Raw genomic sequence first — 69305 nt, 5'->3', positions numbered from 1 at the left:
TAGAGCTGGAGTTACAGGCAGAATGACTTCCAGGACAGGCAAGGCTACACAGAGAAACCTTGTCTCAAAAATACCAAAAAAGAAAACAATGTTCAAAAGTAACACAAATTTACAAATCTAATTCTTGCTTGCACCAGGTGCAGGAGTCTGACTCTCAGACTGGTCTGAGCTAATCTACTTGGCCCTGCTGGCTCAGCACAGCTGTGGTGTGGAGACCCTCTGTCAGAAAGCTCCAGGTGATGTCATCAGAAATGATTCCATTACCAGCATTGTTAGGGTAAAAGCCTGGCTCTGGCAATCCCCACAAGCAGACTCAGCTGTCACCTCCAATATGCCAATTAAAGAGACAGTCACAATTAAAAGCAGAGAAAGACTTATTCAGTGTGGCCACACCGGGAAGGGGAACAAAGGGATACAGTGACTCCATAATGCATCCCAGGGTCCTGACATGAGGTTTAAGTTTAAATAGAGGGCAAGAAGGGAAATTAAACCCATCACTGAACCATCACTGTCTCAGCTCTGGTCTGTCCTGTCAGGTGGTCTGAATTGTCAGACACATGTAAAATCTCTCCCAGGTTCCTTTGGCTAAACTAGGCCTTCAAGTCTTCCCTTAGCATGGGATTTCTGGGGAATTTTAATTCTTTGGCATCTATTTGGAGGTCTTTGAGGTCAATATAGTCTGATGGCCAAAGGGGACGTGTTTGTCTTTAGTACATCTCTGTCTTGCTAACATAGCTTAGTTCTGCTACCTGGAGATAACACCAGAAGTATCATTTTTTATGGATTCCCATGTGCTGAGCATCCCACACCCAATAGCAAAATCCCACAACTGCCCTCTAAGGTAGGGGCTGCTGCCACTTGTTCATAATGAACTATTTATAACTCCAGTGAGGAGAGGAACATCTCTCAGGTTGTAGGATGTTTAGAGATCACCAGAATTTATTTATTCAACCTTGCAGGCTTGGAGCTACACTGCCTGTTATCCCAGCACTCAGGAGGCAGAGATAGGAGGATTGCTACAGTTTGAAGGTGAACCAAGTCTACATAGCAAGATATTGGCAAGCTAAAGTTAGAGAGAATCTGTCTCAAAAAAAGAAGAAAGAAAAAATAAGGAAAGAAAAGACTAAATAAATAAATCAAAACAAAAGAAAGAAAACTCGTTTATCTTATAGCTGGAAATTTATCTGCATCACAGAGGGAGTGGACAGGATTCGGGGCTTCTATCCCTCCAGCAGCTTTTCTGTGTGGGGAGCCGCTGGAGATTTTTCATTCCATCATTTATCTTCTGTGGAAGGTTAAATTTCCTAAGTCCCAGTATTGGGAGCCTGCAGGGAACCCCCTTCACCACACACTCTCTCTCACACAAAAATGCCAAATAGTTTTCTACACTTCCCAGCAGTGAGTGGCAGTGGTCCCTGCCTGTATCCATTGACCAATGTGGTTCATGGTGACTGATGCTCATTTTTACCTTGTAACTTCTGCTTATCAAGACCAAAATTTGCTTTCTCTGTGGTAGGTCATCTGGAAGAGCAGCATTCACTCTTCACTGTGGATCCATCTTTCCAGCCCCGATTTAATGTAAACATTTTACGTCATTAAAACAAATTATGTTAGGAAAAAAATTAAGTGAGACAAACCCTAACCCCAAACCTAAATTTTTTAAAGATGTATTTATTTTTAATTGTCTGTGTATGAGAGCTGTCTTGGTCATTGTTCTTTTGCTATGACACCATGACCAAAGCAAGTCTTATAAAAATGAAGCATTTAATTGGAGGTTTGCTTGTAGCTTTAGAAGGTTAATCCATGATAATCATGGAGGGACAAAGACAGGCATGGCACTGAGCAATAGCTGAGAGCTTTACGTCCTGAGCTGCAGGCAGAGAGCTAGGCTAGACCTGGGCAGGCTTTTGAAATCTCAAAGCCCACCAGCACAGCACCTTAAACAGGTCATGCCTCCCAGTGCTTCTCAAATGATTCCACTCTTTGGTGAGCAAGCATTCAAATAAAGCAGCTTATGGAGGTCATTCTCATTCAAACCACATTTGTTTGCATATATATATATATATATATATATATATATATATATTGCTTGCAGTGCAGAAAGACAAGAAGGATTGGAGTTAGAGTTAAAAAGCTGTTGTTTTCTACCGTGTGGGTACATGAATTTAACTTGGGTCCTCCACAGGAGCAGCAAGCCCTCTTAACTGTCCTCTAATTGTACAGAGATGATTTGAAAATGTCCATAATGGAAATCCACACACATGAGCACAAGTGCGCGCGCGCACACACACACACACACAAACACACACACACACACACACAGAGTGTAGGCTCCCAGAGTCAATATTTGGAACTGAATTGAGCCAGAACCCAGACATCTCTTCAGAGATGCCGACACAATTTTGACTGACGTCGAAGCTTGATTTTTCACTTGGAATGGGTTAGACTAATCCTTGCCTTCCCCCTTCTCATACTAGAACCCAATGACAATTCCAGGACTGTGTGTATTCTCCCCTGAACTCTCCCAATGACCCCCCAAAACCTGCATTATTTCTAGCGTTTTTAAGTGGGTCTGGAAGCTGAATTTAAAAACTGCCCTGTTTTCTGGGTAACCCCCAAAAGAGAAAAAAAGATTTGTAAACAAGGAAACCAGAGATAGTTTTTGTATCTTTTTCTTGTTTGTTTTCGTAGTATTTGGGATCAAACTCGGGACCTCATGCCTACCAGGTAGGAATGATTCTACTACTGATCTACATTTTTTACCTGTAAATCAAGGAGTCTAGGAAATGATCCCCCAAAATCACAGGACCCAAGGTTTACTACTTCCGCTTTGATTTCCTCTGGCAGGCTGTGGGGGGGCGGGCTAATGGGCGGCCCCAGGCTCTCACCAGCGGTTGGGTTGGTGACAGGCGGTGGTGGGGTGTGGCCGGCAGACCTCACGCGGCTGCCCGGCGCGTGTCTGTGCCGAGGTCCGCCCTGTGTCCGCCCGACCTGAGCACGGATTCCAGCAGGCGTAGTCAACCCGGTCGGCTTCTCTGTCCAGTTCCCCAAGTTGTCCGCAAGGCGCGGCGATTACATAAGCCGCAGTGGCTTGCCTGCCGAAGGGACAATCTTGGGTTGGGGACACGTAGGCCAAAACTGGCAAACAACTCTTCCTGGCTTTCAGCACCGCCCCTGGACAGTCCAGATTCCCAGGCAGCTTACTCAGGGTCGCAGATGTGATCTTCAGCCTCCTGGCTGGCAGCAGGGACTCACTCGGCCAGTTTACCCTGAGTTCTGCTTCTTCCCCTCCCGACCCTAGGAATGGGGCGGTGAAACATTCACCGATTCTTCTCTGCTACTAACGAGCAAGGTCCTCGAAATCCCGCCCAATTATCCTGGGCCAGAAAACCCTCCCAGGATGGAGGCCTTGCTCCTCCTGGTGTGAGTGTGCAGCTCCCAAGCTCTTGAACTAAGCCCCTCACAGCGCAGGACCTGAAGAGACTTAAGGACTTGAAGACCGAGGCAGTCCCCCCCCCCCCCCCCCCTCTCTCTCTCTCTCTCTCTCTCTCTCTCTCTCTCTCTTTTCCCACCTTTCTTGGGCAGCGGAGGGTCTATGCTAGGGAAAATGTGAGGACACCTTATGGCAAATTTCCCAAGCAGGACATGGACAAAGACTTCCCTGTATGAGTTCCTTTTTTGTTTGTTTGTTTTTGTTGTTTAATATTTTTATTATATTTTTAAATTTGTATATATGTGTGCCACAGGGCACCTGTGTAGGTCAGAGGACAACTCGTGGTTGTTGGTTCTTTCCTTCCATCACATGGGTTCAGCAGATAGATAAAACTCAGGGAGTCAGGCTTGGTTGCCTTCACCCATTAAGCCATCTTGACTGCCCAGTTGTTTTTGAGGTAGAGCCTCTAACCCAGGCCAGCCTCCAGCCCCCTATATAGGTGAAGAAGACTTTGAAGTTCTGATCCTCCTGTCTTCATCTTTTAGGTGCTGGGATCACAGACCTGCAACCCATGTCCGGCTTGCGCAGTGCTGGGGAATCAAGGCTGGACCTTATGCACTAGGCAAAAATTGCTAACTGAGCTACATTTCAGGGCTTCAAAAGTTTCTGTTCGCCATGGTGGTGAGATAGAGCAGCTCACATCATGGCAGGCCGGGAGCTAAAGGGAAGGGAGGCTGTCAGGTTTGCTTGTTCGTAGCTACCTTTCATTCAATCCTGAACCCAGGCCACTGGAGAGAGCCACTCACATTTGGCATAGATCAACCCCACCTCAGTCAATTCTCTCTGGCAAATGTCCTCACAGACACACCCAAGGGTATCTCTAGATAATCTCCTAGGTCTCTCCAAATTCAACCGACCTGAGAATAAAGATGAGCCATGATACCCACCTGGGTAAGAAGGAGGCGCCTCCTTCAAAGCCTTTCAGAAGCCCAGTTTCTCTGAAGAGCGTCTCAGCCATTCTTCATGGTTCTGGCTAGAAACTGAAGTGGGAAATCAAGTACTTATAAAGGGTTCACCAAGCCCAAATCCTACTCCTCCACCTGGCTGGTTGTTTCCAGAGCTTAGCAGTTTAGTAAATGTTTCGGAGGCTCTGTTCTGTGACTCCTCACCACCTCTCAAGATTTAGATGTCACTACACTCTCACGTTCTGTATATGGCAAATATCCCTAAATTCATCAAAAGCACGGATGTGAAAGTCATCTTGAAACTGGCCATGGTGACACACCCCTGTGATACCAACATCCAAGGGGCTGAATGCTATAGAGCAAAACAATTGCCATCTTTTAAGAGACTATCAGGATGCTACTGTGGGCTATGGACATTCTCTCATAGAAAAAGGATGTGGAGGGTCCGCAGACCCTTACCTGAGATTTCCGCCACTCCTACCAGTCAGTTGTATATGATTCTGCCCTACTTACATGTGCCTTGGAGTCTCAGGAGTTGCTACAGCATGTAGGCTGAGAAAGGATGACCTAAAGGAGCTTCTTCTTTTTTTTTTTAATTAATTTATTTATTATGTATACACGTATATGCCCGCAGGCCAGAAGAGGGCACCAGATCTCATTACAGATGGTTGTGAACCACCATGTGCTTGCTGGGAATTGAACTCAGGACCTTTGGAAGAGCAGGCAATGCTCTTAACCACTGAGCCATCTCTCCAGCCCCCAAAAGGAGCTTCTTCTATGCAGCTATGGGGAAGTCATTATCCATGATAGGTGAAGGCTGCCTTGGGGTCCCGCATGCTTCTGCAGGTAGCTCCTCACCTGTGCTCTGTAAGCAAGTCCAATAAACACTTGGGTTCACCAAGGAGAACTACTTTTTTTTAATTAATTAATTTATTTATTAAAGATTTCTGCCTCCTTCCCGCCACCCCCTCCTATTTCCCTCCCCCTCCCCCGATCCAGTCCCCCTCCCTCATCAGCTCGAAGAGCAATCAGGGTTCCCTGACATGTGGGAAGTCCAAGGACCACCCACCTCCATCCAGGTCTAGTAAGGTGAGCATCCAAACTGCCTAGGCTCCCCCAAAGCCAGTACGTGCAGTAGGATCAAACACCCATTGCCATTGTTCTTGAGTTCTCAGTAGTCCTCATTGTCCGCTATGTTCAGCAAGACCGGTTTTATCCCATGCTTTTTCAGACCCAGGCCAGCTGGCCTTAGTGGGTTCCCGATAGAACATCCCCATTGTCTCAGTGTGTGGGTGCACCCCTCGCGGTCCTGAGTTCCTTGCTCGTGCTCTCTCTCCTTCTGCTCCTGATTTGGACCTTGAGATTTCAGTCCGGTGCTCCAATGTGGGTCTCTGTCTCTGTCTCCTTTCATCATCTGATGAAGGTTAATATTCAGGAGGATGCCTATATGTTTGTCTTTGGATTCACCTTCTTATTTAGCTTCTCTAGGATCGCGAATTATAGGCTCAATGTCCTTTATTTATAGCTAGAAACCAAATATGAGTGAGTACATCCCATGTTCCTCTTTTTGGGTCTGGCTTACCTCACTCAGGATAGTGTTTTCTATTTCCATCCATTTGTATGCAAAATTCAAGAAGTCCTTGTTTTTTACTGCTGAGTAGTACTCTAATATGTATATATTCCATACTTTCTTCATCCATTCTTCCATTGAAGGGCATCTAGGTTGTTTCCAAGTTCTGGCTATTACAAACAATGCTGCTATGAACATAGTTGAGCATATACATTTGTTGTATGATAGGGCCTCTCTTGGGTATATTCCCAAGAGTGGTATTGCTGGGTCCAGGGGTAGGTTGATCCTGAATTTCCTGAGAAACCGCCACACTGCTTTCCAGAGTGGTTGCACAAGTTTGCATTCCCACCAGCGATGGATGAGTGTACCCCTTTCTCCACAACCTCTCCAACAAAGGCTATCATTGGTGTTTTTGATTTTAGCCATTCTGACAGGTGTAAGATGGTATCTTAAAGTTGTCTTGATTTGCATTTCCCTGATCTCTAAGGAAGTTGAGCATGACCTTAAGTGTTTTTTGGCCATTTGAACTTCTTCTGTTGAGAATTCTCTGTTCAGCTCAGTGCCCCATTTTATAATTGGGTTGATTAGCCTTTTACGGTCTAATTTCTTGAGTTCTTTATATATTTTGGAGATCAGACCTTTGTCTGTTGCGGGGTTGGTGAAGATCTTCTCCCAGTCAGTGGGTTGTCTTTTTGTCTTAGTGACAGTGTCCTTTGCTTTACAGAAGCTTCTCAGTCTCAGGAGGTCCCATTTATTCAATGAGGCCCTTAATGTCTGTGCTGCTGGGATTATACGTAGGAAGTGGTCTCACCAAGGAGAACTTTGATGGAATTGTACTTTGGTTTGTCATTTTTAAAATCTTTTAAAAACGTTTTTTATGGTTTATTCAACTTTATCTTATGGTGCATTGGTGTGAAGATGTCAGATCCCCTGGAACTGTATCTTCAGACAGTTGTGAACTGCCATGTGGGTGCTGGGAATTGAACCCCGGGTCCTCTGGAAGAGCAGTCAGTGATCTTAACCACTGAGCCATCTCTCCAGCCCCTGGTTTTTCACTGTGACCTTACAAGGAGGGAGTGGATGTTGTTTTTGTCACCCCAATAAAGGAATTCTCACAATACTAAGGTAAGAAGATTGCCTGGAGTTTGAGGCCAGCCTGGGCTACAGAGCAAAACCCTGCCTCAAAATAAAACAAGCAAGCAGACAAAAAGTCATCCTAAAAAGATAAAATTCCATAAACTATATGATAGGATAGTTATAATGAATAGTCAGCCTTCATAGTACCCCTCCATTCTGACACCCCGAAATCCTCTATTGGCGTCGTGGAATTAGAGTAACAAACTAACAGAGACTGTGTGACTCAAAGCAACAGAACCATATTGTCGCCTGGTTCTGGAAACTGTGAGTATGAAGTCATAGTATCCACAAAACTCTGCCTCCTCTAAAGGGTCTAAAGAGGTTCCTTCCTTCTGCTGACATCCAGCACTTCGTGGTTGGAGGCTGTATCATTCCATCTCTGCTTCCATCTTCGCCTGATTTTCTCTCCTTTATCTTCATGTCCCCATTTACCATTTATATTACACCAACCATATTGAATAAGTTTCCACTCTAATTGATTACATCTAAACAAAACAAACCCAATTTCAAACGGCACCACATTCACAGGTATCCTTAAACTAGGTATTCAAGATATCGTGTTTTTCTGGCAGGTACACAACCCTATCTATAGCTCACTGCTGAGAAGACATAAAATGGAGTTTCAGGTCAAGAAAAAAAGAAGAGTTGAAAGGCCCCGAAAGAGAGAATTCTCTCTTACCCTGCAAGTGGAGAAAGAGGGTGATTATTGCTCATGCATGGTTAATGGAAGAACCAAGGCCAAGACCTGAGAGAAGCCAGACAAAAAGAAATTAAGATATCTTGGAGGCCAGGTGGTGGTGTAGCACACCTTTAATCCCAGCACTGGGGAGACTGAGGCAGGCAAATCTCTGAGTTCAAGGCCATTCTGGTCTACAGAGTGAGTTCCAAGACAGGGCTGCACAGAGAAACCCTGTCTCAACACACACACACACACACACACACACACACACACACACACACATTAGAAGGATAGAAAATGTATCTCCTAACTAAGATTAGGTTTGAGGAGCATCAAATCTAGGGACCAAAAGAAGTGGGGAGATAATATTACTTAACTTGGGGGTCACAGCATATGTCCCATCAAACCAGGTTTAGCCCCGCATCTTCAATAAGCCAATTAAAAGAACCAAATTAAGACTGGAAAGCAGAAAAAGGAGGTGGATTCACTGTGGCTATATTGGAAAGAGAGGCAGAAATCCAGTCACCTCCCTAAGCCCATCTATCTCCTGGGTTCTGACATTTCCCTACCAGAAAGTAAGAGATGTGTACCTAAGCAGCCCATTCAGAATGTGGTCCACTGCCCGCCGCCTTCTCAGTTCCAAGCCTCCCCTGCAAGGTTGTCTATCTTTCTCCAGGAGACAGCTTCCTCCTCAGGATGCCTCCAGGACTTTATATTTCTTTTTCTCCAGCAGGAGATTCTTGGGGTCTGTTCTTTCAATAGTTTGAAACCTCAGAGGAGCACACGTGCCCCTTTGCAGTATAAGCCAGATAAGTTAGTTACAATTGAAGAGGAACCAGTGGAAATTGAGCAGGCAGGTATCAGGAGGGCAAAGATGAGAAAACAAGACCTTCCTGCTCTTGATAAAGTCCGGTGGAAACTGATATGACCACCAAGAGAGAAGGGCTACAGCATTGGGCCTCACGAGGAACAAGGGTGCCCCAAATGCCCACAGACACTTTAAGACCACAAAGTCACTTTGTTCCCCTGCCTGGATCTGTTCTTGAGTCCGTGTTTCCTATCCATTTTGTCAGGGGGCTCCCTGTATGGGGAGACTCAGCTCTACCCTGCCACCTGTACCCCGAGGAGGTCTCCTTTTAAGGACCTCCATGAATGTGATGCTGGGATCTTGACTTACACCACAAAAAAAGAATTTGATGACGAGCCAGCATGAAGCAAGGTGGGGATTTATTAAGAAGAATAACGCTTTAAATTTAAGTGCAGGCATTAAGAGACACACCTAGCTGTCTGAACAATGGCTGTATGTGTGATTCTGTGGCTTTTGAAGTTACATCGCTCAAAGGATATAATTTTCAACCAGGTCCAAAGGTCAAACAAAGTTTTAAAATTAAGTTTTAAAAAAGATCTTGTTTACATGTTACTCTTTTACTAGTTTTTACAGTATTTATTTAGGTGTTTGACGGGGAGTTGGGTTGCATGCCACTGTGCATGTGCAGAGGTCAGAGGACAACTTTTAGGGACACTTCTCTCCTTCTACCATGTGGATTCTGGGGATCAGACTCAGGTCATCAGGTACCAAATGCTTATATTCCACTGAGCCATTTCAATAACCCCAGTTTTGTTCGTTTCTCTTAGACAATTCTGTAAATGAAATTATAAGCTGATTTAGGATGTACATTGTTAGGCCAAGGGGTATTGTTGTTGTTGTTATTATTATTATTATTATTTTGGGTTTTCAAGACAGGATTTCTCTGTTTAGCTTTGGAGACTGTCCTGGAACTCACTTCATAGTCCAGGCTGGCCTCAGACTCACAGAGATCTGCCTACCAAGTGCTGGACTTAAAAAAATGTTCCACCTCTGCCTGGCTAAGGGGTTTTGTTTTAAGGTTTGTTTTTAATTATGTGTATGCCTATGTGTCTCTGTGTGGGCATGTGATTGTGAGTACAGGTGCCCACAGAGACCAAAAAGCATCGGATCCTCATGGAGCTAGTTACAGGAGGTGGAAAACTATCTGATGTGGGTGCTGGGAACTTGAGTTCTCTGCAAGAGCAGTGTGTTCTTTCCACAGAGCCATCTCTCCAGCACCTTTTTTCCCCCTTCTTTTCTTTGTGACAGGGCCTCATGTCACCAGGGAGGCCTGGAACTCCTGATTTTCCAGTCTCCAACTTCCAAGTTCTTGATTACTCATGGGAGCCACCGTTGTAAGTGTTACTGTTCTGAGGGGAAAGGCTTCCCCTGCGACAGTGTTACAGCTCTAAAAGGAAAAGCTTTCCCCAGTGGAGATGTTAGAGCTCTGAGGAAAAAGGTTTTCCCAATGGAGGCATTGCAGTATTTGAGAGGGAAAATTTCCTCTATGGAAGTGCTGCAGTTCTGAGGGGGAAGGCTTTCCCAATGGAAGTGTTATGGCTCTGAAAGGAAAGACTTCCTGGCAGTCAGAAGCTGAGGAATACCACAAAGTCACGCTGCACAACAAGCCTCACAGAGATTTATTAGGAAACGAACCCAGGAAGGTGGCTGCGTCTGCTCTGACTGGGGACTAAACAGGAGACAGGCTGACACAGGATTTCTTGAGGGAAGTGTTTTCCAGGGTGGAGATACAGGGTGGGGGTTGTGAGGTTTCACATCAAGCCTGGGATTGGTGGCTTTTTGGTAGGTTTTCAAACCTAGAAGTCCATTAGGACCTTTTACCCTGCAACCCAGCCGTGCTGTCTAGTTCTAGGCATGAAAGAGATAAAGTATGATGAAGTTAAGCTGAGGTCGTGTTCTGGCTTTAGTTGGGTTTGTTAGCTGTCTCAACATGCTTGGTTGAGACATCTCGGAAAAAAGGATGCTGGCTCTGTGGGCACAGTCATAGCAGCTTAAGTTTATCAGATGTGTTTTGGCTCTTGACTGTCAGCCAGAGAAATACAAAACAGATCTGAGACAGATAGAGGCCCTTCCCTCCCTTTCCGTGTTCCCTCAGTTCCAGACCCACCTCTCAATTCTTCTCTGTGTTTGATGTCATTGTTTCTGAGACAGAGTCTTCTGTAGCCTTGACTGGCATGGACCTCACTCTGCTGATCAGGCCTGCCTCCAGCGTGTGGCAATTTCTGCATCCTGGGTGCTAGAATTTCGGGTTTGTGTCACCACGCCCCACCTTTTTTCTTGTCCTTTTATTTTCCTTCAGGTTTTTGTTTTGTTTTGTTTTAGACAAGGTCTCAGCCAGGTGGTGGTGGCACCCACCTTTAATCTCAGCACTCAGGATGCAGAGGCAGGTGGATCTCTGTGAGTTTGAGGCCAGCCTGGTCTACAGAGTGAGTTCCAGTACAGTCTGGGTTGTTATACAGAGAAAGACAAAAACAAATCAAACCAAACCAAACAAACAAAAAAACCCAAACAACAACAAACAAGCAAGCAAGGTCCTGGCTGTCCCTGAACTCACTATGTAGACCAGGCTGTCCTCAAACTGACAGAGATCTACCTCCCAAGTGCTGGGATTAAAGGCATGTGTCACCATGCCTGGTCTTTTTGTTATGTTTAAATGTATGTGTGTTAGCCTGCATATATGTCTGTGTACCACATGTGCACAGTGCCTTTAGAGGCTAGAAAAGGTTGTTGAATCCCCTGCGAATCGAGTTATAGATGGTTATGAGCCACCAAGTGAGTGCGAAGAATATAGCCTTGGTCCTTGTGAAGAGCAGCGAGTGCTGTTAACCACGGAGCCATCTCTCTAGTTCCTTCTTCCTGTCTTTCTATCCTATCTAAACTTGTTGATGCCATCTTCTTGTGCTACTGTTTTCCACCTGTGAGTCTTGACCCCTTTGAGGCCACATATCGGATATTTACGTTATTATTCATAATAGTATCAAAATTACAGTTATGAAGTAGCAAAGAAATAATTTTGTGGTTGGGGGTCACCGGAACATGAGGAGCCCTGTTAAAGCATGGCACCATCTGGAGGGTTGAGAACCATTGTTCTAGTGGATGGCCTCACATAGGAACTGTCCTTCCTAAATCTCAGTCCTCAGACCCCGCTCTGTCCACTGTTAGCTTCTACCTCCGGGCTCCACCCTCCATCACCGCTGCTGCTTGGGTCGGGACATTAGTTCCCATGTGAACCCTTCTTCCACATTTCACGTTATGAGCATTTTCAACAGGGTGAAGAGCTGAAAGGATTTTGCAAAGATGAAGATTCCCAGACACCTGCAGCCTAGACTGTCACATTTACACTCATTTCGCTCAATTCTTCCCACCCAGTCCTGCACGCTAGCCCAGCATGGAGTTCCCTGCCTTTTAAATTAAGTTACAAGGAGGGCCTGGGGAGATGATTTGGGGGTAAAGTGCTTGCGGCAGAAGCATGAGGGTCTGAGTTTGGACCTTTAGCCCCTAGGAGAGAAGCTGGGGATAGCTTTCTGAAGTAATCCGTGCTGGGAGGTAGAGACAGAGAGAATCTGGGGGTTTGCTGGCCAGCCTGTCTAGTCAGCCAATGAGCTCCAGTCTCAGTGAAAGACCTCATTTCAAAAAACAGTATAGGAAATAATTGAGGAGAATGCTCGACTTCAACCCCTGGCTTCCACTTTCACATATGGGTACAGGCACAAATGTGCACACACACACTCACATACACACAGACACACAGACACACATATACACACACACACCACACCATAAACATACACACAGTAAATTTTCTTTTAATTAAAATAGTGTTGAAGAGATGACTCAGCAGTTAAGAGCACTTTCAGCTCTTTCGGAGGACTCCAGTTCAGTTCTTGAACTCCCAGCATCCATTGTTGGAAGCTCATAATTGCCTGTAACACCAGCTCCCTGAAATATTAGCTCCAGGGGATTCAACACCCTCTTATGGCCCCCTCAGGCACTCACATACATGTGTCCTATATTTACATAGACACATGCATATAAATAAAAATAAATCTTTAAAGGACTAAAATAAATAGATTAGGCTACACTGAGAGAAGATCACCTTCAGCATGGGTGGTGCCATCCCGTGAACTGGGGCCCTGGGTTGGACAAAAATGGAGAAAGGAGAAAGCCAGCAGAACAAAAGCATTCCCAATTCGCTGCTTTCCTGTCTGCCGAGATTCGAGAAGTCCCAGCCGCACACTCCTACCACGAACTCCTCAGCCAAGCCTCCTCCATCATGATGGACGCCATTAGTCAAAGCAAGCCCGTCCTCTCGTGAGCTGGTTTCTATGGGTGTTGTTCTCAGTGATGAGGAGAGTAACTAATGGATAAGGTTTCAATATCCTGACGACGGAAGGCAGCGTCTTAGGACAGACAACCTCATCTTATCCCTGAGGCCCTCAGGATAAACCTGTTTCTTGCTTTCCTGAAACTTCATTAATTCAATCCTCTATGCCACGTGTGCGAAATGGAGCCCAGGCAAGTCTGAAGGCCGGAAAGCAGCAATAAGTAAACCATCTGTGTAAACAGGTTATAAAAATTAAAATATTTCTTAGACTCTCACCTGATCATGTCAGGATTCTCTGACTTGCGATGGCATCGCCTCTCTCAAAAAGACAAGGCCCCAGTATCTGCTGGGGTTACTAAGTGTCTCCAACCTAATCACTCACTCTGCCTATTTCCTATGCTTCACCTTTAAGAGACCAAATTGTATCAAATGCTCATTCCCTGCACTGTTAAACATCTAACATCCCCCTTGACCTGCCTGTGTTCCTCCCCCTCCTGTTCGTTACTTGTCTGTTTCTGAGGCAAGATTTTATACAGTCAGGTCTCAGCTTCACTGTGTAGCTGAGGCCAGCCTTGAACTCCTGACTCTCCAGCCTCCATCTCCCAAATGCCAAGATTACACGTATGCTCTACCTGACTTCAAGTTTCCTCTTAATGGCCTGTCATCAGCCTCTAGGGCCTCAATCATCTTCTTCCTCGGAGAACCCTTTGTGGGTCCTGCCTCCTATCCTACCGATCCTTAGATGACCCTCCTAGGTGAGCACAGAGCACATCCCAGGCTCAGTGACCTGTTTAAATGTCCCTCCCTGACCTCCCCAACTGAGTGCATCCTGAAAAGCTGGGGACCTGGCCATATTTACCCTCATCTCTGGCACACATTAGTACTCTGTTAACTGAGTGGTTTCATGGCTTCTCTGTCTTTTGACACCACCCCCTGTTTAGTACCATTCTCTTCCACCAGTGTAGGTCAAGCTTCTCTTTGTGTATCCCAGAGAATTAAAACAAACAAATAAACAAACAAACAAAAAACAAACATTGGGTATGATTGATGTCCTCTGAGGTCAAAGTTTCTCCCAGCTTGCTTACAGTTGAGCAGGCTAGTTTTGTTGTTTCTTGCAGGGAGTAAGAATGCAACTCACTGGCAACTGCGGGAGTTCTTAGAAAGCATGGGAGCCTGGCTTAGAGTTGGGGGTTGGTAAATTGATCATGTGTTGGGTCTAAGCAAAAGAAGAGAGTGCGTCAGAATAATGCGGTCATAAATCAGCATAGACCATTTACCTGACTATCTCACGCAATCTTGTCTATACATAGGGAAGACTAAAATGAAGATGAGTCTATGATTTGTTAAAAATAAAGGTGGCAGTCATTTCAAAAATTGGTCAAAGAAACCCTGCCTCGAAAAACCAAAAAAAAAAAAAAATTGGTCAAAATATGATTTTCCTTTTGTCTGAGAGAAGAGGCATTTGGTAATTTATGTGTGGATCCCTGACCATGTGGCCATGACCTTGCGATGACTATATTATGGTCTCTGAGTAAACTTGTCTGGGGCTAGCATTATGTAGGAGAGCTTATGTGTAGGAGGACAGGGCTTGGTGTGATTGCCAGCCAGCTTCTTTGAAAACGTTTTTGTTTGATTCGTTTGTTGGTTGGTTGGTTGATTGGTTGGTTGGTTGGTTGGTTGGTTGTTGTAGTAGTTGGGGTGTTTGATGATGTGTGTGAGGAGCTCAGATGACAACTTGTAGGAATTGGTTCTCCTCTTCCACCTTTGTGAGGGTTTTGATGATTGAACTCAGGTGGTCAGGTTTGTGTAACAAGCACCTTTGCCTACCTACTTTACCATCTCACAGTCCCTCAGCCAAGTTCTGAACGGCAGAGTCTTCAATGGGGAGTTGAGGAAATGAGTTAGTGTGTTTAGGACATATGTGTTTCTACATGTAGAGAAACTTATTTGCAAGAACTCTTCAAATAGCTCAAGTGTTGGGTTCATCTGTGAGATTTCCCAACAAGCCCATAAAAATCTTGGTCAAAGGACAGGCATTTTCTTTCTTTACTTATTTTTTTTTTATAATTGGATGGAATCAGGGTAGCTTTTTAAATTTTTATTTATTTATTTTATGTGTATGTGTGTTTGTTTGATAGTGTACCACATGTGAACCTGGTGCCCTTGGAGGCCAGAAAAGGGGATTGGTTAACAGATCCTCTGAGTCTTGAGTTACAGATGACTGTGAACCACCATGTGGATGCTGAGAATTGAACCTGGGTCCTCTGGAGGAGCAGGCAGTGCTTCCAACCACCAACCGTCTCTCCAGCCTCAGGACAGACACTTTCAATCCCTAAAGTCACCACTTCTATGTCCATGAAAGGTTTGAGGTGACCTTGGGAAAGCTGAATTGTGGTTACAATAGCAAGCTGCCTTGGCAGCCTGGCTGAGGCCTTATGGACACTTCTATCTAATGTGTGGGTCCTCCTAATATGCCTATCCTCCCAGGGCAGGCTGTAGGCTATTTTCTGCAGGCTTGTTTGTCACAGCGCCCGGTGACTCCCAGACTTACTCATCTGAGCCCTAAGGAAAACCTGTCAGATATGAATTCTTTGTTGGTTTTGTGATGGTGGCCTCTGACCAAACAGGTTCAGCTCCTCAGTCCCCAAGGGCCTTCTTGTTTCTGCCTCTTGTCTTGTGGGGTGGTGACCTCACCCTGGCTGTCAGTTTCAGGGATCCAGTGACTCACTGTGGAGTAAATCAACAGCCGGCACATGCCTGGCTCCTGAGGTCTCCGAGAAGGCTCTCTAAGGAGGTGGGCCATGATCTGTCATCCTTCAGTGCAGTGCTCTTGACTTCTGATGACTCTTTCCCTGGTACAGCCCTACGTGTCCTTCCACACTTGAATACACCTCTGTGATGTTGCTGTTCTGTCTTTATTATTCCTTTCTATTCAAGGCTGGACTCTCTGGTTCTTTCTCTCTCTCTCTCTTCCCTTCCTTTCCTCCTTCTCTTCCTCCCTCCCTTCCTCCTTCCTTTCTTTCTTCCTTCCTTTCTTGACAAGGTCTTTCTATGTACCTCAGACTGGTCTTAAACTCACAATCCTCCTGTCTCAGTCTCCTGAATTCTGGGATTATGGAGATTTTGACCACAGCTGTTTCTCCAAACACACACACACACACACACACACACACACACACACACACCCCACACATTCCCACGATTTCCCTTTTCAGGTTCTCTTGCCCTGGCTTCTCTTCCTTAAGGGTCATACCTGTTTTTAATCAGATGTGTTTGCTTGTTGTAAAAATTAATACCCTAGGCTTTAGTTCCTCATATCTGTAAACCATGTGAAATAATTACCTTTTAGTATTACTGTGTGGATTCTTTCTACGATAACTATGAGAATAATTAATGTACACATTCGTCAATAAAGAATTTGAGCAGGAAGAATGAAAGTCTCTTTTGATTACTGTCTTCCTGAATCACAATCGGATGAGGTCTTACAGGTCATTTTCTGTGTATTGTCATGTGTTCAATGTATGCTTTTGAATAGCTATAAGTAAGATAATGAGGATGGGAAAATGTTTGTGGACTGAGTGAGAGAATTTTTTTTAATTTAATGGCTTTATCTTTCTTAAAAGTAAATCCATTCATAATGGTGAAAATTGAAAGAACCAGTAATGAGAATATAATTCTGATAGTTACAGGCTGAAAATTAAATGCCAAGAACCCCCCCCCCCCCAATCAGCTAAAAGAGTTGAAAGAGACAGAGAACAGGGTTGGTATTTTTTTTTTCTAATTGCTTCCTCCAAATTATTTGACATTTAATTTCTACATGTTACTTCTATTCAAATTCTGAAAATAGCCAATTGTGCTCTGTGGTCCTTACCCCCCCCCCCACTGCCACTGCTGGAGGAATCAACATGGATCCTCTGCCCACCCACCCCTTCAGGTGAGAGTCAAACACTTCCTTCCTCCCCCTCTCCTTTCCCACGCCTAGCCTTGTGTAGCCCTCCTGTTCTCTCACACCTCCGCCCATCTGTTCTCCACCTGGAGCCAGAATCATCTCGGTCACATGTGCAGTCAGAAAGCCTTTCTCCCCACTTTAGAACTATCTGAGCTGTATGTGGCAGCATACACCTACAGTCCCAGCACTCAGGAGGCTTAGGAAGGAGGCTCACACAAGTCCCTGCTCCAGGAATTTTTTTAAATTAAATTAAAAACTAAGACTTGCCCAGGGTAAAGGAACAGGAGGCACCCAGCCCTGAGTGCCTCTCCGTGCCAGGCCCAGACATGAAGTGCCACCGTCAACACACACTAATCCTCTCCCATCCACCTCCAGATGCACCTCTGTCACAGCTGGGCTCTGAACTCCCTTTATTCCCAAACCAAAGCCATTCCCCGTGTGTGCCTCTATAGGATGGGCTATAACTCATAGTACACAGCGTTCTGCGCTTTGTTCTTTTAACCACGCGTCCCAGAGCTCTTCTCATGTCAACCCACATGAGTTTTCTTCACTCTTTTTTATTGGTTTGTTTGCTTTGCTTCGGTGCTAAGGATGGAGTCTAGGACCTCACACAGGCTAAGTGCCTGTTCTACCACAGAGCTGTGCTCCAAGCCCCTCCTCGTTATTTTTTAACTGCGGCATAGATCAATTTGCATAATATGCATGAAAGCACTTTACATGTTGCCTGGCTTATGGGAAAGCTCAACAAATGTTCTTTATGTCACCAAAGTCCTCAGTACCTCCAACATAATAAAGTATCCAATAACACTGTGGTTGCAAGATTCCTCCCCCCATAGCAGTTCTCGATGGCTTTAACTATAAATTTAATGTTACTGTCCCTGCATCATTCCTGTAGATTCTCTAACCAGCTCCCTTCACAGCCCTCCTTTGTTTTCTTTGAACCTACTCAGTTCTCCCACACACTGTGCTTGCTAGCTTTTGCCTGACAGGCCCTCTCCCGCCTCCTCCCATCATCCTCTGATGCATTTCCCTCTTCCCAGACTTCCCCTGTGAAACTTTCTTAAACTGCTCTCCCCCAAAGAAGACCTCAAACCCTGGGCCACACTCCTATCTGGTTGGCTCATTTAGATCACCTCACTTCTTGACAAGTAGCTCAGTCTTTGGAAGGCAAAGTGTCTTAGAATCTTAGCACTTAGCCTGTCAACAGGTGAGGAAAAGAGGTGGGAAGGAGCCAGGCATGGTAGCACATGCCTACAATCCCAGCACTTGGGAGGTGAAGGCAACAGGATCAAGAGTTCAAAGCCAGCCCTGGCTACAGTGAGACCAGGTCCTTAAAAGGGATGGTGGTGATGGGACAGGTTTAACTTCCTAGATGTCTATTCTGTCCTTTTAACAGACATTGCTGTGATAGGAAAGAAAACGATAATTCTGTCGTTTGTTTGTTTGATTTGTGAGACAAGGTTTCACTATGTAGCCCTGGCCGGCCTCTGTCTCTCAAGTGCTGACATTAAATGCATGAGCCACCAAGTTCAGCTTTTTCCTTCCTTTTTTTTTCTTTTTCGTGTGTGTGTGCATGTGTGTGTGTAAGCCAGAGGACAACCTTAGCTGTTTGTTCTCAGGAGCTATCCATCTTGGTTTTTGAAACAAGGTCTCTTATTGGTCTGCAGCTTGACAAGTAAGCTACTTGGTCAACCAGTCAGACCCAGAGATCTACCAGTCTCCTCCCCAGAGAGAATGAGAGAGGTTTCTCATTCTTACTAGTCATGTGATTCACTTCACCTGTCTCAGCCAGGGTTTCTCCACTTGTAATCTGTAAAACGGGAGTGATGATATGGAGTGATGATATCAGTGACGGATGTGAAATGAATACTGAAATGAAACTTGAAGGTGCTGTAACAGTGTGAAGGACACTGTTGCCTCTTCCCCAACTGTAACAGTGTGAAGGACACTGTTGCCTCTTCCCCAACTGTAACAGTGTGAAGGACACTGTTGCCTCTTCCCCAACTGTAACAATGTGAAGGACACTGTTGCCTCTTCCCCAACTGTAACAGTGTGAAGGACACTGTTGCCTCTTCCCCAACTGTAACAGTGTGAAGGACACTGTTGCCTCTTCCCCAACTGTAACAATGTGAAGGACACTGTTGCTTCTTCCCCAACTGTAACACTTCTGAAGAAATTCCTAACAATGTTAAAGACACTGTTGCCTCTTCACTAACTGTAACACCTCTGAGGAAATTCCCTCAGGAGTCAGCCTCTACCTCCTGGTGCCCCCCTCCTCTCCACCCGCCTTGGTGGGCACTGACCTCCCTAAGACTGTTTTCTGTGTCCCCCTCACCTTTCTCCTCCCCATAGCAGCTTTTCACAGCCTCGTTGGCGCCACCTCAGGAGCTTTTGTAGGTTCCTTTTCCTCTTCTTCCCTGATGTCCTTCCTACTCTTCATGCCTCACATGCCCCCCACCCCCACCAGGACAGGGAGCTGCATGGGTGTGGACGCAACTACCAAGTCCACATCTCAAAGGCGATGGTAGATAAGAGGGTGCTAGATGCTACCTCTGTTCCAGGAAGGGATCCAGGAGGGGAGTTTGGAGGCCAAGGCAGGTCCTGGGGCCAATTTTTCCAGAGATGCAAGGTAGGGTGGGGCAGAGCTGGAGGGGTGAGTTGGGGGATCTCGGAGGCTTGGCTCTGGAGGAAGTCAAAGGGAGAGGCTGCTGCACTAATTGCCAGGCTGGTTGCCAGCAGCATGCCTGTGATGCTTTGGTGACAAGTCATCGGGGAAGAGGAAGGAAAGAGGGAGGGAGAGTTGGTTCTTTGGGCCAAGACCCAGAGGCACATAGACTGGCTCTCGGCGCAAGAGGCTTTTCTAGGTCACTCTCTGTGTTACCATCTCCCTTCCCAGCCAGCCTGCTCTGCCTCACGTTTCGTTCATGTTTCTGACTCAGAGTCCATGTTCCTGATATTCTTTGAGTCATTGTGTCCCTAGAAGTCAGGATTCAAGGTTCTAACACTATGGGGAGTAGGAGCACTGCGAGCTGCTCTGTCCCTAAGGCTGACTTTGATCTTGGGCAAATGAGCTGACTACAGGTAAGAGAGCAGAAAAAAAAAAAAATAAAAAACAAACTGAAAATTACAAATGGCTAATGCTAATAGAAACTATTTTTGCTTTTTGGTTTCATTACTACCCATAATGTCATGTGCTTCCCTAGAGCCACACAGTTCATAGCTTCACATACCCAACCTTTAACTCTTTGTATAATCATTGCACATACTAATGGATTTCAGAGTCATCATCACACAGGTGTATTATGTACCTGGACTACATTTATCCCCATGCCTTTCTGTTTCTCTCCCTCTTCTTTCCAGGGTCTTGTTGTGTAGTTGAGGTTAGCCTCCAATTCACAGAAATGGTTCCTGTCTCAGCTTCCATAAAGGCTGGGGTGACCATGCCTACTTTAATATTTAACTTTTAAGAAAACGTTGATTGTTAAAAGCCTTCCATGTATGTGTGTATATGTGCCTGCTTGTCTGTGTGTGCGCCATGTGGGTTAAGGTGCCCACAGAGTTGTTGGATCCTCTGGAACTTGAGGTACAGGGAGTTGTGAGCCACCCCAATGTGGGTACTGGGAAGTGAACGCTGTTCTCTCAGTCCATGAATCACCTCTTTAGCTCCGTTTGCTTTTAAATCTTCATTCAAACCAGCGGTTCACAGTCTTCCTCACCTTAGCTGCTGACGGTTGCATCCTCCCTGAGCCAGGGCTAATGCGCTTCTCACACCACATCCAGTCCAACTGCCAATCATGCCGCTGCCTTCGGTACAAGTCCACAGCCAGTCCCATCCCATCACCTCTACCCCTTGTCTCACCTCACCCCACACTAAAGAAAGTCCTTACGATGATGTCAAGACCCTGCCTTGTGTCATCTGGGTTTTTGTTAACCACTTCGTCTACTACAGCCATGTGATCTTTGAGCTGAATCCTGCTGTCTCAGCAGCTTCCGCTTCAGAGCTATTGCCTGCCTTTCCCTTCCTCCTGACAAGCTTCCTCCAGATGTGCCATTGTCTCCTCCTCTTTGTTTATTAACTATTGAAATTGTAACTAAGGTGCACTGTCCGCATCCTTTGTCCTCCTTCCCAGGAAGAAAGATACAAATTGGTCAATCCTAATACCCCTCTCCCCAAAAATCTAAAATTGCAAACTCCCCCATATTTGAAACTTTTTGAGTGCCAACATAACTGCTAAGCAGTAAATTCATGTGGATGCTTAGGAAATGGAACAGCAAAGCAGGAAGAACGGAGAGTCAGAAGAAGACAGCAGAAGAGAGGACAGGAAGGTGGGGAAGCACGGACAGATGAGGTCACATTAAAGAATCTTCTGCAGGAAGGACACCATCCTTGTGCATAGTCGTGTGACAGAAGCAGGAATTCTCACCACTCATCTTACCTACTCTCTGAATCTATCAGACAGCTAAAGTTTATTTAGAAACTTCCCCTGGTTCAGTCACAGTGCTAGTGTTGATGCAGTTGTAGGCGCAGAGTTAAGAACTCACCCCTATTGGGGCATGCTGGTGCCTGCCTTTAATCCCAGTACACAGGAGGCAGAGGCAGGGAGGTGTCTGTGGAGGCCACCCTGAGTGACACAGTGAGACATACATACAGCCAGGACTATGTAGAGAAACTCTGTCTCAAAAGACAAACAAAATAGGAAAAAGAAGGAAAGAAAAACAAAAAATAAAAAAAGAACTCATCTCTCATTTTCCTTACCCTCATTCTTTGAAGACCACGCCAACACATTCGTCAGTTCTATCTATAATTGTTCTTCAGATTGATCTCCTTATTCCAGTCACATTGGCTCCCACTACCTCAAGCCAACATCCCTCAAATAAATTACTGGAATGTTTTTTTCTCTCTTCAGGATGACCGCCTTGTGTCACTCTGAGGGCTGCTATTAGCAAGAAGGAGCTGGGGTCTCTCCCGCTCCTGTCTCACTTGACTTCTCAGAACCTAAGATCTAGCCCTTGCCTAAGCCCTCATTGTCACGAACCATCTTTATATCCTGCTCCCTGAGCTCCAGCTCTGCCTACAGTAGCTCAGTGTTCTTGCCTCTGGGTCTTTGCTTCTTCTTTGCATGTGATGAACTCTTCATCTCCCCTTAGCATCCTCCTTAGAAGATCCCACCCCTCCTCCATAACAACTGAGGGTCTCTTCTGTCAGTCTCTGTGCTGGGTACCTGTGGAGTTATTAGATTTATCAAATGACGGGCAAACGTGGTGTGCATGCCTGTAATTTCGGCACTTGGGAGACTGAGGAGGAACTTGAGATTGACCAGTTATGGCTGCAAAGCAAGACCCTGTCATAGCAAACAGACCACAGCAAAAACAGATAAAAAATAAGGTCTCTACTTAAATTTGACTTTGGGGCAAACAATGAATATTTATTTAGATAAATATGTCCCAGATAATATTTCCATAATGCACATATGAAAATATTCATTATCTGGAATTCAAACTGAACTAGATGCCTTAGATCTTATTTCTAACCCTAAATAGGTGGCTATTTAATTTCCCCTTTTAGTTGAAGAAATTAGAAAGTATAACACTTTGCTTCTCAGAATTCTTTGAGGCTAGAATTCTGGATATGAATGGAATTTCTTCCAAATAGGTGAACTTGTATGAGTTTGAGAGGCAGAGAAGTACAGAAGGTGTCGTTGCCCTTCAGAGGAAGAAGGACAAGTCCCAGTAGACACCAGAGGCCAATGGCAGGAGGACAGTGGGGCGGGTCTGATATGCTAATAATACCTGCGACTTCCAAACTGTGGATATTCATCCTGAAGTGTCCCTCAGATGCTTAGGATCCAGTTATGACCTCCTGACTTTGAATCTTCTGTACCTTTCAACGATCTTATCATGTAGTTCTCTGAGTCAAATCTCATTCTGTTTAAAATACCCCACGGGCTCCTGCTTCCTGCCCCGAGCCTGACCTGATTCAGCTCTCACCGCCTTGTACTTTCCCTCCTCTCGTGTGTGATTGTTTAATATCCCATACTCTTTTTTTTTTCCTTTCATTACAGGTGTTGAACCCAGAACCTCATACATATTTGACGAGCAGCAGTGTTACTGGGCTCCACCTCCAGTCCCGTTGAGCATCCTCTCGCTGCCTGAGCATCAAATCCAGTGTCACTGTGCGTTGCTGCAGGAGCTACTTCCGCTCCTTCAGCCAATAGCGTTTATTTGGGCAGGTATCTTAAAGGCTATTGGCTGAAGGAGCCGAAGTAGCTCCCACAGCAGTGCGTGGGCCTCTTCTTTGATCCTTCTGTTTCCTGTGAGTCTAGACATCAACACTGGACTTACCATATATTATGAATACCTAAAACTGGTGCCTATGAGACAGAAAGAACCCTACTCCTCACTCCTAAGGGATGAGAATGAGAACGTGTTTTCCACTTACATACCAGTTATCTCACGATCTCCAATGATCAGGAACCAGATGAAATCAGCTACGTGTAGTAAATTTAGAGACCTTGAGCAGGTGGAAAGTGATTTATTTGGAAGATGATGAGGTGAATATGACAGATAGATATCCACCCTGGATGTAAATTATGTGGAACCAGAATTGGAAAAGGAATGGCGAGGCTAAAGCAGGGTGAGCTTCTAAATGCAGATAATTCCTCTACTTAAGGCCCAGAACGAAGTCAATTCTTATTCTGACCCCAAGATCCTGCTTCTGGCATTCCTCCACTTCCATGTTGAACCTTCTAGTTAGTCACAAGGCTGCTAACTAGATGACTCTTTCTCAACTCTTCTCACTGTGGGTCCCTCTCCTCTGTCAGGTCCCCAGCTGTTCTCACTGTGGGTCCCTCCCTGTCAGGGCTCAGCTGTTCTCACTATAGGTCCCTCTCTGTCAGGGCTCAGTTCAAACATCACCTCCTCAGCAGAGCTTCTATTACCCTATTAAAACTACTCCATGTCCCTCTGGTTAGTTCTTTGCATATTATCCACTTTATATTTCCAAAGCAGTTATCATAATCTATCATTACCTTGCTAATTTATTTGTTTACTTGCTTATTAGCTTCTGCCAATAGAATTTAAATTGCCCAAGGTCAAGAAACCATGTCTGACTTCCTCTTTGCACCCCACAAGTCCCCAACAGTGTTAGGCATGCATTGGTGTTAGAAAATAGTTGTTGACTGATGAAATGTTACGGGTGAGAGAATGGTCAGTTCTTAAAGTAATACTGCTAAGAGGCTTGGCGGGGGAGGCAACCTTGGGAACAAACACTGGAGACAAGAGAATGAACAGCAGATATTTAAGGGCTGGATAAAGAAGTATCCATGACATCAACGGGGGTTATTAGGAGGAAGAGGGCTAACGAGCATCCAGGAAGGTGAACACCTAACTCTCAGAAGACCTGCTAAAAGGAAGGAGGGAAGCTTTGTAAAGGGGAGCAGAAAAGACAGCACAGGAGCGAGAGCAGGCCAGGGGTGGGATGTGCCCTCAGATCACAGCCTTGGTTCATGTCTGAAAAGAGAAAGCAAAGTCTCAGAAGGAAAGACATTTAAGAGAAAGAGTACAGGACAGATGATAGGGCTCAGTGGTAGATCATCCACCGCCCTGATTCCCACCAGGAACTCTATTCAAACTCCTCATCAAGCCACTCCAGGGTTAACCAAGAAGAAGGGCTGGATGGGTGAGATTCCTACAGTAGTTCACACGTGTGAGCATCAGGATTCTTCCAGTCAGATTCAGTCAATCTTCTCACGTCTCCACCTCAACCCCAGCCCTCCTCAAGCCACGCATCCGTCAGATGAGATCAACTCCAGATCTTTAGAACGGTTGCTCTGGAGAACTTCCAAGTATACTAAAGAACATTGAAAACTGCAGAATCTTTCCTAAAAAATAAGCAGCTGTTGGAGCAATCGCGATGGAAGGGAACGCCGCCATGATGGAAGCTGAGAAAGGAGTGCAGTGTTGGTCATTTGTGCTCGTTTCTCCTAGGTCTTCCTTTCCCACTTTCGGTGAAAATATTTCTCTGTTCAGTCTCCTCACTGTCCTCCCATTTACAGGTCTCTTCCTCCAAGAGGCTTTTCTGAAATCACTCCTTCTGGTCCTCCAATCTGCCAGCAGAGAGCCCTCAATCCACCCCTCACCCCAGCGTACTTGGTCTGTCTCATTATACTCCCTAATTTAGTAATGATAGATTTGGGGTGATGATGAATATACTTCTCCTGCCTTATCACACTCTCTAAGGGCAGGGACTATGAGTGTTCTATGATCATTCTCCCAAACACCTCTTCACGCCTACCTCCCCTCCTTGAAGGCTTTAACACTTAAGATGACATGTTATTGATACAGAGGAAAGACAGACTAGAGGGTAAACAAAAGGAGTAAAAAAATGGGAAGGAGAAAGGAAAGGAAGCGGCCTGTCCCACTTTTAACATTTCCTAGTAGCATGCAGAGGTTTTGTGCTATAGCACAGCACCACAGTAGGCATCCTGAAAGGGTTGGAAACAGCTGTGTAGGAGGCACCTACTTTAAGGAGGGGCAGGATTCTGTCACAGTCAACTGGATCAAGCAAAGCCAAGCCAGCGCGCGAGCACACACACATATGCATGCACACACACACACACACACACACACACACACACACGCACACTCAACTCCACCCTTCCATTTATGGTCATAGAATGAACTCCGGGGAGGATCAGAGGATCATTAATAGGTGAACTCATTAGGAAGTCTGAAGAGGGAGGGAGAAGGTCTTGAGAAGTGAAATGTTTCCTGGCAGAGACCAGACCCAAATGCCTTTTCCTTTACCCGTGTCCTAGAGTCACCAGGTGTGAACGTTGGGAAACCAAGCTGTAAAGGTTGAGGCGTCCTCCCCACCTGGTTATAGAAGGGAAGCAGTCATGAGCTTCTGCAGCCAGACTGAGTTCTAGTTCTTCTATCACCCAGGACCGTCCATCCCCAGCACCAGCCAACGAGGAAGTACTACTGGCTGATAAGAGTGTCTTTGTCTGGCACTTAGATGGGAGAAGAAGAATCAGTCAGAGAATCTTCACTTTGCCCAATCAACAAAACTGAGTAGAGACATTGAGACACTGTGCTGGGCATTGGGCCAGATGTGTGTCAGGCAGTCGTGAACATGAAAGGTTACACTCCTGCTCCTGTAGGGCTTATCATCTGTTGGATAGAAATGAAAACAGGTAAGTAGATTATTGAAGACCAAGATAAAGATGATGAAGATAAATAAAAAAAATTAACTCCTTTGAGGAAAATGACTTGGAATAGAAGTGGTATTGAGGTGGGGATACAGTTCAGCAGGTAAGAGAGCTTACCACTCTTGTAGAGGCTAGGATTTGGTTCCCAGCACCCACACCAGGTACCTTACAACTGCCTATAACTCCAGCTTCAAGGAGCAGACACCCTCTGGCTTCTCGGGGAACCTGTGAATATGTGCACATAAACTCACACAGGCACACACACGCATATGCATAATTAAAAATAAACACAAGAGAACGAAGCCCTCTATAGAGCTGGAGATGTAGCATGTGCATGACCACAGCATCGGTCCCCAACACTGAAAAACAAAAGCCCTCTCTGACGCTATTAGCTGTGGGTTGAGACCTGAATGAGATGACGGGGAAAGGCACATGAAGCTTCCTCCAAAGTGAAGGAACAATGAGTGCAGAGATCGTACATTTGGATCAGCCTTGGAATGTTCAAGGAACAGAAAACAGAAGGGTGCTGCAGCCAGAGCAGAAGAAACCAAACAGGAGGGGCAGGTCTGCTGCAGACTTATGATGCAAGACATCACGCAAGAGCTGGAAACTGCTGGTGTCTGGCACTCACGTCCAGAGGTTCTGCTCCATTGGCTGGAGGTGTCATCTGCTACCAGAAACTTGGTGGTTTCAAAGTCCAGGCAAGGCTGTGAACCACTGATGACCTCGAGGGCCATGGCAAGGCTCTCGGACTGAAGGGACTCAGGGTGGTTTTTCTAGTGTTCCAGTCCCAGATCCAGAAAGAACTCATTGTTGAGAGGCTTTGAAGGTAGAAATGGAGTCAATAAAATGAAATAGCCCGGCTGAACATAGTGGTGCATGCCTTTAAACACCCACTCAGAAGGCAGAGACAAACTGATTCTCTGTGAGTTTAAGGTCAGCAAGGTTTACAGAGTAAATTCCAGGACAGCTAAGAACACAGTGAGACCCTGTTTTACAAAAAAGAAAGACAAGACCAGGAGACCAGGGGAACTCTATAAGACAGCCAAGTGAAATCCAGAAATCAGAATAAAACAGACATACATAATTTAATGTGATACCACATACCTGTGGTCCAAGTATTCAGCGAGGATATGGTAAGAGGAGCTCAAGTTTGAGGTTAATCTGGGCTATGTAGCAAACTTTGGGAGAGCCTGAGGCTACAGGGAAAGACTACTTCTCCACAAAATAAAATCAACAAGGACTAGGACAAGAGATAAGGAGAAAGGGCTAGTACATGTATTAATTTTTTACAGCTTCTGTAACAAAATGACCACAAATTTAGTGTTTCCAACACACATCTATTGCCTGTTTTGTTTGTTTGTTTTTGCACTGCTGAGGATCAAACCCAGAGCCTGATGTGTCGAGGCAAATACTCTACCACTGAGCCACATCCCTAGCTCATGTATTGTTCTTCAAAAGAACATTTTAAAATTCTCCTGTATGTACGTGTGTGTATGTGTAGATGAATACATGCCACATGTGTGGGTGCCCAGAAGACCAGAAGTTACAGGTAGTTGTGAGTCAGCTGATGTGGGCTCTTGGAACTAACTCAAGTCTTCTGTTGGAGTAGCAAACTGTGGAACCACCTCTCCAGTTTCTATATTTGCTGTCTTATCATTCTTTAGTTCACAAGTCTGGAAAGGGTCTCACTGGGGTAAAATCAAGGTATCAGCAGACATGGCTCCTCATGAATGCTTGAGTGAGCAACTCATTCTCCTAGCGTTTGCTGCTACTTGAGGCCACCCACTTCTTTACATCATGGCTCCCTTCCTCAGTTGTCAATGCCAGCATTGTATGGGGCTGGAGAGAGGGTTCAATGGTTAATAGTGTGCCCTAGTTAGAGTCACTATTGGTGTGGTAAACACCGTGTCCAACAGTCACTTGTGGAGGAAAGGGTTTGTTTCACTCATAATTCCATGAAACCGTTCATCATCAAAAGCAGTGAGGGCAAGAACTCAAGCAGGGCAGGAACCTGGAGGCCGCAGCTGATGCAGAGGCCATGGAGGGGTGCTTCTTACTAACTTGCTCGCCATGGTTTGCTCAGTTCCCCTTCTTATAGAACCCAGGACCAACAGCCCAGGTGGCACCAATCCACCATGGGCTGGGGCCTTTCCCATTAATCACTAATTGAGAAAATGCCCTACAAATTTGTCTACAGTCAGATCTTACTGGAGGCGTTTTCTCAACTGAAGCTCCCTCCTTTCCAATGATTCTAGCTTGTGTCAACTTGACATAAAGCTAGCCAGCCCAGAGCTCTAGCTGCTTTTGCAAGGACCCGAGTTAGGTTCCCAGCACCCACATTGGGCAACATGATGCTGTCGTCTGTCTCCCACAACCCTCCTCCACATACTTTCATACAGACACATACACGTAAGTGAAAATAATATAAATATACGTTTAAAGCCAGCACTGTCAGGCTGAGAACATCTTGTGCTGGCAGCTCTGTTTCTCCTCTCCGTTCTTACTCTCCATATTTAAGAATGTTTGTGGTTTTGATAGACTCACTTCTGGAATAGTCTCCCTACTTCAAGCTCAACTGATTATCAAATACAGTATCACCTCAAATTAATTTTCTATTTCTAAGTAAGGCAACGTGTTCAATTTCAAGAAATTATGATGAACTGTCTTGTGTGGCATGGTACCATTCTACCCACATACTACCGAAATGCATCTTTTACAAAACAGATTTAGATCATATTTGGGTCTTTTTTTTAAAAAAAAAAAAAAGTTGGGGTGTTTTTTTTTTGTTTTTGTTTTTGTTTTTGTTTTTTTTGTTTTTTTTTGGAGAGAGAGTTTCATATGTAGCCCAAGCTGGCATGGAACTCATGGTAATCAATGTGCCTCATGCTCCCACGTTCTGGATTGCAGGCATGCTCCATCACACCCAGCCTCATTTTGGTAACCTTTCTCCTGAGTTTTAGCTGTGTTTGTGAATGTGCATGTATTTGTCTGTGGAGGTTTGTTTATCACGGTGTCATATTTGAGTCCCTCTCTGGTGACTATGGGAAAGGAAGAAGAAGGATGCCTGGAGGGGGTGTCTAATAAAGAGTTGCTGCTCTGTAAAACCTCAATGCCTTGTTTTGTTGTTATCAACAATAACACTAATGACAAGGTCCTTCTCTGCATGTTTAGGTTGAGTATGCTCTTCTGTCCCTCAACAATCTCCTGATCATGATGCTATGAGAACACTGAGGAGCATTTGTAGTGTTTGTCCTAACTGGGTGCATCCAGAGGCTTGCGCACACAGCGAAGCTGGGAGTAGATGATCATGATTCATGCACAACAGTGTATGCGGCCCAAAGGTATCCAGGCAGAGAGGCTTGGAAGAGAGAAGGGATCTGGAAGAGGAAAGAAGAGGAAGAAAGACAGGAGAGGAGGGAAGAGTGATGAGGAGAGGAAGAGATGGTGATGGAGTGAGACAAGGGTACAAGGAAAGATCCGAGAAGAAAGCAGAATGGAGCTCTCGGGTTCTGCAATTTAAATTGAAAATAAATTTAAAACAAACAAACAAACAAACAAAACAGGCAAGTCGATTCCCTTCTGTAGCACAGTCAGAAGATCTAGGTATGGTCTACTTTTGATGATCCAGGTTTGGGTCTCAGCAGTTGATAGAGGTAATTGTCAGGTACAAAAAAAAAAAAAGGAGAAAGTTGAAAATAAGAACACAAAGGAAAAGAATAGAAAAAATAGAAACTTCTGGAGAGAAGGGGACTGAGAGAGAATTCGGAACCCTAACTTGAGAGGCAGGAATGTAGGCGCCTGCTTCCAGCCCTTATCCCAAAGCCTGGGTGTCCCCAGACCTTAATAGGCAAGGCAGGAAGATGAGGCGCCAGGAGTGATAGCCACATGCCAACACTCAAAGGCCTGCCAGAGCCACACAGTCCAGGACCTGAGCTTCCGGGCCCCTAACCCCCAGAGGTAGGTGTGCCAACCACCTGTGATGACTCATTCTCTGGCGATGCAGGCAATGTATGCCAAGAGCGAGCCTGGGCACCCTGCCCACCAAAAGACACACCACAGGCTAAGGGGGTGATTCGCGTTATTCAGGGAATCACTCACGGGGTCTACCAAATCCAACACTGCCACCTTGCCTACAGAGCATGCCCTGGTGCTCACCTTCTAAGCTCTGGGACCTAGGTATCTCAGTCTCTACACTCTGTTCCCCAAAACCTAACTAAGAAAGCGGGAGAACCAGATGGGGCATTACGCAAGGTTTGCTGTTTACCTCCTTGCATGGGGCCTCCTCCCTCCCTATAAAACCTGACGTGGTGAGGAGACGCGCTGAGTCTGATCTGGGTAAGCGAGGCAGCCCGGGAGAGGGGTAGAGAGGAGGTGCGAAGTGAATGAGGGAGGCGCAGCGAGGGGCTTCGAGTCAGCACGCAGCGGGGGTGGTCCACCACCTGCGCCCGCGGGGGCGGCTGCTACGGTCGCGGTCGCGGGCCAGGGTGCGTCCGGACCCCGGCTTTCCATGGAGGCTCCCGAGCTGGGCCCGGGGTTGGTGGAGCGTCTGGAGCAGTTGGCGACGTGTCCGCTGTGCGGGGGCCCCTTCGAGGACCCAGTGCTGCTGGCGTGCGAGCACAGCTTCTGTCGTGCGTGCTTGGCGCGCTGCTGGGGGACCCCGGCGGCGCCGGGCTCGGAGGCGGCACCCCCTTCCTGCCCCTGCTGTGGCCAGCCGTGTCCCCGACGCAGCCTGAGGTCCAACGTGCGTCTGGCAGTGGAGGTGCGCATCAGCCGTGGCCTGCGTGAGAAACTGGCAGAGCCGGGAGCCCGGACTGGGAGACGACGCGGGGGCCGCATCCCCACCATGGGCTGCCTGGACCCGCACGGAGAGGTAAGGAGGTCAGCCTTCTTCGCGGGTCCAGGTTGTTGGTGAAGAAGAGGTTTGTGGGTGTCCTAGCAAAGGTGGACGCCGTGCTTTTAACTGTAAAGCACTTAAAAGGAATATGGGTAGTAGACAGCTTGGCACCAGGAAGGTGGAGGCAGGAGGATTGCTGCAAATTCAAGACCATCTTGGTACACAAAGCGAGTTACCCAGAGATGGTTACATAGAAAAGAGAGAGGAATTTAAAATATAAATTTTAAGAGAGGGAGGGAAAGAGAAAAAAGGGGGGGATGGAGGAAGGGAGGGAGATAGGGAGGGAAATAGGGAGGGAAGGAGGGAGGGAGGAGAGAGAGAGAGAGAGAGAGAGAGAGAGAGAGAGAGAGAGAGAGAGAGTTTTGAGTGAACAATTTGAGAAAGGAAGTTAGGAAAAGTTTAAGGAGTTGACACTTCTCGGGAGAGGAGGAGGACAACGACGGACAGATGCCTGGAATCTTATCAGTGGAGCTGGAGGTTAAGATGTTGTAGAGGCAGAAACGACTGTGCTGGTGGTAGATAGGACGCTCAGAAGCCTCCTGCCTGCAAGAAGCATGGAAATTGGAGCCCGGACTAAGCGGGCTCACCGGTGGGAGACAGAAAGGGGGAAGGGGGCGACGCGAACAGACACTCGGGTTAGGGCGAGGAGGAGCCCAGGGAGGGTGGAGATAGGGCCGAACGAACAGAGTCATTGAAGACAAAGTTGAGACTAGGTGCAGAAAAATAGGGATGGGAAAGGAAGAGACTGGCAAATGAGGTGGGGGCATGCTGGGCAGATGCAAGCGAGGCAGGGTTCCCCTCACAAGCTCTAGCTGAGCTGTGAGTTGTTATTGTTCTCAGCTCCTCCCAGGTCCCCAGGCAGGGGCGGAAACAGGCGGAGGCGAGGTCCGGGTGAACAGCTGGCAGGCCTCTGGCTGATTTCCACTTTGCAACCCTACAATCTCCCCACTAGGCCCTCCCTGGGCCCCTTTGGACATCAACCACTCCCATTCCTTGCAGTACCTCAAGGGTATCGCGTCTGGTTTATTTACCCTTAGCAGCCCTCCTGCTCTGGGTCCTGCTTCCGCCCTTTGAAGACTGCACAGACCTAATTAGTCTAGGTGTAATTGCCGTCCTCTCTTTTCTCCCTCGCCACACTGGCCTCGCCAGCCATCCTCTCTGGGCAACAGAAAAAAGGGAAGGAGGGCAACCCCAGTGTTTGGAGGGGAGAGAATCCAGCGCCCTCTTCTGGCTGTCATGGTTCTCTATGAAATCTTAAGGGCCTCTTGGGACGCTTCTGAGTTCAGGGACCTGAGGGTAAAGATGACATAAAACAAAAAGAGCCCAATAAACGCCACCGAGCTTTTAAGAGGGGAAGCAGCTTTATTGGGAGGCTTTTATATAACAACTCTTAACTCAAGGAATATGGGTGTGTGTTCCCTTTTTATGGTAAAGGGGTGGACATTTGTCTGGAACACACGCAAGAAGCTGGTGTGTGGAGACTGAGGAAGGGAGAACCCTTCGAGGATGGAGCTAAGAGCATGAGGAGAAAGTGATTTTGGAGCGAGCAGAAAGGAAGGCCATGAAAAAAAGAGGGGCGAACAGAAGAGAAAAATGGAGCAGAGGGAGGAAAGAAAGACCATTTTAAGAGATGGTGGGGAGGGGTAACAACCACTCAGTGCTCTCCTGAGGTGGAGGGGAGGATGCCTCACGATATGAACCTGACACTCACATCCATGTTTTCTTCTGCCCATACCAGGATATGAGGAAGACGTGGAGGCGGTGAGTTCCATTTTCACTGTTTCTTCCTTCCAACTACCTGCAACAGTAACCATCACCTCCTCTCCAGGCCCAGATCTTTGTCTCTTCTGGAGTATAGCCGCACCTGTTTCTGTTAAGAGCAAGCGGGTTAGGGATAGGGGTCCTCAGAACCATCATCAAAAGACAGGAAGGCTGATAACTTCCTGACCCTTCCTTCTTCTGTGCAGATTTGAGGTCCCAGCACCCAAGTCATCCATCTCAGACGAGGACCTTCCTGAAGATTACCCTGTAGTGAAAAACATGCTCCACAGACTGACAGGTGAGGAGGGAGGAGGCGGGATCTGTGCTGTTTGCTCCCTGTCAGCTGTCAAAAATGGTCAATCCCCTTTTGGCATCCGTATCAGCTTCGATTTCCTAGGGCCAAAATAACAAAGTGCCACAAATGGGCGACTTGAGCAACCTCCACACTGCAAAATATAGAAGTAGGAGTGTGAGGGCTCTGGAGGAATCTGTTCCTTGCCTCTCTCCAGGCTTCCGGAAGCCTCGGCACTCCCTCGGCCTACAGGTAGTCTTACCTGGGCTTTATTCTATGTGCCTGTCTCTGTGCCCAAGTGTCTCTTCTCCCTTTTAAGGTAGCAGTCATACTGCATCTGGGTCCACCCTAATGATCTCAGTTCTTACCTGATTACCTTTGGGAAAATCTTTTTCCTGCATAGGGTGAATTCAGGAACAAATTAGGGAACAAAATTGAAACTCCCCCTCCCCCACCACACACACACCTTCCTGTCTCTCTGCCTTTAATGTGTGGAGGCTATGAGCTTGTTACACCACACCTGACCAGGAGGCACGGTTTAACTCAGAAAAATAGCCTTATTCTTTGGTGTGCACCCAAACAAGACAAGATTGCCCCCAGGAATCTCTGCTGCCACCGTCTCCCATTGCTCTTCGTGAGAAGGATCCCAAGACTCCAGCATCTCCTATGCCTTTGCCCATTCCCAAGGTAGCTCTCCACGCGTTACCATTCCTACCCCTTAGTCACACGTCCGTCCCACTTGATCCAGAAGTATTTCCTTAAAGCACCCCATACCTCTAAGCTCAGTGGTCTTTCTGGTACCTTTGAAGATCTCTGTCTCTTCTCTGGCTGCATCTTCTGTAGAAATGGGCCTGTCCGGTTCCTGCCCCTCGGAGGGTGAGTGGCCTGGTTTTACTGGATACCTTGGAGTCCTCCCTTTCCCCCTCCTTTAATCAAGTTGGTTCCTATCCAGTATCAGTCTCTCTCAGTAGTCTTCCTGACCTGGCTCCCATGCTCCACCCAGATGCTACAGATTCGAGGTTTTATGTTTCATTTTGTTTTGATACAGGGTCATAACTATGTAGCCATAGCTGGTCTGAAACTTGCTGTGCAGACTGGCCTCGAACTCACAGAGAGCTGCCCTCTCTGCCTCCCAAGGGCTGGGATTAAAGGCATGTACCCCCACAGTCCGCCTTGTAGATGGTTGCAGTATTAGTCCTCATTCTCCCTAGAAGTCCAGTCAGCTACTCTTACTCCACCAACACTAGAAGCCAGACAGTCTTCTCTCCTTTCTCCACGCAGTGGTCCCTGCCCTGGACCAGCATGGTCCTTGTCCAAGTCCAGTTCCACAAAAGTGATGAATCATAGCACCCGGTGGCCTGCCTCCACCTGCTCTGTGCCTTAGTTCTTTCTGATCCTAGTAACCCTTTGAGCTGTCTAAGGAACTCTAGCACTTCTTTCTCCTAAGTGCCCTCGCGGTCTCTTCCCTACCCTTCTCGTTCTGGATTCTATAAACTTCTCATGTGGGGTTTCCTCTGCCTCTCTTCTGCAGCTGACCTGACGCTTGACCCTCGCACTGCACACCGTGGTCTGCTCATCTCCTCTGACTACCGCGGCGTGAGTCTGGCTCCACCTGGAACGCCAGAGCCCCTGGACAGTCCAGCGCGCTTCGACCAACTCCCAGCCGTGCTGGGTGCGCAGGGCTTCGCTTCAGGCCGCCACTGCTGGGAGGTGGAGACCGTGGAGGGCCCGTCCTTCAGAGACTCTACCTCGGAGGTTGAGGACACAGGGGAGAGCTGCTATGCCTTGGGCGCGGCCGGGGAATCCGTGACGCGCAAGGGCCTCATCAAGCTGTGCCCATCCGAGGCTGTATGGGCTGTGGAGGGCCGCGGCGGCCGCCTATGGGCGCTCACGGCCCCAGAGCCCACTCTGCTAGGCGGCGCCAGGCCGCCGCCGCAGCGCATTCGTGTGGACTTGGACTGGGAGCGGGGCCGTGTGGCCTTCTATGACGGCCGCTCTTTGGACTTGCTCTTCGCCTTCCAGGCGCCGGGCCCACTCGGGGAGCGCATCTTCCCGCTACTGTGCACTTATGATCACCACGCCCCGCTGCGCATTGTGCCCGGAGAAGGCTGAGCGTCTGGTCCCCTACCTCTTACCCTAGCCTATACCGGATGCCTTGAGGCCACTTCTCTCTGGTGCAGAAATCCCCATCTATTTCACTGATCATGTCTGTACACCTGATGCAGCAGGGGTACTAATAAGCACCCTTTACCAACTTACATTCTTTTTCCCAAAGACCTCAAACTGGCTTGTACATCCGTGCCTTTAAGCCAGTCTGGTCCTGTGTCTCCATGCCCTAACTCAACCTTTTGAGTTCCCTTTCTGTATCATTCCAGTCAGGGATCGAGAAAGGCTCTGCACCACCAATCCTGGGAAAGTCTGCGTTTACCTCTAATCTTAAAGGGCTCAGGGCCTGATCCGCAGCAGAAAGGCTGGAGCCTTCTGAGGTCCACTCTGAGGATTCCCCTCAAGAAAAGTCCTTCTAAAATAAGATGCTTAACTCATAACCTAAGGCCCTCAGATCCAAAGCCTAAAATATAAATTTGGAATATATATGCAAGCCAGTCTACTCTCTACATTTATGACTTTTCTATGCTCATAGCCTTTTTCCTTTATTTAAACACCTTCTTGGAACTTCATCTTGCACACAAAAGAACCAATGGTGCTACCCCCCTTCTCAACCTGGGAGCAACCCAGGCATCCGAAACATCCTTGTATAGTTTCCCATTCTCCCCATGTGTATAAATGGGCCTGTATTTAACACATTGTGTAATGTTAGGTTATTTATTTTGTGCATCTGTGGCAATAAATGAGATCTCAGTGGTGGCATGGGCTTTGCTGATCTCGGTACTGTGCACAGCTGGAGGCCTGGAGGACAAAGCCAGCACCAGTGGGGGAGGGCTGAGAGCAAGACACCTGGGTTGGTAGAGACATCAAAGCTAGGCAGGAAAGGGAGGAGTGCTCTGCAGGGGCCTGTCCCTCATCTCTTTGCTCTCTGCCTCTTTCCTTTTAGAGACCCAGGCCCCTTGAACAACAGCGCTGAAGCTCAAAGATTAAAGGTTGAGAAAATCATTGGCTCTAAGTCACTGGTCTCAGCCAGCTCTGTCAGTAATGTTATATTCAAGTCATGACTATTTTGGGGTCCACTTTCCATTATAGATGTGACTGACAAAGACCTCTCCTAACTCCTTTTGAGGGCCAGAAGGGGTATGTAGGAGTGGAAGGGCTGGGGAACCCTATGGTCTGGTCTCCATAAATCCTTGAATCTCACAGGCAAGGACTAAGACTTAGGATAACTGCATAAGTGGAAGAACCGTAGCCAGGATTATATGCAGAGCTGGGGTGCAAGATTGCCTGGAATCTGAGTGGGGTCCTGGCAGTGGAAGCTGGGACTGTTGAAAACCCAGTTTAAGAGCTTGGGACTCAAGCTAAGGGTGCAGGTGGCCAAGATAACTGGATCCCAGGACAGGTAGTTTGGCAGTGAGAACAAAAGGGACAAACTGAGACCAAGATGCCTGGATCCCAGGCACGGGGGGGGGAAACTGTAGGGAAAAAGGGGCTGGGAGAACCCAGAAGCCTGGGTTCTGGAACAGCAGCAAGTCAGAATTCCAGGGTCTCTATCCACCCTCCTCTTCCTCTTCTCTATCAGGCAGGAGAGGGAAGGAGGGGGCAGGAGAAGGGATCAGACCATGGGTTGATTCCCCATGTAGCCAGATGGATACATTTGGGGCCAGGCAGACATATGAACAGGGAGAGGGATTTAGTGCTGCATAGGTCCTGGAGGGGGCTGAGAGGGGTCAGGAGGCTGTGGGGGAGTGGTTGGGGTGGGTCCTGGGGTTGTATGACGCCGTCCTTTGCGGTGACCCCGTACACAGTGCGTATGACCACAGCCTTCCTCTTCCTCCTCTTCACTCTCGGTGGAGCTCTCACCAAAGGCCCGAGGCTTCTCATAAATACAGCAGCCTGGATGGAGAGGGAGGAAACCAGTTAAAAAGGGTGAAGAATACAATGTTCAGTCCGTTCCATTTCCTCCACAGCTATGTGAAAATTCTCTCCCAGCACTGTCTGCTCTTACCTTCCAGAATCCGACCTTCTTAGTGCCCCCCCCCTCCCACCGCAGGGACTCAGGCACCCATGTTCCTTGTCTCTTCAGAGAATCAGAGGCACCTTTCTCCCACTCGGTCATGGCTTGCCCCACAGACTTGCTAACTCATAGTTTTATCACCCCCATCTATTTTCCTTTCCAACCAAGAAAATAAGAGAACTGTAGCATCTGGGAGGCAGGGGCTAGGAACTGAGGCGTCTGGGAGGGAGGGGCTCCAGCTGCTGGGCACAGCACTCACACTTTGATGAGCGGCGCCCCATGTGTTCATTGTCCACAGTGTCACTCGTCCATTCCACCTTCTTCTCTGGCTTCCGTTTCCGCAGTTTAATGGTTAGGCTCCGATTCTCCTGTAAGGTGAAGAGGTATGGGCCCATCTAGCTAATCTCCTCTTGACCTTTCCTGTTTCCCAAGGAACCTCTTCTTCTCTCTTCCCTGGCTCAGTCAGTACCACACACCATGTCACTGGAGGAGCCAGGTGCTGGGAGCCAAAACAGAACGTGTTTTTGACCAGTTCATGAGGAATATCAATTTCTATTCTTGATAATTACTAGTATGCAAAAAAAAGACAATTCTTAACCCTGGGAAGGTGCCTGCAAGTCTTCAACGGAAAACACAACCTTCCCTGTTTCTTCGTCTTTGTTCTACATCATCCTTGGTGGTATTAGTACAAGAAAGTTATTTTCTCAGTTCCCTGTGGCTGGTCTTCAGCTTCCCTTTCTTTCTCCATACATCTTATTACAAGCATGTAATCCCAGCACTTAGGAGACTGAGACAGAAGCCAGTCCCTTTTCTTTCAAAAACAAAATAAAAATTAAAAAAAAAGCAGGGCTACAGAGACAGCTCTGTTGGCAAAGAGCTTTCCTGAGTTTGGTTCCTAGAATCCATATTTTAAAAAGGAAGTCAGATGTAGTGGTGGTATATGTCTGCAATCCCAGTTCTGGAGATGTCGAGAGAAGCAGATCTCTCGCTAGCCGGCCTAGCTGATTTGGGCAGCTCCAGAAAAAATGATTCTCTCTCAAATCAACTAGGGGGAAATAAAGGGGGATAGACTGTGCCTGAGAAACATCCAAGGTTGGCTTCTGCCTCCTCATACATCTGAACAAGCAAAATAAAACAAGAATCCAAGACTGTTCTCTTCCAAAGAAAGCCGTCATTGGTAACTCTCTCATCTTCAAGTCCAGGGCTCTCCAACACCCTGGCATCTCTGGTAGTAATTACTATCCTTCTAAGCTCCTGCAACTCAGACATTATTAAACCCAACACATCTTTCTCCCTTCAAAAGCAATTTAACTTGATTTTGCAAAAAATATATTTGCTCATTTGCTTCTCTCCCCTCTGACTTGTCAAAACTACCTTCACCTTATTTTCTTTCCTCATTCCCTCCACTTAAACAGGCACCCATTCCATGACTATCTATTGGTAAGCACTCGTTCTTTACGTTTGCCTCCAAAACCATGCTTTCTCAAATGGCCTTTCATTTCTTCCTAGTATCCTCCTTGCTTCTCAACCCAGTTTCCGTTTATTACATACACGGACCCCCACTCCAAATCCTAACACCTATGCCCTAACTGTAACTGCGGATTAAAGGTTCCTTGACCACTTTCATGATTTCAGCCGCTCCAAACATCCCATTCCCTTTCGATTTTCCTAAGAGTCAACCCCACATGTTCCAGATCCCAAACCCTCCAACTTTCCAAACCCCTGTTTCTCTCCCAGTACCTCCCAGACCCCTAAATAGCCCCCCCGCCCGCCTTTCTCACGGGCTCGGTTGTCACGGTAACCGTTGTCTCAGTGACGGTCTCACTCAGCCCGGCCCCTGCCTCCGCCATGGCTAAAGCGAAAAGCGAGGAAGCGGGATGAGACACCCTTCCCTTTTTCTGCGCCTCTGAGAGCTAAGAGATCCGGTACACGATTCGGAGTAGTGACCAGAATACTCTGGCTTCTTTTTCTCCCCCCTTCCTCCAGGGCCTCTGCTTCCCCACCCCTGGGGACAACCTGTCCAACCCCACTTCCGGCCTTTCACTTCCGGGTGTGACGCATGCTGCAGGACCCAGTTTCCCTTCCCCAGCACCGCTTGACTAAAGCGCAGGCGTCAGCAGATTAGTTCCGCCGTACTGTAGCAGTGCGCAGACGCCGCAGTTAGCAGAAGTGACGTTACGGAAGGGCGGGGCCAACTGGCCCAGGTCCTAAGTTCATTGGAGGAGGGGCAGTTCCGGGTTGCGGGTCGCCGGGGAAGTGAGGTCGATGTGCTGCTCTGCACCCCTTCCCTTGTCTGCTTCATCAGTAAGCCTGGGTAGAACAGTAAGTGGGACTCAGCCAAGTTCCGTTTTCTTATCATCTGTCGAGAAATGGTTTTCCAGGAGCAGGAAATGCACTGGGTACTAGTCCTCTGCCTGTCTGCAGGTCCTGGAGCGAGGGTACACTAAACTTTGGAATTTTCCAACCATGTGAGATACCCAGACTGCCATTTAGCTCCCAGTTTGAGGAATACGAAGGCTAGGCTGCGGGGCAGGGCAACATTCAAATACATCTGGTTAAATTTTGTTTAATCTCTCAATACCCATCCAAAAATCCCAGCTTTTCCTTACAAAGAGGAACTAAATTTAGATAGGATTTATATGTCTAATTGCTTTATTTGTATTGACTTTGTGATAGTTAACATTACAGTTAGAGTTACTATGCTTGGGAAAACAAAAAATGCCTCAAACATGTAAGCCCCTACCTTACCTTACCAGTTCTCAGGGCTCTCCCTTTTCCTAGAGTTAAAGACTTATTCTCCTCCCCTCCCCACCCCGACAGGGTTTCTCTGTGTAGCCCTGGAACGCGCTCTGTAGACCAGGCTGGCCTCTGCCTCCTAAGTCTTGTGAGCAAAGGCCTGCACCACCACTCTGTAAAGACTATTCTTAAATAGATAGATCTTGTAAAATCTGCAGCAGGTCATAAGACTAACTGCTATTTCTGCTTTTGTAGTCAAACTCTGCTCAACAGCAAGACGTAAAATTAGACCCTGCCTCTCCTTGTAGAGAGAATATATGTAATTTTGTAACTTTATAAGCCTTGGGTTGATAAGACTGGATGCTGCATCTTGGGAACGCTCTTGGTTGCAGTCGTGGTGCCATGAGTATCTAGTACCAGAATTTAATAAAGCTTCTTATTAAAATGTATTCATGGTCATGGTGAATCTCTGAGTTACCCCAGACCCAAACAGCTTCATTCCAGACTCCATTATTTTATCCTTACAGTTTTGTTTTCTTTTTTACAACCATATCCTAGGTCATTTAAATTTCCTTTGGAGTAAGACAGATTATTGCTATTTTTGGTTTTAGGCATCTTGTTAGGTAGCTCTGTCTGGCTTTGAATTCCTTACACAGTTCACTGTCCTCAAGCTTGAAACCTTCTTGCCTCTACCCCTGAAGTGCTGGGATTACAGGGCATATGCCACGAGCCTGGCCAGAGTAAGATTATGAATAACACACATAACGTCAAAGTTTCATAGAAAATATAACTTTAGTAAATTCAGCTTGGGGAAGGAATGCTTTGGGGGTGATGATCTTTTTTTTGGGGGGGGGGGGTGGTTTCGAGATGGTTTTCTGGAGCCTGTCCTGGAACTAGCTGTCTAGACCAGGTTGGCCTTGAACTCACAGAGATCCACCTGCCTCTGCCTCCCAAGTGCTGGGATGAAAGGTGTGTCACCATTGCCCAGCTGGGGGTAATAATCTTATTCTGAGAACAGAGCACTGTACCCAGAGGGGAGGGAGGCCTCAAAGGACTGTCTTCACCTCCCAAGAGGAAGAGCAGTGTTGCTGAGTTGCCAGACGAGATCAAGAATCTTCCTTTTCCTGAAACCTATGGAGAAAGAAAGGACTTGTTACATTTAACCAAAGAGAATTTCTAGCAGTGTGAGATGAGATAAAAACCCATGAAGGACTTTCTCTTATGACAGAGATGGGTGAGCTTCCCCTAAACAATCCTTCAACTCTAATGTAACTAATACCTGATTATTACCTTCAAGTATGCAAAAATTTCCCAGGACAGAGATCTATCTCAAAGAACCCTACTTATGCCGGAAATGCAGAATTCATCCAGACCTTAAGAAACCAAAGTTTGTTGGGTAGTGGTGGTACACACCTTTACTCCCAGCACTTGAGAGACAGCCGGATCTCTGTGAGTTCAAGGCGAGCCTGGCCTACAGAGAGTTCCAAAGCTACAGAGAAACCCTGTCTTAAACCTCCCGACCTCCAAAACAGAAAACCAAAATTCAGTCATACAGTCAAAATTTACAAAGTGAAAAAGTACCATGAGAAAGTCAGCAGAAATAGACAGCATCAGACCCACAAAAAACAGTGGGTATCAGAAATTACCACACACATAGAAACATGTCTAATATATTTAATACAAAATTAAAGTAAAAGGAGCAATTTAAAATCATTAATGGGAGCTGGAGAGATGGCTCAGTGGTTAAGAATGCTCGTTGCTCTTGCAGAGAATCCAGGTTTGATTTCTAGCACCCACACGGTGGTTCACAACCACCTGTAACTCCAGTCCCAGGGAATCTGACATATTTCTGGCTTCTGTGGGTACCAGGCATGTACATGGCACACTTACAAACATGTAAGTGAAACACTCATACACATAATGTTATAATAAAATGATTGAAAATTTTAAAATGACTAATGGACTAAATTGTTCAGATGATTCATGAGGTTTGAAAAAAGTAGTTTAAAAATAAAATTTAAAAAATTGAGACTCAAAGATAAGAAAAATGTAGCAGTAACTCAGGGGCTGAGGAGATGGCTCAGGTGGCAAAGTGTCTGCTGCACATATACGAGGACCTGAGCTTGGATTCCCAGCACCCATTTGAAAATAAAGAAAATGCTGGTGTCATGGTCACATATACAGACTGGACTCCAGTGGACTGGGAGGCATGGGACAAGGACAGACAGGTTGTGAAGCACGATTAATAAAAACTCAGAGAAACTGTTCAACCTGAAGGTCAGAAAAACAAAGCAGCCAGCCAGTGGCTCTTCCCTCTACCTCAGTCCGAAATTGGCGCCCCTGCCTCCAAGAATCTCAGAATGAGACAGTGTGTGAGAGCTGTCTCCTCCCATTTTACAATCCTCTAGTTCTGGGATCAAAGGTGTGCACCACCTGGTTTCTATGGCAACTGGTGTGGCTATTGGGATTAAAGGTGTGCATTACCACTACCTGTCTGTAAGGCTGACCAGAGGGGCTGTTTTACTCTCTGATCGTCAGGCAAGACTTATTTATTAAAATACAAATGGAATGCCACTACAAGGATGAATATCCAAAGCTCCTTGAGTAGCCAGCCCAGCCTGAGCTCCAGGCTCGGTAGAGAGCTGGAAGTGATGGCACACACCATTAATCCCAGCACTCTGGAGGCAGGGGCAGATGGATATCTGTGAGTCTGAGACCAACCTGGTCTACACAGAGTTCCACATTGACTGAGAATATAGTGAAACCCTGTCTCAAAACAAAAGGGTAGAGAGAGATAAAGACACTTGATGAAGCCACCCAGTGCCTAACTCTGGCCTCCATATGTACACTTGCACAAATACATGCACATATCCACACGAATACACCATACATCCTACACCCTCACCACTTCATATACAGATTGAAGACAGACCTAATGATCTGCAGCAAAGACCTGGAGCAGTGACCCAGAAGACAATATAAGCAGAAACGGGATAGAAGATACAGGGGAGAAGATGAGAGCTGGGGGAGTCTAATAACTAATCTGAGAGCATGGGGGACAAGCAGCGCTGCAATGAGATAACAGCCGATAAATTTAATTCTCAGCTTCAGAAAGCCTACTAAGGGGCTGGGCATGTAGAGCACTTGGTAGAATGCTTATGTAGCTCTCATGAAGCTCTGGGTTGAATCTCCAGCACCATAAGAAGCAGCTCTGGTGGCACACGCCTGTAACCTGGAATCCTTGCATTTGAGAGGTGGAAACAGGAGGATAAGAAAATAAAAAAGGGGAAAAGTACAAACAGAAGAGAGCTCAGGGTACAGCGGAGGGCAGAGCACTTCCTTTGCATGCCCGATGCCCTGCAATAAAGCTGGCAGTACCCCAGGAAGAAGGAAAACAATAACAAAAAGCAAAAATACAGAAAGCCACATGCTCATGTTCTACAGTGGAACTAGACAACAACTATTCAGGCCATGTTCTTTGAATCATTCAAGATTAATTATATACAGTCACCCCTTTTGTGGTGGAAGATTTCATCATATCATACCACTGTGCAAACCAATGTCTGTGTTTTAAAATTTCCTTCCTGGTAGCTTTTGGGTGTGTGACAGAGTCCCGGTGTAGCCCAGGCTGGCCTTGAATGAATAATCCTCCTCCAGGTCACCACACCCAGCTTTCCTTTATCTTAAAAGATTTAGTTCACTGGCTGTGAAGAGTGAGGGGGCTGTCCGGATAGCCTAGCAGTTAGAGCTCACACTGTTGCAGAGGATCCAAGTTCAGTTCTCAGCACCCACATCCAACTGCTCACAACTATCTGTGTCTCCAGCTCCAGGGGATTTAACGTCTCCTGCTTATTTGAATATGCACCTAAAAACACCTACGTATAACTAAAACAAACAAACGAAAACATCTTTTTAACAAGTCAGGTGAAGTGGCAAATGCATGAATCTCAGCATTTAGGAAGCAGAGGCAAGCCGGGCGATGGTGGCGCACACCTTTAATCCCAGCACTCAGGAGGCAGAGGCAGGCGAATGTCTGTGAGTTTGAGGCCAGCCTGGTCTACAAGAGCTAGTTCCAGGACAGGCTCTAATCTAAAGCTACAGAGAAACCTGTCTCGAAAACCAAACAAACAAAAAGGACAACCTGGGCTGTGTGGTTGGGTGAGAATTCAAGGCTAGCCTGGGTATATATAGTGATCACCTATCTCAAAAAGCACAAGTAATAAAAAAAGGGCTACAAGCCTCCCATTATGGACTGGACCAAATGAAATACTTAGTACCAGTCTGTCACTGCTTTTGTTGTTTGCACTGAGAAAGGGCGGGAGGGGATGGAGGAGGAAGATTCTCACCTGCAGTTGACACAGGTATAGAAGACAGTCTGGCCTTCATCAGCTGAGCGCATCTGTCTGGTGTGGTACGCCATTCCCTCATGACCACATCGAGGGCAGCGCCTGTCAACCTAGGACGAAGCAGATGGGTTATAGAGACCTAGTCACAATAAGTCTCTGCTTTGTACAGCAATGAGACGATTACACCTCCCAGAAATTCTCCAGGAATGGAGTGCAAAACCAGGTCCCCACAGTCACCTGGCCACTGTTCTTTGGGAGCCAGTTCTTATCAACTTACCACTGGTCCCTGGGATTCAGGTCCTTCGTCCACAGATGTAGGTATGACCGCCCCCAGTTTGTGGAACACAACCGAGGTCTTCACAACCTTCCCTTCGAAATCTGCCCAGGAAGTAAAAAGTTAACATTAGAAAAGACGGAGGAGGCCACAAATCCCAGCAACTCTCTGGCAGGTGGGTCACTCGAGTTTCCCCCCTGGATCAGTCCGGCTGTCAGATTCCTGCTCTAGGTCTCGCCTATTAAGCCCAACCAGTGCTGAAGTCACCCCCACCACCCCACCACGGACCCTTCCCCTGCACCCTCGGCTGGGTGGTACTAACCCCTCACCTCGCACGTCTATGGAGAAGCCACAGCGAGGGCAGATGACAGTATCGTGAGCTCCGGGCAGCGGCAGGACCGAGCCGCAATCCGGGCAGAAATCCAAGTCTGATTGAAAATTGGAGTGGGGGCTGGCCAGTTCCATGGCAGATGAGCCAAGGGAAGTTTATTAGTGAGACACAGGGGTCTTGCCTTTGAGGTGGTGCAACGAGAACCCAGAGCCCGCCGAGGGCTAGAGCGCCGGCTCACGAGGCGTCGGGCAGCGAGTGCGCCCGGCGGGCTAGAGCGCCCTCGCGTCCCGGCGGCTGTTGGGCCGTGACGTCATAATTAGTGGCGCGTCTGGTCGAGCGAGCGCAAGGGGGGGAGGCGAATCTCTAACGAAAGGGAATTGGAGGCCGCACATGGTCCGGTAACTGTGACGTCGACTCCGCCAAGGCGAGTAGCCAGGGTCGGACCGCCCGCTGCTTTCCTTCTGCGCACAAATCCTGGACTGTTCTTCCGTAGGGAATCCTACACTTAGCAGGGGGAAGGGGGCGGCGGCGCCCCCCCCCCCCCGAAACTGGACTGGTTTTTCCAGAGCAACTGATTAACCCTCGGGTTAAGAGGACTACAGCTCCTGCCGGTTCCCGAGACGTTTTCCGCCTTTGGCGGCTGCTCAGTGGCGAGAAGCAAAGCTAAGAAGCATCCTCGTGCTTCCTTTTGCCTCCCCCTACCGGTTGCTGCCCTGAGCACTTGAGTGAATCGGCTGCGAACCGAGCAGGGGATGAATGGTGAGGGCGACATTCGAGAAGGATGTTTTAGGGATTTGGAAGTGGTGGAACGAATGAGGTTAGGGCTCTTCTCTCCTTGGGTTCTTGTCAGATGACGGAGGCTAGCATTAATCAAAAGCGCCTCTTTTGATTTACTAGGGATTAGGTTTGGCTTTCACTGGCCGACCACTTCCACTCCCCTAAGTTCCCATTCACTCGTGTTTAAATACTTGCTATCCGCTAAGTGAACAATGGGGTAGGTATTTCATTCACCTAAAGGCTATAAAGTAAGGAATAAACCAGTGCGCCGAAGAAGGATCGGCTTGAAAACGGTGTTCCCAGTCCTCCAGCAACCAACCTGATTGCCATGCTAAAGCTGGTCTTTTTGTTTTGTTTCGTTTCCAGACAGTGTTTCTCTGTGTATCCTGTCTGTGTAGCCAGGCCTTGACTGTCTTGGAATTCGCTTTATGGACCACGCTGGCCTTGAACTCACCACCTGCTTTCCCAAGTACTGGGATTAAAGGCGCCCCCCCCCCCCCCCCGGCACTATTATAGGACACAAGCTCTACTCTTTCCTTAGGAGAAACTCTCATTTGTTTTTCTGTACATGCAGTTAGTGTGCGATAAAGCCATGGGGAAGGAGTCAAAAACCCTCAGCAAGATGTCGAAAGGACATCATTTTATTTAGACCCTGTCATTTTACTTAGGAGTGAAATTGGGTGATATTTTGCTTGTCTAACAAAGCTCAGTTGCCGAGCCCCATGAGAGTAGGGCATTTTAAATTTCACCCCCGTGTCTTCTTTCAAAGTAGAAATTAAAATTAATCCCACTTTCCCTTTAAAGTTTGACATTCGTCAGACAGCCACTTGGTTTGACTGTTGCCTTTGGTGCAGTAAAGGAACACAAACAGCGTAAGGCACAATTTTCCTTTCCCAGCAAAAGCTCTGTCTATCCAATAAGTACTGAGCACCGTGCCAGGTTTGGAGCTGAGACTGGGATTGCATAGTTGAAGTCTGTGTTCTCTCTTTTAATACAGATGAATAGTTAGGATGCAGAAAAAGTACACTCGTAGGTGCTTGAGCCAGGGACATAAAGTCTACAGGGATATAACAGGTACATGCTCTAGTGGTTCAAGCACTAGGGAAGCTGGGTCAGGAGGGTTGTGAGTTTGAGGCCACCTTGGGCTGCAGAGCAAGGTCTAAGCCAGCCTCCACATGTAATAAGCGTCTGTTTCTAAAATAAATATGGTGTGTGTGTGCGTGCGTGCCTGTTGGGGTGGACCCCAGGGCCTTGGTGGGTAAGCCCTTTACTACTGAGTTAAATTATGACAGCTATGAGGGAGTGCTTAGCTACTGTGTGATACTAAACAGTCCTAATTTTGAGACTTAACAATCATAGTACTCCACTGGATGCCTTGTGCAAGAAATGAAAGTATGAGGCTGAAGAAGTTGCTGCCTTCCCAGGACCCTGGTTTACTTCCCAGCATCCACATCACATGGGTACTCACAGCCATCTATAACTCCAGTTCCCGGGGATCCAGTGCCCTCTATGGGCCTCCACAGACACACAGCATGCAAGTGGTGCACAAACGTTCATATTATAAAGTAAAAATAAATATTTTATAAAGAAGAAATGCAAGTGAGGTGGTCATTATTTTTTGGAGGCAGTCTCATAGTGAAGCTGACTTAGATCTCATAGTACTCCTCTTGTCTCAGCCTCCTAAGTGTGATTACAGGCACGAAACCTCCATGTCAAGTTCTAGGATGGTAATTTTTTCAGTCTCTAACTATGAGCAAGTAAGAATGTCTAAGAAGGGTTGGAGAGATGGCCTAGTAGTAACCCTTGGCAGCTAACAACTGTAACTCCAATTCCAGAGAATCTGATGCCCTCTTCTGGTTTCTGAGTGCACTACATGCATGTGGTACATCGACACATGTAGGCAAAGCAGCAGTACACATTAAAAATAGAAATAAAGACCGGCAGCGGTGGCGCACACCTTTTATCCCAGCACTTGGGAGGTAGAAGCAGGCGAATCTCTGTGAATTTGAGGCCAGCCTGATCTACAGAGAGTTCCAGGTCAGCCAAGTCCACACAGAGAAACCCTGTCTCGAAAAATAAAAAGCAAACAAAAAAATAGAAATAAGTAAATCTTTTCTTAAAGGAATATATAAGAAGTCAGTGGAACAAAATATTAGATTTTAGAGCCTCTTCCATATTATAAACAACTGCTTATGGTTTTGCCTTATAATTTATATACTTCTAAATTTCAATATCAAAATGTTATATATGACCATAGATACCATAATATAGTGATCAGCTTTTACAAATATTTTTGTTTTGAGAGTTTTGCCTGCGTGTGTGTATGTATACCACATTGCATGCCTGGTGCCCATGAAGGTCAGAGCAGGGTGTCTGGTCTCCTATAACTGGAGTTACAGATGGTTATGAGTTGCCATGTGGGTGTTGAAACTTGAACCTAGGTCCTCTGGAAGAGCTACCAGTGCTCCTAATCACGGAGCCATCTCTCCAGCCCCCAATTGTGATGGATTTTTAAGGTGTAAAATGAAACTGCAGAGGAAGGAGAATCTCTGATGAGGTATACTAGGAAGACTCCTAGAGACCAAGGGGCTCACCTGTAACAGGCAGGTAGCTGACATTTACTGGGAATGTACTCTCTTTACACTGAACCACGCTTGTTCTTTGTGACCCTGAGAGGTAGTTCTTGTCTTACATCTGCACTTTATAAATAAGGAAACTGTAGTTGGCTTGCCCTGCAGCATATGTTGAGGAAATAGAATTATGGCTCAGGTTTTTTCCTGTCAGTCCTCAAAGCCTTTGCTTTTGACTGTAGTTTGAGGATCCCATGCTGTGTGTTAGTCAGCTTCAGTGGCCTGAATGTGACCTCACAGTAAACTCAGGTTTGAGTAGGAATGACTCATAAAACCTTAGTGGCCTTCACTTGTGGTGCTGTCAGCTTGATAAACAAACACAGAGGGCCACAAAGCTCTGCCTGCAGGGTCTCAACAGGAATAGTCTCAAAACAGATTTAGGGTGAAGGAGTTTGACAGAGGGACAGACCAAACAAGAATAGAATCTCAGAACAAAACAGAGCAAAGATGCTGTATGTGCTGATAGAGGCACAAAGGGCCTGGTTGGATAAAGTGCAGAGAGACAGTGAGCTGACAAAACGAGAGCCTAGAGTTACCTCGGAGGACAAAAGAGGCCTTGAGACTGAACAGTCTGGTTTGGGAGTCCTCAGGCCACCCCTCACCAAAGAGCCTGTTCCTCCTCTCTTTCAGTCCCAAGTACAAGATTCTGAGTGGTTCACACTGAGTCCACAGGAGAGGTGTGGTTTTAGTTCACATGAAAAGAATGACCTTCATCATTTTGCACCATGGGAAATTCAGTGGTTTCTCAGTGGAGAAATGGCCTTTGCTGTTGGCCAGATATTTGAGTTCTTTGACCGGGAAGAAGGATGGGTGAGCAAATGTGGCATCTCCCACATTCCAATCTACCTTTGGTTTTCTTATCTTCCAGATTGGCTTGGGCAAAAGCATCCAAAGACCCTAGGATTGCAGAAGGTCAACAGTCTCCACTGGAGAAGAGGCTCCTGGTAAATAAATTGTAGACTGTACAGTTTGGAGTTACCCAGAAAAGGAGCCTGGGGTTTAAAATCCTCTGCACAGGCGAGACTTTGAGGTGGAACTCCTCTAGCGCGGCTTTCGCTCCTGGAAATTGTCCCAACACCAACGTCCAGAGTCTGGATTTTATTTTATTTTTTAATTAATTAATTTATTTATTTTTGGTTTTTCTAGACAGGGTTTCTCTGGGTTTTGGAGCCTGTCCTGGAACTAGCTCTTGTAGACCAGGCTGGCCTCTAACTCCCAGAGATCCGCCTGCCTCTGCCTCCCGAGTGCTGGGGTTAAAGGCGTGCGCCACCACCGCCTGGCTGGAGTCTGGATTTTAAAACCTAGTAATTTATTGGTGATGGGTACTGGGTAGTTTCAAAACAACCAGACTTGCCTAGGAGCATGGGGCTTAAAATTTGAATCGTTACTCTGAAGTATGTAAACTCTGTGTGTGTGTGTGTGTGTGTGTGTGTGTGTGTGTATCCATCTGCTTATGATTTCAGGGTTACGGGATTAAGACATGTACCAAGACTCCTTCCTTGATAGTATTGAGGAGGGCAAAGTGCTTTTAAATGTGTTTGAAGGGAAAATTATAAAACTCTGACCCTCACTTTGACAGAGTCTTGGTGGTGTGCACACTACAGCAGCGAGACACTTGGTGACCCGGAAATGCCGAGAGGAGAGCAGAGCGCTCTGCAGGGAGCAAGCTCGTTCTCTTGACTACTGGCTGGCCAAAGCCGAGTCTTACTATAATAAAAGAACAGTGGAGATGATGAAAAAAGAAGACACCGGCGGGGAGACAAGGACGAAAGTGGAAGAGGAAACACCACCAAGCACAGAGGGACGCAAACTGCATTATTTTGTGCCCGAGAGAGAGAAGAAACAGATAGAAAGGCACATTCTCAGAGCAGGCCAGGCCAGAGAATTTAAGAACAAAGCCCGGAGGCAGACCCGACTCCTCAGTGAAACCATACTCCCCAAGATTGTGCCAGAAAAGCAGAGCATCCCGAAAGCACAGAGAAGAAGGCAGGTGAACGAGAGAGAGCTGCACCAAATTAAAGATCATCAAGAACGCATGATTCGAGGGCGGGAACTTCTCGAGCAAAGACTCAAAGAAAGAATCTTGAGAAAAAGCCAGAGCGAGATTCCACTACCTGAGAGGCGCGGTCGAGGGAAGAAAGAGATAAAGGAGTTTGAAAGGGTTGTTGCGTACCCACTTTTCCAGCCGTCCAGTACAAGTCGGATTAAAGTGGATATTCTTATGGAAAAATCTCAGGACGAAGAGGAAGTGAGCACAATTATAAAACCGTATGGAAGGAGATTCCTGGCTGTGCCACCCTTTTTGAGAACTCAAATAGGAAAATTAAAGGATCAGTAAAATTTCAGAGCTTTGGTGATGTAACTGTTTCTTTTTTGCTTTTTTCCCAGACAGGGTTTCTCTGGCTGTCCTGGAACTCACTCTGTAGATCCTACTGACCTTGAACTCAAGAGATCTGTCTGCCTCTGCTTCCCAAATGCTGGGATTAAAGGTGTGTGCCACCATTGCTGGGCTGAAACCTTGATTCTTTTTTTTTTTGGTTTTTCGAGACAGGGTTTCTCTGTAGCTTTGGAGCCTGTCCTGGAACTAGCTCTGTAGACCAGGCTGGTCTCCAACTCACAGAGATCTGCCTGCCTCTGCCTCCCGAGTGCTGGGATTAAAGGCATGCGCCACCACCGCCCGGCTGAAACCTTGATTCTTATATGAACCTATTTTTTTGTGTTCTGGTAGTCTGCATAAGTTGATGAATGGTGGTATTTCTATTACATACATACATAGTGATCAGACAGCCTGGGCTTGAAAGTTTGCATCGATATTTCAGATTTCTTTGTATTTGTTCAAATTGTCCTTTCAACAAATTTTGGATTATATTTATCTATTGTGGTATATGTGCATGTGTGTTTGTGTGTGTACCACCATGGGTCAGTGTGGAGGTCAGAGGACAACTTGCAAGAGTTGGTGCTCTTCCATCATGCGGGATCTAGAAATTGAACCTAGGTTATCAGGCATGGCAGCAAGAACCTTTACTCACTGAGTCATTTTTAAAAAATATTTATTTATTTATTTATTATGTATACAATATCCTGTCTGCGTATGTGCCTGCAGGCCAGAAGAGGGCACCAGATCTCATTACAGATGGTTGTGAGCCACCATGTGGTTGCTGGGAATTGAACTCAGGACCTTTGGAAGAGCAGGCAATGCTCTTAACCACTGAGCCATCTCTCCAGCCCTCACTGAGTCATTTTTGCCAGTCCAGCTTATCCTTTTAAACATTATTTTCTTGTTTTTAAAGTAAGAACAACTTCTCATCAGATTTATGGAGGATTATGAGCATTGTGAGACATGTTAGCTCCCCCAGCTGGGAAGACCTAGTTGTGCAATTGTAGTGAATAAGGTTTTCTCATCTGCCAGGATCTCTGGTTCTTCCTGCTTCCAACTTTCAAAGTTAACTCAATAATGTTACTACAGTTCTTACACTTTGGTGGGTACTTTGGTGCTTTTACTGGAGAAATTCTAACTAGTCCCTGAAGTTCTGACTTAGAACATATAATTTATTTGTATGAAAAGTTTAGTTTTGCGACTCTTCCTATGTGCTAGGCATTGTGTTTATTACTGGAGATGAGTGAATGTTGTAGAAGACTTTCCCTGGGGAGACATGGATAAATGTCTCCTTACCCCAGATGAGGCACCAATGACAGACCAAAGCAACAATTCCACATAAGTCCAGCATGGCAAGCAAGTTAGTTCTTGCAGTGACTTCTGTGAACCTGGATGTTCAGACAGCTCTGCATCACTACAAACGCCTCCCATAGTGTGGGTGATGACTTGTGAAAGCTGCAACCCTGGAGCCCTCTGCAGGACGTGCAGGTATCAGACAGGTCAGAAGTCTCTCTCTGGTTGTCAAGACCCGGGGAACTTCCTGGGATCCAGCAGTTGGCTGTTTCGTGAGTCTTAATGAACCTCCCTCCAGAATGGAATGTCCTAATTCAGCAGAAGGGCTGGTTAAGAACACTGGCTGCTCTTCCAGAGAACCTGGGTTCAATTCCCACATAGCAGCTAACAACTATCTGTAATTCCAGTACCAGGGGATCTGACACCCTCATACAGACATACATGCAAGCAAAACACCCCGTATACATAAAACAACAATAAAGTCATTAATTCAGCAGAAACTTCACACAACCCTGAAGAAGTCGTCCTTGGCATTGAATAGGGAAGAACTCATGGTTGCGACTCACTCTGCAGCCAGGTAATGTGGCGAGGGTTATAATAAGGTATATACAGGTACTGTAAAAAAGAAGGACCCCTGTCTAAGTGAGGGAGGAAAAGGAAAAAAGGAGATTAGAAAAGGGAATATAGTAGGCATTCATATTTCATCATTTCCTACCACCAACTGGAGCAGCACCTTCCCTTAGCATAGATTACTCTAGAGATAACCCAGCCTTTCAGACAAAGTCTTCAGAGCTCATTGAAAGCCATGAAGCAAGGTTTTAATATGGGGAGAATTTATTCACCAAGGTGAATGCAGCAGATTATTTCCCCCATTCAGTATATATATTTTTTTTTTTTTGAGACAGGGTCTTTCTGTTATGTAACCCTGACTGTCCTGAAAATCACTATGTAGAGCAGGGTGGACTTGAACTCACAAGAGATTTGCCTGCCTCTGCCTCCAGAGGGCTGGGATTAAAGGTATGTGTCATCTTACCTGGCTTAATTTTTTTAAATAAATTTATTTTTTGCATATGGGTGTTTTGTCTGCATATGTGTCTGTGCACCATGGACATACTTGGTATCCAAGGAAGTCAGAGGAGAACATCAGATGCCCTGGAACTGGAGTTACAGTTGTGAGCCACCATACAGGTGCTGGGAATTGAACTTGGGTCCTCTGGAATAGGAACCAGTACTCTTAACCACTGAGCCATCTCCTTGGCCCTGCAGATTTATTTTCTTTATTATTGATCTTATTTATTTTGTGAGTGTGTGTCTATGTCTGTGTGTATGCCAGAGAACAGCTTGTGTAAGACAGTTTACTCTTTTCACCATGTGAGTCCCAGAGATTGAATTTAAGTTTCCAATCTTGGCAGGAAATGCCTTCCCCGGCTGAAACAGCTCACTAGTTTATTTTCTTGATACCAAAAAGTTGAGAAGGTAGCAATTCATAGTTGCTGAGTAGAGAACCAGAGACTTATTCTTACTTATGAATGCCTGGCTTTAGCGTGGCTTGTTTCTAGCCAGCTTTTCTAATTTAAATTAGCCCATTTCTCTTTAATTCCATTTTGCCTCTGGGTGGTTTACCTTTCTTTATTCTAGGTATTTTTCTTTCCTTCTTACTCCATGGCTGATTGTGTGCTAGGTGGCTAGCCCCCCCCCCCCCCCCCCCCCCCCCCCCCCCCCCCCCCCGTATCCTCCTCTCCTTTTCCTTTTCTTGCTCCTCCCTCTTCTCTCTAGCCTAGATTTTTCCTTCTATTTGTTCTCTCTACCTGCCAGCCCCACCTATTCCTCTCCTGCCTAGCTATTGGCCATTCAGCTCTTTATTAGACCCATCAGGTTTCTTAGGCTGACAAAGTAACACAGCTTTACAGAATGAAACAAATGTAACATAAAAGAATGCAACATATCTTTGCATCATTACACAAATGTTCTACATTATAAACAAATGTAACACATCTTAAAATAATGTTCTACAAAGCTAATGCTCCTCAAATTATTCCATAAAATAGAAATGAAACATTACCAAACTCATTTTATGAAGCTAACCATACTGCATAACAACTCTAAAAATTATGCCTCAATTCTCAATTATCTGGTGAATATGGATGCAAAAATAACTATAAACAAGTTTAATATATATTTCTAGAAATCATATACCATGGTCAAGAATGTAGACCAGGGACCTCTAGGCTATATGTATCAGCCTCACACCTTGTTGCCTATTGCCTAAGGGATTACCAGGGCCAGTGTGGTCATTCACACTTGTAATCCTGGAAGAGGCAGGACAATTTCCTAGAGTTCAAGGTCAGTATTAACTTTTCCCATCTTTCCGACTAAAGACCTGACAGAAACAACTTGAGGGAAGAGGAATTTATTTTGACTCGTGATTTAGGAGAGCCGAGTCCATCACAGTGAGGAAGGCCTGGTGGGTTCATGACTGCAGGGGCATGTGGCTGGAGCTCCGCGAGAGTAGGGAATGCTGGCACTCCTCTGGCTTTCTCCTCCTCCTCTCTGAGTCAGTCTGCACCCCAGAGCTTGGACTGGTGAAACCCAAGTTCAGTTAATTCTCTCTTGGAAACACCCTCAAGGACATTCTTGGGGATGCATCTTCTAGGAGACTCTAAATCTGCTCAAGTTTTCAGTGAAGAGTAGCCATCACAGCTACATTCGTGAGTTCCAAACCAGCCTGTCTGACAGTGTGAAACCTTGCTTTAAAAATGTTTAGCAACCGCTGGGCTTTGGTGGCGCAGGTTTTTCATCCCAGCACTCAGGAGGCAGAGTGAACTGAGTGAGCAGGAGGAGAGGCCTTGGATAACAGGAAGAAGATCAGGGAAAGTGTGGTAAATGAATAAAAACTTGTTATGCAGATTGAAGCAAGTGCCCTCTTCGCTGATAAGAATGAGGCCTTTTCTAATGTAAATTTCCTTTAGAAAAGGAAGATTTGTTCCCTGCTGGGCAGCATTCCTTAGGGGTTGATTTCCTGCTTGTTAAGGAGCCCCCCTATGTGGTAGTGCACGACTCTGAGGCAGGAAGATTTGAGTACAAGACAGCCTGGTCTACAGAATGAGTTCCCAGACAGCCAGGGCTACACATTGAAACCCGGCCTTGAAAAACCAAAACCAAAACAAAACAAAACAAAAAAAAGTTAGCATCTAAATGGTGGGTCTTAGAAAAAATATGGACAAGATTTGAGCTGAGGCCACTGATATTACTGATCAGAACATCAAACATGATAGAGATGAGCTTCAAATGAGAATTAATTTTTTTCAAGAAGTAAAAGGGAAGAGGACATGTGTCATCAGTCCTGAAATGTTATATTAAGAGATGTATTTTGTTTCCCCATGGATAGATAGAGTTTAAGAGACAACAATTCATATAGCAAATGTCTGTGAATGCTTGCTACCTGAAATTTCCTAAAATGGTTTCTTGCTTTGCATACAAATATTAGAATCCAAATTCTTACTTATATATAAAGGGATTTTATATGTGAAATTGTAGCTTAAGATATCACAGTTATGCCGGGCGGTGGTGGCGCACGCCTTTAACCCCAGCACTCAGGAGGCAGAGGCAGGCGGATCTCTGTGAGTTCGAGACCAGCCTGGTCTACAAGAGCTAGTTCCAGGACAGGCTCCAAAACCACAGAGAAACCCTGTCTCGAAAAACCAAAAAAAAAAAAAAAAAGATATCACAGTTATGAACAGAACCCACAAACGCATCAGCATCAGATCCCATGCAGGATTCACGGGGCGCAGGAGTCACTGACCACTCTGCAGCTGGTCACTGATGGAGGAAGGTCATTGGTTAAAAAAATAAAGAAACTGCTTGGCTGGCCCTCATAGGTTAGAACACAGGTGGGTGGAGTAAACAGAACAGAATGCTGGGAGGAAGAGGAAGTGAGCTCAGACTCGACAGCTCTCCTCTCGGGAGCAGATGCCTCAGAGAGGCCGTGCTCTGCTCTCCAGGGCAGACGCACGCGATGAAGCAAGCTGCCAGGTCAGACATGCTGAATCTTTCCCGGTAAGACTGGTGCTACAGTTTATTAGAGATGGGTTGATCGGGATATCAGAATTAGCCAGTAAGGGCTAGAGCTAATGGGCCAAGTAGTGTTTAAAAGTATACAGTTTCCGTGTAATTATTTCCAGGCATAAGCTAGCAGGCGGCTGGGGTGCTGGGACGAAGCCCTACCGCTCTTATTACTACAGGTCACTGTGGTTGAGACAGCTTCTATGCTGCCCCATGAAACTCAGTGTGGCAATGTCAAATGCATTCTATGCAATTCCAGCTTTTCCTTACCACCAGGTGTTGAAGCAAGGTCCAACATGTGGCCATGCCCAGCTGCAGGAATGCTTGGGAAAGTGATGAGAAACTTGGCCTCATTTCTAGTCTCTACTGCACGGTTTCTCAATCTGTGGGTCATGACCCCTTTGGGGATAACCTAAGACCATGGAAAACACTTTTTTCTGATGGTCTTAGGAACTGAGACACTGCTCCTATCAGTCTCCAGCTGAGTCCAACCACATGCAGAAACACCCACATAAGTACCCAGAAGTGTCTTAAAGGGTCACAGCATTAAGAAGATTGAGAACAGCAGAGACAGGCAGATCTCTGTGAGTTCAAGGCCAGCCTGGTCTACAGCGTGAGTTCCAGGACAAAGTCCAAAGCTACGGAGAAACCCTGTGCCCCCCGACCCTGCCACAAAAAAAGAAGAAGAAGAAAGTTGAGCCCCCACTGCTCTAATGTGGGAAGAGAGTGAAAACCGAAAATTCTGGACATATGGCTCAGGAGTGGACATGGAATGCTGAGAATCAATTTCTGGAGAAATGGTCTGAGTGGTAAGGACACCATTTTCCTACTATGGGAAGAAATGAACCAAAGAGGATGCAGGGTTATGAAGTTCTAGAGGAAAGCCCTAGCCTTGGATCTCAGATCAGAAAACATGAAACATTGTCTTTAAGCTTGGTAGGGTGGCAAATGCCTATACTTCCAGTGCTTAGACAGTGTGATCTGGAGCCAGGAGCCAGTGGGCTTCATGGGAAAACCCTGTACCTGGTCAGGCTGCAAAGCGGAGAATCCGTTTCCATGTGGAGCCCTCATGTGCTTGCTCTCACGGCCCTTTGCCGCACCCCTGGTGACAACTGCCCACCTATGATTTACAGCAGTTGATAACTAGACTTGATAGTTTTTGCCCCCAAGGATGTATTTATAAGTGATACTGTTTACAATTACTTCATGGAAATGAAGTTTTATTCATTCATATTTTTAAATTAATCCCCGAAGATATATAGGACTATAACTGAATATGCTAAAAACTAATGACCTGTCCTGTTTACATAATTTACACCACTGATAATTTTTATTCCTCTTTTTTTAGAGTTATGCTTTAAGAAAAAAAAAGGAGCAATAACAATTCTATCCTTATGTTTCTAGCTCATGTGTAGGGCTTTCTCCAGGACATGCTTGTTGTTCATTCACATAACAAACCTGCTCCTAGTGCTTGTACTGTTCCCATTCCATTGTGGTTATAAACCCATAGTGAGTAAATCCGGGCATGATGATTAAACCTACGTACTCAGGAGGTGGAGGCAAGGGAATTGTTGGAAGTTCAAGGCTAGCTTGGGCTACATAGTAAGTTCCAAGCCAGCTTGGGATATATAGTGAAACTCTGTCTCAAAAACAGTGGAAAAAACCCTCAAATTAATTAAATTTACAAATGAAAGGGGGACATTATATTAGATAGTAACAATATCAGAGTACCATTAAGTAGTATGTTAATTTAAAAAAACCCATTGTCAGGGTTAGCCCAACTGCTCTGTATGTTCCCTGATCCACCTCAAATATATTATTTAAAGTTCTTTTATACCCCAGTCACATGGGGGAAGGCAAAGACTTCCTTGCCATGATACAAAGAACAAAGTAATTTCCTCCACACATCTCAAAACATCAAGTAACCACAGCCTAGGCCAGTCAACAAATGTAATATGGCAAATAATAGTTGTAAAGAAGGAAGTTACAGGATCATCTCAATAGATGCGGTAAAGAAGGAAGTTACAGGATTGTTGACTGAGTTTTCTGTCCTACCCGATTCCCACAATCATTAAGTCCTGAAGAAATCACACAGAGGTCTACATTAGCTATAAATGGATCGGCCCATTAGCTAGGGCTTCTTATTAACTCTTATAACTTATATTAGACATTATTCTTTCTATGTTAGCCACGTGCCTCGGTACCTTATTCAGCGAGGCAGTCATATCTTACTTCTTCTGTGTTAGGGTCAGGACTGCAGAGAAATGGGCTTTCCTCCTTTCCAGAATTTTCCTTTTCTCATTGACTCACCTCTACTTCCTGTCTGGTTGTTCTGCCTATACTTCCTGCCTGACTACTGGACAATCAGCGTTTATTTAAAATATAATTGACAGAATACAGACCATTCTCCCACACCACAGGATCGTCTCAATAGATGCACTGAAGAAATAAGTTCTAGGGCCCAGCAGTGGTGGTGCACGCCTTTAATCCCAGCACTCGGAGGCAGAAGCAGGCGGATCTCTGCGAGTTCAAGGCCAGCTTGGTCTACAAGAGCTAGTTCCAGGACAGACAACAAAAACTCCGTCTCAAAAATCAGGGAAAAAAAAAAGTTATAGGATCATCTCAATAGATACAGTAAAGGCCTTTGACAAAATTCAACATCCTTTAGGTAAATTTAAGCCCTGAAGAAACTAGGGCCGGGCGATGGTGGTGCGCGCCTTTAATCCCAGCACTTGGGAGGCAGATGCAGGAGGATCTCTTGAGTTCGAGACCAGCCTGGTCTACAGAGCTAGTTCCAGGACAGGCTCCAAAGCCACAGAGAAACTAGGGATAGAAGGAATGTATCTCAACATAACAAGTGCTGTATATAAACCAAACACAGCAAACATTATACTAAGTGGGAATGGAGACTGAAAACATCTCCTGAAAATCAGAATGAGATAAAGACTGTTTATTCTCTCTACCACCCCCCCTTTTTTCTTAGATAAGTTCTCTATAGCCCTGGTTGGCCTAGAACTCACTGCGTAGACTAGGCTGACCTGAACTCTCAGAGATCTGCCTGCCTCTGCCTCCCAAGTGTTGGATTACAGACATGCACCACGCCTGGTTTATTCTCTCTGCTCTTATTCAAGGCAGTTCCTGAAATCTTAGCCAGGGTAGTAAGAGAGACGACCAGGACACCAGTAAAGGAAGACATCAAATGATCTTTATTTATAGATGACATGTTCTTATATTTGAAATTACATAAAATACTTTCAGCAAAGTAACAGGGAACAGAGTGAGAAAGATTGGGAAAGCAATCTCATTCATAGTTGCTATGAGAAAGCACCAAATACCTAGGAATAAGCCTAAATAAAGAGGTTAAAGACATCTATAAGTAAAACCGTAAGTACCAAAGAAGCCTGGACATGGTGGCTCATCTCTAATCTAGTACTCTGGTAGCCCAAACTTTGGGGCCAAAGTCTTCTACATAACCAAAGAAACAAGCAAACAGGAAACAATTAAGAAAAAAATGTAGGAAGGCACTGGAAGACCCTTTGTGAACACACAGATATATACTAGAAGATGTTCGTGAATATACAGAATTAATATTCTGAATATGACTTTAATTTGAAAGCAATCTAGAAATTCAATGTTAAGTCCCACAAAAATCTCAATGACATTTTTCAAAGAATGAGAGAAAATGATGCTAAAACTCATATGTAAGGAGAAAAGACCTTGAATTGCCAAAGTAATTATCGGGAGAAAGAACAATGCTGGAAGAATTACAGTACCTATCTCAAATTAACAAAATCACCATGGTACAGGCACAGAAACAGGCATATTGGCCAATAAAAAAAGTAGAGGATGCAGAAATAATCCCTGCTTATAGGTACTTGATTTTATTTTCTTTCTTTCTTTCTTTCTTTCTTTTTTTTTTTTTTTTTTTTTGGTTTTTCGAGACAGGGTTTCTCTGTGGTTTTGGAGCCTGTCCTGGAACTAGCTCTTGTAGACCAGGCTGGTCTCAAACTCACAGAGATCCACCTGCCTCTGCCTCACGAGTGCTGGAATTAAAGGCATGCGCCACCACCACCTGGCTAGGTACTTGATTTTCAACAATGGTATCAAAAATACATTGGAAAAACAAACTTCTTCAGTAAATAGTAGAAAAATAACACTGCAAAAAAGAAAAAGAAAAATAACACTGCATTGCTATTACCCTGTTTTGTTTTGTTTTTTAAATTCAAAACAGGCCAAGGATTTAATGTAACAAAATTCTGAAACTGCTAGAAGAAAACACTGGGGGAAACACTTCCATATACATGAAAAAGCCATATGTCTTAAGGCCTATAGACCAGGAATCCCCAGACGTTGCTGTGCACAGGAGTCCTCTAGATATCGCAACAAAATTCAGGAAGTCTGACATAGAGCTGAAATTCTAGACTTGGGACAGAAGCTGCTGCTGTTCAGATCACTTGGAAAGACTGATGTAGACAAGGAACTACTAGGCTGTGTATCCATTATATCTTGTTACATAAATGATCTGGAGCCAGGTGTGAGAGTCCAAATCTATAATCCCCACATTGCTGGAACCTGGAGGCCAGCCTGGGTTTCTGCATTGCTACTTTTCTCACTGTTGTGGCAAAGGCCGGACAGAAGCACCTGAAGAGATTATTTTGGTTTGTAACTGAAGTACAGACCCCCTTGACATAGGAGTATGATAGAGCTCATGGCATTAGGGACATTGACTGGGACTTCTCACATCTCCACTGATGGGGAATCAGGTAGAAAACTGGCTCTCATCCGACTTTCTCAATTTTCCTGTTTTATTCAGTCTGGCTATGGATGGTACCAACCAAATTCAGGGTAAGTTTTCCTTCTTCAGTGCATCCCGTTTGGAAACCCTTCACAGTATGTTCTGGATGCATTTCCTATGAGATTCTAAACCCAGTGAAGTTGACAACGGTTAGCCATCACAGCTACACAGTGAGTTCAAAGCCTGCCTGGGATGCAGTGCGAGACCCTGTGTGAAAAGAAAAAAAAAAAAAAGAGAGATCTGGGCTCCATGGTTCACAATCTAAATTATGGGTCTGGGAATAGACCTGGGTATTTTGGAACAATATTTGTGGTTATTGATGTCAGTGGTCAGAGCAGCACACAAGGTGGAGAAGGGTCTTAGATGGGCGTTTTAAGAACTTTAAGAAAGTGTAGTTTGACATGCTGTCAATCCTGAGCTTTTATGCTGATAAATTGTTCTCACCCTGGGGTGTAGTCTCAGATGGAAGATTTAGTAAGCAAGTCATACAACAAAAGTCTCTGGGTGGTTGTTATCTGAAAATTCCCCAACCTGGTTTCTTCTTGCCAGAAATAATGGAATCCATATTCTTACTTAAACATAGACATTTTTATATTTGAAATTGGGGCTTCTTGGTTTTGGGAAAAGCCAAAAAACTAAGCTTGAGACATCATGCTAGAAATGGAATCCTCAGTCCTGTCAACACTAGGATCTGCACAAATTCCCCGGGACCCAGGTGCCCCTGATCACACCACTGGTGCCCCAGTGCTGGTCACTGTAACTTGGAAAACTGTCCCTGCTGCTCCTGGAAACTGTGACAATGGCATCCGTGCCAAAATGTATTCTCTGCAGCTTGAGGTTTTCCTTGTCACCTTTTGCTGAGTTAAGGTCCGGCAGGTCCTCCAGGTTGTGGAGCTGGGGACCCATGTTATTCCCAACTGCAGGAATGTGGGGAAGTGAAGGAGAGGCTTGGGCTTTGCCTCCCTGCTAGACTCTCAGTAGAGAGTCAAGTGCTTGGATATGTGGCCAAAGGGTGAAAGTAGAATAAGGAAAGTCAATTTCTGGAAAAATTATCTGCACATAAATATATAATTTTTCATACATGAGAAACATGGCCAAGAGTACACAGTATTATGAGGTCCTAGGAAACCTCTGATGACTAGACATCAGGCAAATTTCTAAGTCTGGCTACAAGTGTATAGTAGGATCAGCAAGCAAGAAGAGATGTGTGGGCAGGAAGAGGACCAAATGCACTCATGAAGCTGTCCGATTAGCTGGCATCCCTCTGATTCTTAGCTGATAAGAATCCCCAAAAATTCTCAATATGAAATTTCTGTTCTTTCTTCTCACAAATGCTTTACAAAAAGCTAGTGTTGGCTGGGCCATGGTGGTGCATGCCTTTAATCCCAGCACTCGGGAGAGTTCAAGGCCAGCCTGGTTTACAAAGCAAGTTCCAGGACAGGCACCAAAGCTACAGAGAAACCTGTCTCAAACAAACAAACAAACAAAAAAAGCAAAAACCAAAACCAACAACAAAATGAAACCAAAAAGCTAGTGTTAATACACATGATCCCAGAGTGGGTAAGCATACATGTACATGTGTGCCTCATATGTGCCTCATATTAACAAAATATGAAATAGGCACATTTTTGCGAGGGATTGGAATTTCCCAGCAAGACAAAAACTCTCAGAAAGCAACCCCTTCCCTACCTCTGCTCCTCTTCTTCCTCATCACAGTGGCAGCCACAGCTCCAGTGACCACACCCCAAGAAGAATCAGACCAGCAGTGATTCCCACAATGGGGATGGTGGGCTGAGGTGTCTCTAGGAAAAGAAGGAAGAATGAAGGCCTGATGTCAGCTTTCAGCCCTGACCCTGTTCAGGTATTCAGACTTGATTCTAGTTTCTCTGGCAACAGATTCTATGCCTATTCTCCTCCTTACCCCATTTCAGAATGAGAGGCTTGGGCAGTCCCTTATGGACCACGTGGCATGTGTATCTCTGCTCCTCCCCAGAAGGCACCACCACAGCTACAGCTGCCCACTTCTGGAAGGTTCCGTCCCCTGCTGGTCTGGTCTCCACCAACTCCATGTCCTGGGTCTGATCCTCCCCATCTCTTTGCCAGGTCAGGGTGATCTCCGAAGGATAGAAACCCAGAGCCCAGCACCTCAGGGCGACATCCCCTTCAGGTCTGGGGTGACGAATCACATTTGCCTTTGGTGGATCTGAGAGGAAGATTTGGAAAGTTCATGCATTTTGTGTTTTTACTAAAATAATGTTCTTGTACTCACGTGACCATCTGGCATTGCATAGGAGAACTGGCATGGAAGAGGAGTACCAACAGAGTAGCCCAGATTCAGCATCTGGAAATTTATTCCTTGGCAAATTCTAGAATGAGATTACACCTGCCCAGGAGACTCCTGGTCTTTCACTGACAAAAATGGACTTGGAATCCTGACTGGGTGGGGGCAGAGAGATTCAACATCACCAGACTCAGGGTCCAAAGACACTGGAAATCCTCTTCCCCTTTGGGAAGCACTTCCCCATCCCAAAGACAAAGAGAGGCAATATCCCAGCTGATCCCATTTTCCTCCTTTCTTGGGAGACTTGAGCCCAAGTCAGTCCAAGGGTAGTGTTCCATTGCCCCTTAGACCCCATCGTACCTATGCGCAACAGTATCTCCTTGCCCATCTCCAGGAAGCCGAGGAGGAGCCCTACACACTCCACCTCAAGGGAAGTCCCACGGGACTCTGCCTGAACAGTCTTCTTCCAGGTTTGCCCGGTGATCTGAGGCGCTGAGTCAGCCACTCTCCATGTTTTCAGGTCGTCGGTCAGAGAAATGAAATCCTGGCCCTCAAAGGCGTGCCGACTGTACCCTCGAGAAGGGGCCGATCCGGCCTGGCCCCGCCCCTGCAGTTAGCTCTGCCCCCCTTGCCCCGACCCGCAATAGGATTTGGGTCTAAACTGAACCACAAAGTCACAGTCCTCAATTCCCTAGTGGAGGATCTCCGTTGGTCCTGAAACCGCAAGGCTAAATCTAGGTCCCGGGGACACCGAGAAACTAGAGCGAGCATGGGGACTTGGATGGGCCGTGAACTTCGACTTAGAGTAACTCACCGTCCTGGCTCAGGTTGTATTCTTTGATAGTGGCCTGTAGGAGAACTGGGGCAAAATGTTTGCGGATCTTGACTGTTGGTGTCCATTGCTCCCAATACTCTGGCGATAACTTCTCCACTAACGGACCTCTTGGCTCCAATCTCTGACTCTGCGCATCGCTGTCGAAGTGCACAAACTGCTTGTCATCCACGTAGCCAATGAAGATGTACCGGGGCTCCAGGCCAGGTCTGGACATGGCGAAGTCAAGATAGCTTAGTGAGTGTGACCCTGGGGACAACGTTAACTTTAAGAATCCAATTCTCCTTCCTTTTCCGGGGTAGCACGTGCAGGGAGGCGAACAAGGCATGAGCGTGGAGGCCCTAGTGGCAGGGATCACCAGACACCAGAGCAGGGAGGACCATGTTTCCCTGGTGCTGCACTCCTCTGCTCACTCTGGGCTTCCTAGCACTCCTCCCATCAGAGGCCATTTCCTGTACTCACCGGTTTGGGCCAGAGTTGGAGTCAGTGCAACCAAGAGCAGCAGGAGGAAGCCTTGGGGAGCTGGGGTTCCCATTCTTGGTATTTCAAAGGCCTGGAGAAAGTGAGCCCTCGGTCCTCTCTGTGGATTTTAGAGCACTTTGAGTATGTGGGAAGAGACCGCAGTGACTCTGATTGGCTTTATCCAGAAGCATACAATGGGAGAAAGAATACTTGTTTAAGGCACAAGAACCAGGCAGCTGACCAAGGAAGTGAACTGGGGAAATGAAAAGCAGGGCTGATGGAAATTCCCAACTCTTGGCTTCCCCACTCTGAAAGTTAAAACCTGAGGTCAGGGACCTTACTGCTACTTCCATCCTCCTGTACCTAGTGCTGTTTATCAGTGTCTCCCTGGGTCCTATCTAGGAGCTGCGACAGGCAGAAATTCTGTGTTTTAGATTTAGGATCTCTATATGGCTTTGCAAAATAGATTCTCAGCAAGATTTTGTGTAGGTTACATTTACATAGTAAAAAAGTAAAATATTGACCATGTGATGGTTTGAATAAGAAGAGCCCCCATATGTGGTATAATAATAAAAACCCAGAAACATATATTGGGATCCAGCGTGAAGATCAGAAAAGCAAAGCAACCAACCACTGACTCTTACCTCTGTCTCAGACCAAAATAGCAAGCCTGCCTCCACAAATCCTCAGAATGAGACTGAGTCTGAGACCTATCGCCTCCCCTCTTATATTCCATTTTATATTCCTCTCTACTGCTGGGATTAAAGGCATGTACCACCACCACCGTGATGTAGGAGAGTCATCTGTCTATGTGTTACTTTCATTGGTTAATAGAAACTGTCTTGTCCTTTGATAGGACAGAAAATTAGATAGGCAGAGTAGACTGAACAGAATGCTGGAAGAAGGCAATGGGCAGACACTATAGCTCTCCTCTCCAAGATGGATGCAGGCTAAGATCCTTCCTGGTAAGCCACTACCTCGTGGTGCTACACTCATTAATAGAAATGGATTAATCGGGGCTGGAGAGATGGCTCAGTGGTTAAGAGCATTGCCTGCTTTTCCAAAGGTTCTGAGTTCAATTCCCAGCAACCACATGGTGGCTCACAACCATCTGTAATGAGGTCTGGTGCCCTCTTCTGGCCTGCAGGCAAACACACAGACAGAATATTGTATACATAATAAGTAAAAATAAATATTTTTAAAAAATGGATTAATCAAGATGTGAGAGTTAGCCAGTAAGAGGCTAGAGCTAATGGGCCAAGCAGTAATTAAAAGAATACAATTTGTGTGTTGTTATTTCAGGTAAAGCTAACTGGGAGCCAGGCCGCAGCTCCTTCTACATCAAGCCTGGAAAAAAAATGAGTTCAATCTCGATTTCTAAAAAAGTGAAAGGAGAGAATTGATCCTCCAAATGGTCCTTTGACTGCCATACAGGTATCGTATCATGTGCACAGGGACACACACAGTCGTGCACACACGCACACACACACATACACTCACAGAAACATGCAATCACACATGCTCACAAATTGAATAAATATATTTTTTTAAAGAAGAAATCTCACACACTAAAATTCAAGCTGATGGATGAGTACAGAAAACTCAGACAAGGAATCAAAAGACAAGAGTTCTTTGAAGAGACAAAGAACATAAATTACAACAAGAATGAACAAACAGTAAATGATAGATGTAAGATATTTCCCCATATCCCACTAAGCCAGTCCTTGTTTTTGTCATTTGTTTTCATTTTTATTAATTTTTCATTATATGTATATATTTGTAGGGGGGAGTTGAGACAGGGTCTCTCTATGTATTTCTGACTGTGTATGTAGACAGGCTGGTCTCTAGCTCATACAGTTCCTCCTGTGTCTGTCTCGCTAGCACAGGGATTAAAGGAATAAGACACCAGACCTGACTTTTCATACAACATATTTTGATCATGTTTTCCTCCCCCCAGACTCCTAGATCCTCTCCACTTCACTAAACACTTAACATCATGTTCTCCTTCTAAAACAGAAGAAAATCAAAACAAATAATAAGACAAAAAATGCCAAACAAAGCAAAAGGTTCACATCCCCCCCCCCCAAAAAAAAAAAAAACATGGAGTCTGTTTTACGTGGGCCAACTACTCCTGGGCAAGGGGCTGTCATGGATGCCGTCGATATACCCAGTGACCCTGCACAGAAGAAAGTTGATTTTTCCTTTCTCAGAAGGTGTCAGTTGCAAACAGCTTCTTCACAAGGGGTAGGACTTGGTGTCCACTTTCCCCTTGAGTGATGAGATTTCTGCATGACTTGAGCCTGTGCGGGTCTTTGTGTGCTGCCACAGTCTGTGAGTTCATACGTGCATCAGACCTGTTGTGTCTGGAAGACACTGTCTCCTTGGAGTCACCCACCACTCTGGTTCTTAAAATCTTTCCACTTCCTCTTCTGCATTGTTCCCTGAGCCTTGAGGGGAGGATTAGATGAAGACATCTCATCTAGAACTGAGTGCTCCAAAGTTTCTCACTCTTTACCCATTGTCCAGTAGTGAGTCTCTGTTAAACCAGTCTGCACTCCCCAGAGTGAGTTAGAAATAGTCCAGTTTCACTTTTCTGATGAAGAATATATGTCTTTTCTGGGCATGGTTGTGCTCTCCTGCAATTCCAAGACTTGAGAGTTGGAGGCAAGAGGGTTAAAGTCAGCCTTAACTATATACTTCCAGTCCTGGCTATGTATGTGTCTAAATCAATATCTGTCTGTCTGTCTGTCTACCTCTCTCTTTCTTTCTCGTGTGTGTGTGTGTGTGTGTGTGTGTGTGTGTGTGTGTGTCTATGAAGAGCAAGCATGGTAGCCCATAATTGTATTCTCAGTTCTCAGGAGGCAGAGGTATGAGTATTAGTTCAATTCAAGACCAGTTTGGTGTGTAGAAGGGTGGGATGGGTAAATCCATGAGTTACCCATGAAGAAAGAGGTGTTTAAGAGTTTCTTCTTTTTCTTTAGAGAGAGGCTTAAAATAAGAACATTATGTGAAGGACGCAGATAAAAGTAGGTTCCTAGTCCATGACCTTGTGAAAACGTCTGTCTTCTTCAGGTGTGTTGTCTCTCGCTTTTGGGAACTGGCCCTGGCAATTTTTAAAGTCACCTATAGGGTTGGCCCAACAATATATCTAGTTTGCCTTGAGGTATGTCAATCTAGATTTTCTCTCTCTAAACATAAATCAAAGAGAAATGGCAAGTAAACGGATCTAAAATATGTCAGGAGGTTGGGCTGTCAACCAGGGTACATTGTTGAGAGGAAATACAAAGAATTATGGCATGTAAATTTTATGTAAGTCAAATTTTATTTCTGAATCCAATCTCCTTCTTCTTTTATTGGCAAGATTAGGCTTACAGGAGAGGAAGTGGAAACAGAGATCCTGTTAAAAAGGGGAATTTATTACAAGTTCCCTCTGCATCTTTCCTCTATAGGGAAAGGACTGGTTTTTCCCAGGGCCATATCTGTGGGTTCTGTGGTCAGCTGAAGTCCAGCCTCATGTGGGTGTAAAGCCCAAGCTGGAAGAGACTTCCTGTGAGACATCATTCTTTTCAGAGGTTTTATATCCAGACAGACTTTTGTAAAGGAAGGGAAGACTGGGGAGGAGACTCAACGAATATAATGAGTTCTGTACAATTATGAACACTTGAATTTGGATCCAGAGTATCTACATGAAATCCAGGCATGATGGTGTGTGCTTGTAATTCCAGAACAACTGAGCAAAACATAGACGGAGAATTCAGAACTGTACGAGCAGCAGAATGGAGTCCCTGTGTCCTGATAGGAGGACAAGCAGTCAAGTCTGTAATCGAGAGTTGTCTGAACTTGACAAATAGGTTTGGGAAGTGTTATGGGATCTTTGAAACCTTGGAGATGAGTGAAATCTCACAGGAAGTGATTATCTGTTGAAAAGAAAGGGAGCAAGGACTGAATGCTGGCTCCGTGTTCAGTCTCCTCGTCAGAGCAGACACCTGAAGTAGAATGCACAGCCCTGGGGCTATGTCTAGAAGATCCGTAGGCCAGAGACTTAGCTATGCACTGGAGTCGCCTGGACATCTCAACAAGATTCAGGAACTATGGCGCAGAGCCTAAATTCTCTGTGTTTATAACAAAGTTGGTGTAGAGGCTGCTGGTGTCACACAGCTGGCAGAATGTAGACAGAGCCCCGAGGCAATGCATCATCCTCACTTATGGCCTCATTCCTGAGGCCAGGTGTAATATCACTAGAAATGGGACAGAAGGACTGCTGGGACTCTAAGGTCCCTTTAGGTTTCTGTGTTACTTAATTTTCTCAGTATTATGACAAAATTGCCTGACGGGTGCAGCTTAAAAGAAGGGTTTGTTTTGTTTCATGATTTGAGAGGGCACCACCATCCATCATGATAGAGAAAGTGTGGCTGAGTTCACGACAGCTGGAGCATGTGGCTGGGATGCCTCAGATCTCAGAGGATAATGAAGCAGAAAGTGGGGGTGCTGTTTCTCATCTGGCTTTCTGCTTTCCCCCAGCTCAAAGGATGGTGCCATCTACACTCAGGGTGAGTCTTCCCACCTCAGTTATTCCTCACAAGAAAGATCCTCACAGACAGACACCCAGAATTGTGTCTCCTACGGGATTCTAAATTCAGGCAAGCTGACAAGAGTAACCATCACAGCTACAGAGTGGGTTCAAAGCCAGCATAGGGTAGGGATGGGGGGAGCTGGGCATAGTGCTGCACGACTTTAATCCCAGCACTCAGGAGACAGAGGCAGGTAAATCTCTTTGAGTTAGAGGCCAGTCTGATCTACATAGTGAGTCCTGGGACAGTCAGAGCTACATAGTAAGATCCTGTCTTGGAAAACAAAATAAAAATGAAAACAAAAGGGCAGAAAGTAAGTCTTGAGCTCCAT

At 46.0% G+C, this 69305-nt stretch overlaps 5 protein-coding genes across 5 annotated transcripts; 2 read left to right on the top strand and 3 right to left on the bottom strand.

The window, feature by feature from the left end:
- Positions 1-30346: 30346 nt before the first annotated feature.
- Rnf39 (ring finger protein 39) lies at positions 30347-35602 on the top strand. The gene is made up of 4 exons (XM_041634840.1): positions 30347-31007; positions 32770-32792; positions 32999-33090; positions 34616-35602. Exons 1-4 carry the CDS (start codon positions 30645-30647, stop codon positions 35194-35196), a joined length of 1059 nt encoding a protein of 352 aa, XP_041490774.1. The 5' UTR covers positions 30347-30644; the 3' UTR covers positions 35197-35602.
- A 294-nt stretch (positions 35603-35896) lies between these two features.
- Ppp1r11 (protein phosphatase 1 regulatory inhibitor subunit 11) lies at positions 35897-39246 on the bottom strand. The gene is made up of 3 exons (XM_041634842.1): positions 38989-39246; positions 37467-37575; positions 35897-37086 (listed from the first exon to the last, which is right to left on the bottom strand). Exons 1-3 carry the CDS (start codon positions 39055-39057, stop codon positions 36884-36886), a joined length of 381 nt encoding a protein of 126 aa, XP_041490776.1. The 5' UTR covers positions 39058-39246; the 3' UTR covers positions 35897-36883.
- A 1476-nt stretch (positions 39247-40722) lies between these two features.
- Positions 40723-45286, bottom strand: Polr1h (RNA polymerase I subunit H). Its single transcript, XM_041634899.1, has 4 exons — positions 44893-45286; positions 44567-44667; positions 44290-44399; positions 40723-41074 (listed from the first exon to the last, which is right to left on the bottom strand). Exons 1-4 carry the CDS (start codon positions 45026-45028, stop codon positions 41050-41052), a joined length of 372 nt encoding a protein of 123 aa, XP_041490833.1. The 5' UTR covers positions 45029-45286; the 3' UTR covers positions 40723-41049.
- Positions 45287-49004: 3718 nt separating this feature from the next.
- LOC121435699 (putative uncharacterized protein ZNRD1-AS1) lies at positions 49005-50751 on the top strand. Its single transcript, XM_041635160.1, has 3 exons — positions 49005-49111; positions 49170-49245; positions 49881-50751. The coding sequence occupies exons 1-3, from the start codon at positions 49005-49007 to the stop codon at positions 50637-50639; spliced, it is 942 nt and encodes a 313-aa protein (XP_041491094.1). The 3' UTR covers positions 50640-50751.
- An 11787-nt stretch (positions 50752-62538) lies between these two features.
- On the bottom strand, positions 62539-64158 carry LOC121435594 (patr class I histocompatibility antigen, A-2 alpha chain-like). Its single transcript, XM_041635047.1, has 3 exons — positions 63924-64158; positions 62750-63031; positions 62539-62630 (listed from the first exon to the last, which is right to left on the bottom strand). The coding sequence occupies exons 1-3, from the start codon at positions 64156-64158 to the stop codon at positions 62539-62541; spliced, it is 609 nt and encodes a 202-aa protein (XP_041490981.1).
- Between the last annotated feature and the right edge of the window lie 5147 nt (positions 64159-69305).

Source organism: Microtus oregoni, unplaced genomic scaffold (assembly GCF_018167655.1).
Source record: "Microtus oregoni isolate MIOR12 unplaced genomic scaffold, Mior012 000046F_ref0000063, whole genome shotgun sequence".
Classification (NCBI taxonomy): Eukaryota; Metazoa; Chordata; class Mammalia; order Rodentia; family Cricetidae; genus Microtus; species Microtus oregoni.
This window is presented reverse-complemented; position numbering and strand designations above follow the sequence as displayed.

What these genes read in the sequence shown, in the direction of transcription:
- Rnf39 (XM_041634840.1), top strand. Translation starts at nt 30,645, where the DNA reads ATGGAGGCTCCCGAGCTGGGCCCGGGGTTGGTGGAGCGTCTGGAGCAG. An exon ending in GCCTGGACCCGCACGGAGAG is followed by an intron (nt 31,008 to 32,769) that starts GTAAGGAGGTCA and finishes TGCCCATACCAG; the next exon opens with GATATGAGGAAGACGTGGAG. An exon ending in CATGCTCCACAGACTGACAG is followed by an intron (nt 33,091 to 34,615) that starts GTGAGGAGGGAG and finishes TCTCTTCTGCAG; the next exon opens with CTGACCTGACGCTTGACCCT.
- Ppp1r11 (XM_041634842.1), bottom strand. Translation starts at nt 39,057, where the DNA reads ATGGCGGAGGCAGGGGCCGGGCTGAGTGAGACCGTCACTGAGACAACG. An exon ending in TTACCGTGACAACCGAGCCC is followed by an intron (nt 37,576 to 38,988) that starts GTGAGAAAGGCG and finishes TTCACCTTACAG; the next exon opens with GAGAATCGGAGCCTAACCAT. An exon ending in GGGGCGCCGCTCATCAAAGT is followed by an intron (nt 37,087 to 37,466) that starts GTGAGTGCTGTG and finishes CTCTCCATCCAG; the next exon opens with GCTGCTGTATTTATGAGAAG.
- LOC121435699 (XM_041635160.1), top strand. Translation starts at nt 49,005, where the DNA reads ATGACCTTCATCATTTTGCACCATGGGAAATTCAGTGGTTTCTCAGTG. An exon ending in TTGACCGGGAAGAAGGATGG is followed by an intron (nt 49,112 to 49,169) that starts GTGAGCAAATGT and finishes CTTATCTTCCAG; the next exon opens with ATTGGCTTGGGCAAAAGCAT. An exon ending in CACTGGAGAAGAGGCTCCTG is followed by an intron (nt 49,246 to 49,880) that starts GTAAATAAATTG and finishes TCACTTTGACAG; the next exon opens with AGTCTTGGTGGTGTGCACAC.
- Polr1h (XM_041634899.1), bottom strand. Translation starts at nt 45,028, where the DNA reads ATGGAACTGGCCAGCCCCCACTCCAATTTTCAATCAGACTTGGATTTC. An exon ending in CTTCTCCATAGACGTGCGAG is followed by an intron (nt 44,668 to 44,892) that starts GTGAGGGGTTAG and finishes CTTCCTGGGCAG; the next exon opens with ATTTCGAAGGGAAGGTTGTG. An exon ending in CTGAATCCCAGGGACCAGTG is followed by an intron (nt 44,400 to 44,566) that starts GTAAGTTGATAA and finishes GCTTCGTCCTAG; the next exon opens with GTTGACAGGCGCTGCCCTCG.
- LOC121435594 (XM_041635047.1), bottom strand. Translation starts at nt 64,158, where the DNA reads ATGTCCAGACCTGGCCTGGAGCCCCGGTACATCTTCATTGGCTACGTG. An exon ending in ATACAACCTGAGCCAGGACG is followed by an intron (nt 63,032 to 63,923) that starts GTGAGTTACTCT and finishes TCTTCCTCTCAG; the next exon opens with ATCCACCAAAGGCAAATGTG. An exon ending in GCCTCTCATTCTGAAATGGG is followed by an intron (nt 62,631 to 62,749) that starts GTAAGGAGGAGA and finishes TTCTTTTCCTAG; the next exon opens with AGACACCTCAGCCCACCATC.